Here is a 72,089-nt window from a genome sequence, read left to right as displayed (position 1 = left end):
TTTTGCCTTTTGCTAAAGCTTTCCATGGAGGGGAACGTGGATGAGTTTGTACCATTCTTGGGAGGCTCTGCCTTGTTGGGGCGGAGCTGTGATCCAGGTGAACAGCACATCGGGCATAGGTGGGCATGTGGGCGGAGGAGGAGGAAGGCCGGTCAAGCAAATAAGCTTGCTAAGGTACGCAGCAGCAGCAAACAGCCCCCCCATCCAGCCAGCCAGGCAGTCTGGCTGGCAGTGACTGAGTGGTTGACAGACGGCAAGCAACGGAATGCACGTGCTCTGTGATGTCATAGCAGTCAGCTCAGAGAGAGGTTCGTGATGTCATCGCTGAGCTGGCTGGCTCTGTGTGTCTTGCTGGCTGTGTGTGTGTGTGAGAGAGAGAGAGATAGAGTGTGTGTGTGTGTGAGTGGGTGGGTGGGTGGCTGTGTTAGTGTCTGTCTGTCTATCTGTGTCTCTCTGACTCTCTCACTCTGTCTCTCGCTCTGTAGATGCATCATAGGGAACATATGTAACAATCTCTCTTTTTGTTACCAAAAATGTGAATGAACGTATTTCAAGTGGGTTATGCCTAGGTTGGAAACGTTTTAAGATTATTTATGAAGTGTAAATTGGATTTGTCTCAATTCTCTGTAGTTTTCAATGTATGTGCCATTCAGTAGCGTTCATGTTACAGATGTCAGTAAAACTTTATTTTAGCAATTGTAGAGGGTGTGCAAGAAAAAACATCTTCAATCAGGTTGGAACGTTAGTTTCAATGCCTTTAATACACGCAACGTGGAGAGGAACAGTGAATCAAGAAGATCCCAAAGTCGCTCTGTCTTCATTTAAAAGTAAGAGGCTTTTATACATAAAAAACAAAGATCTGGTTACAATCACAATGTCATTACTATATTATCATAGAGAGTTAGCGAAGCAGAATATATATCATCATAAAACAGAGTTCATAGATCAACACATGGATTAGGGAGCAGGCACTTCAATCATACTGTTTGACATTGTCTCCAAGATTCTCATCGTAAATAACAAACAGAAATCAAGCTACCTTCTGGCCTGTCCTTCTGGCTTGACCTTATCTTTCTTAAGTATACAAGAGAGTAGAATAGATATGAGGAAAAGAATTCTAACTTTCCTTCCACAAGGGGAACATATGCAAATAGAGGGTCCTCACTAATTATCTAATTTACCAACAACGTTTAAAATAAGGTCTTGCGAAGCTGCAAGAAATGCTGTATAATCGAATGTGTGTTCATACACCAGCTGCTAAAGTCTGATAGCTTTTGAAGACTCTGTATAGGATGTTGAAGAAAGTGTTTTGTGATGATTAAATAATGTTTCATATTAATACTAGCATTAGAAGTGGTTTTGTATACATGCTGAGCAGATTAGATTTAGCAGGACAAGTAAAGGGTCAACAAGGTCGATTTGTTAGAAACTCCTGTCAGTAATGAAAGATTACACAGTGCCGTAATAGCCTACAGATGTCTGCAGTGAAATTGTTTATGACGTAATTGTTTCTCCAGATAGGGAGGAATTGTTTTTGTTAAAGAGCGATTGACACTAGGTAAATGACGACCGTGGGATCGCATCTTCCTAGTGCACATCAAAGACGGTCATCCGCTTTGGATCCATCACCTCTTCACGGGAGGACAGATCGTAGAACGAACCCGAACCTGTTACTGCTGATTGGATGAATGGCCATAATATGTTACGTCATTTTTCCTATAAAGTTGTACTTATGTTTGTAAACATTAAGTCTCAATGAGAGAATTATTTCTGACAGTGGAGCTTCCGAGCGGCCCGATTAAAGTTCTGTTTGCTTTATCTCCGTGACTTCTCCACTTATTTCACAGACGGTTCTACTTAGTCTATTGTGTATTGTATTTAATATCAGGCCCTTCTCTTATGTTTTCCAGTTGTTATTATTATTCCGTACAATACAGGGATTAAATTTAGTAATTAAACCACAAAGTATTGGCTACAGTTATGATGCCTACTTCAGTGTTCATATGCATACAGTTTCTGAGGTCTGGACCACTGCACAGTAGTCCCTGGAGTTGTAGTCCAGACCACTGCAAAATTCGTGCTGAAGTGATCTGGATCACCACGCAATGGCCCAAGGACCACTGCAAACTTGGATTTCAATGTTTTTGTGTAATCCATGTTGCAATAGCACCTACCATGTTCCTTTGTGGTGAGCTGGTTAATTCTGTTCTGGGACAACCACAATCCTGCAGGTTTAATTAGTCTCTCTACACATCAGTCCCTGAGTACCTTCAACCAATGGTAATTCTGACCAATTAACCCCAAGAATTGAGTCAATTAAATTGTCAAGGACTACCCAGTAAAGACGTGAACTCACGACTAGGTCACACTGTGAGCTCTCCAGAGCAGACATTACACTGAGCTCAGTGTAAGCTCACGTAGCGCTTTTCCACCGACATGGTGCCGGTGCTGGAGCCAGAGCCGCTGCTCGGCCTGGGATTCAGCTGATCTTCTTGTAAACCGGCCCGCTTTTCCACCGGTTTTGGAATCGAACGCTGATGTCACTGGATGTGGGCGTTCCCAAGCGTGGAGTAGAAGTGGAGAAACACAGCAATAATAATCAGCCCCGAGGCGACTGCGTCTTTAACATCACAATCAAACTCATTCCGCGTCTATGGCAAATCGTAACCCATATGTTACAAATGTTCCCTAAATATGTGTTTTGCAGAATCCCCCATCAAACGTTATGGAATATCAGCATTTTATTGACACACATAATAGATCTTATTGTTCTTTAACATTGATGAGAATAATTAACAAAAATTAATCTACTGTTGAAGATGTAACCCTTACCCAGTGGCTAACCCTAACTCTATGTTAGAAATTTTCCCTAAACACTTATTTTGCAAGATCAATAAAAAACCTTTAGGAATTTTAAACTTTTAAAGATACACATAGGTAATACCAATGTGCTTTAACAATGCCGAAAATAAAAATGTGTTTATCTATAATAGTGAAGATATTGTATAGATGTATATCTTTCATATACACAAATAGAAAACAAACAGTTTCAAAACCGAATATAGAACTGAAACTTTCAGACAATCCATGAAAAATTGAATTTAAATATTTACAGTTCTTAACAATTTTATATATCAATTATATTCATAACCCTAACCCTAACACTAACCCTTACTTTAAGTTAAAAATGTTCCCTAAACACTTATTTTGCAGGATCAATAAAAAATGTCAGGATTTTTTAAACTTTTACTGACACACATAGTTAAAAGCAATGTGTTATAACTTTACCACAAATAATAATCTGTATATCTTTAATTGTTTTGACATTATTAAGATATAATGAATATTTCACATAGGGAACATTTGTAACATGATAGGAAAAACAAACAAATGATGTAACTTTGAAAATATTCAATATTACAGCATACAATTTGTCAGGTTTTATGACAGAATTTATGACATACTCTGTAAAAATCAAGCAAACAGCATTTGGTGTTCATGAGAAAAAAAATATGAGATCAAAGCTATCAGACTTTAGCAGCTGGTGTATGAACACACATACGATTATACAGCATTTTTTGCAGCTTCGCAAGACCAAATTTTAAATGTTGTTGGTAAATTAGATAATTAGTGCGGACCCTCTATTTGCATTTGATCCCCTCTATAATTTCTAAAATAAAGTTTTACTGACATTTTATTGTCCTTACCACTGCATAGGACACATCTGTAACATGAACGCTACTGAATGGCACATATATTGAAAACTACAGAGAATTGAGACAAATCCAATTTACACTTAATAAATAATCTTAAAACGTTTCCAAACAAGGCAAAACCCACTTTAAATACGTTCATTCTCATTTTTGGTAAACAAAAAGAGAGATTGTTACATATGTTCCCTATGATGCATCTACAGAGCGAGAGACAGAGACATAGAGAGAGACAGAGACTAACACAGCCACCCACTCACACACAAATACACACACACACTCTATCTCTCTCTCTCTCTCTCTCACACACACACAGGGATGGGAGGAGTCAGTGGTGGTGGGAGTTTTGTTTGGAGAGAGTGTGTGTGTGTTTTTACTACTCTTTTTCTTTCCTTTTCTTGTTTTTTTATAGATACTTTTAATCGTTTGTTGGTTTTAAACATTTCGGGTTTAGGGGGTTGTTTTTCGATTTAGATCAACATGGCGTTGCGGGCGGGCAGACCCCCCCTTCATTTAATTACGAAACGCTGACCTGAAAGCACGGGTTTATACTCGTGTCCCAGGAGTAGGTGTCGGTAGAGGACTGTGCGATGGAGATCGGCAGGATGGTCGGCTTCCAGAACATCGTCTCTGCGGCTCGAATGAATAAGGGCATTGTGGTTTTGTGATGTGATGGAGGAGGGGGTCACAGTGAAGGGGACCTTCCTGCCCACGCTCCCTCTGTCCACCCCGGCTGTAAAGGTGGTTACTTCCAATGTGCCCCCCTTCCTGAGCAACGATCTGCTGGCGGGGGATCTGAGTCGCTATGGCCGGCTCACCTGCGCCATTAGGAGGGTGCTGCTGGGCTGCAGCGCCCCGGAGCTGAAACACGTCCTCTCTTACCGCAGACAGGGTTTCATGGTGCTGGCGGACGGCGCCGATTAGTTAAGCCTGTCTCTGAAGTTTAAGATCGAGGGGTTAGTGTACGTGGTGTTCGTGTCAACTGATACCATGAGGTGTTTGAGGTGCGGGGCGCAGGGGCACATCAGTCGCTCTTGCCCTCAGGGAGAGGCTCCGGCGGCCGGGCGAGAGGAAGGTGAGGAGCAGGCAGGGCCGTCTGGTGTCGGCTCTGCCGGCCGGGGGAGCGATGAGGGGGAGGCGGTGGCAAACGCTACTGGCCTCGGTGGGGACAGAGTAGGTGAGCCTAGTGGGGAAGCTGCTAGCAGTGAGAATGCAGAGCAGCCACGGGCTCAGTTAGCCGAGGAGGGAGCTGCTGTTGCTGCTGATGCGGCCGCCACCAAGACTGAACACTTAGCCAGTGATGATGGGTTTAAAGTGCCCAGGAAAAGACAGCAGAAGCAGTCTGCCCCGTCTTCTGAGGCCGTTGATACAGTTGTCTAAAAAGGCGAATATTGCTAGGGCGGCTGGTGAGGAGGATCCCGGAGACGGTGTGGGGGCTGTGGGGCGGCGGGACTCGCAGTCAGGGGAGTCTGTCTGGGGGAACCTGCCGTCTCAACCCAAGGTGGCCGACCGGCTGCGGCGCCGGGAGTCTGAGTGCAGTGCTGCGGCTGTGGAGAGCGCAGACTCGGACAGCGCTGCTGAGGGGGACATCGCTGACTCCCAGGGCGAGCCCGTCTCCACTGACACTGCGGGATACAGTGCTAAAAGCATTAAGGATTTTTTAAGGGAGACAAAGGGGAAGAGGAATATAGTTTTAGAAAACTTCTTCCCTGATGCAAAGCAGTTCCTGGCATCTGCACAAGTGATCCTGCAGGATGTGGCACTCGCGGAGTTTAGTGAGCCGGAGTGCTACAGGTTAAAGAAGTGGAAAGAGTGTTGTCAGGGCTGCTTTGCAATCTAATGGTGATGGTTAATAGTATGTTTTTATTTGTACAAGAGACACACGCAGACAGTGTGAATGATTGTGAGTGGCAGCGGGAGTGGAAAGGAGAGAGTGTGTTTAGCCAAGGGTCTAGTGTGAGTGGGGGAGTGGGGATTTTATTTTCACACACTTTTAAAATTGATTATTTGAAGAAAACAGAGTTTGTTGGTGGAAGATTGTTGATGGTAAAGGCTGAGAGCGGGGGAAGGTCCTTTGTGTTTATTAATATCTATGCCCCCAATGCTGTGAGAGACAGACTGTCAGTGTTTCCGGTGCTCAGCAAAGCACTAGCAGACTGTGGGGCTGAGGAGATCCTGGTTTTGGGGGGGTGATTGGAACTGTACTGTGGACTATAGATTAGATAGGAATCATTTGGAGCCCAGTCCACAGTCGGCAAAACAGCTGGAAGGTAATACACAGTTGCACAAATGGTCGATGTCTGGAGGAATGCCAACCCAAAGGTGAAACAGTACACCTGGGTGAGGCCGGGTACTAGCATTATGTCGCTAGCCAGGCTGGATAGATTTTATACCTTTAGACATCATGTCAATCTGATCGGTGGCTGCCATATCACCCCCACCTGACCACTGACCACTGTCTCATCACTGTGAGTGTCACCCTGCCTCCTGTCTGGCTGCGCAGTGCCTACTGGCTTTTCAATAATAGCTTGCTGCAGGACAGGATTTTTTGTAATTCTTTTCTTTTCTTTTGGCAGAGATCAGAGCGCCCTAGGTTTGCCTCCCTGAGACAGTGGTGGGACATTGGCAAAGTTCAGACCAGGCTCTTCTGCCAGAAGTACACTGAGCATAGGACTGACAGCTTGAATGAATCTAAGAAGGAGTTAGAAGGAGAGATTCAGGTGCTCCACCGAGCCTTGGACTCTGGAGATTCAGGGGCATTAGAGGACCTCAAAGCTATGCAGCAGGCATTGTCAGAGCTGCTAAGGACGCGGGCTCGAGGAGCAATGGTGCGCTCGCAGTTCCAGAGCCTGACACAGATGGATGCGCCCATCAAGTTCTTCTTTGGGTTGGAATGCAGGCGGCAGCAGAGCAGGGTGATGCTCTGCCTGAGGACGGCTGAGGGCCGCGTGCTGCAGGATGGGCAAGAGATGTGTAGTCATGCCGCCCAGTTCTATAGGGAGCTGTACTCCGCAGAGCCGGGCAGCCTGGAGCAGCAGCAGCAGTTTCTGCAGGGTCTGCCTAAGTTCCCACAGGATGGGGGCAAGGGGCTGGAGGCCCTTCTAAATCTGGCAGAGCTGACCTGCGCAATGCAAGAGCTCAATAAGGGCTGGGCACCGGGGCTGGATGGGCTCACTGTGGAGTTTTTCTCAGAGTTTTGGACTGAGCTGGGCCCGGACCTGCTCTCAGTGCTGCAGGAGGGACTGTGAGCTGGGCTGCTGCCCATTAGCTGTCGTAGAGCTATTCTGACCCTGCTGCCCAAGAAGGGGAATCTGTCCTCCATTGTGAACATGAGGCCAGTGGCGCTGCTGTGTCAGGACTATAAGATCCTGTCTAAGGCTCTGGCTAAGCGGCTCAGAGACATCATGCCGGCCGCAGTGCCTGTTTCAGGTGCTGAGAGCAGTTGGTGTCGGCCCGCGGTTCGTAGAATTTATTCAGCTGCTGTACTGTCATGTGTTTATTGTGCTGAAGATCAATGGTGGCCTGAGTGAGCCTATCCCCATCCATCGAGACATCAGACAGGGCTGCAGTCTGTCAGGGATGCTATACTCCCTTTCTATCGAGCCCCTGCTGCACAGGCTGCTAGCTGGGCTGTCCATCCCTTGTCACCCAAGGGTGTCGGCCTATGCTGCTGAGACATGCAGTCTGGGCAGCGAGACGTCCAGGTCATTGTGGGAGTGTCTGGAGGAGTTCAGCAGGGCCTCCTCAGCCAGGGTCAACTGGGGCAAGGGCAGCGCTCATCTGGTTGGGGTGTGGGAGGTTTCTGCACCCCCTGCCCTCCCTGCGGGGCTGCAGTGGTCTCTCTCAGGCCCTCGGGTGCTGGGTGTGACTTTGGGGGAGACGCAGGAGAACTGGGCTGGCTTGCTGGAGAGGGTACAGGGCCGGTTGAGGGCATGGCACTGGCTGCTGCCCCAGCTCTCCTTTAGGGGGAGAGCAATTGTAATTAATATCTTGGTGGCCTCCATGCTCTGGCACACTTATGCATGTCTGGACCCCCCACCGGCCCTGGTGTCCCAGATACAGACCCTGCTCCTGGATTTCTGGACGGGTTGCACTGGGTGCGCAAAGCAGTGCTGTACCTGCCGCTCCAGGAGGGGGGACAGGGGTTGGTAGATCTGTTAAGCAGGCTGAGTGCCTTTCGGCTGCAGGCAGCTCAGAAGCTCCTGTACCCTCCAGATCCCCTGTGTCTCCCGCCCTGGACACTTGTTATGACAGACACATGTTTTTACTTAAGACACGTCCCAATATACTTCCTTCCCTGCCTGTTTTTTATAGTACTGTTTTAAAGGTGTGGCAGCACTTCTCCCTGGGTAGGGAGCTGGGGGGCAGCAGTCTATATTGGCTGTTAGAGGAGCCACGGCTGTGGAACCCCGGTTTTAGCTGTCCACTCCTGCTCTCCAGCAGCCTCAGGTCAGTCCTGCTTAAGGTCGACCTGATCCGGCTGAGGGATTTGTTGGATTTTAACAGGGGACAGTGCGTTGGTGCCGACAGCCTGGCTGCCAGGCTGGGTATAAGGTCACTGAGAGTCGTAACCAGATTTCTCTGGGCAGTACAGAACGCCCTTCCCATAGGCGCTGTGGAGCGGCTTTTCCAGGCTCTCACGCAGCACTGCTGGCCCAAGGACCCTGACACTGTCTTTCCCCTTGTTTGTCTGTGTCTCTCAGTCCCCCCTAGCTCATCAGTCCGCCTTCTGTCGCCTCACAGTCTCTGTAGTGTGTCTGTCTCCACAGCTCAGCGTCAGCAGCTCTATCAGCTCAGTGTGAGGGAGCTGCACCATCAGCAGCTGCAGCCCCTCCCTGACACCCCCTGGAGGGAGCACCTGGCTCTGGGGGAAGATGCATGCCTGGAGGAGCCTGAACAAGCCCCCGCTTCTGCATGGCTTCTGTATGGCGTCATCGCAACAAACTCTTTTGCACATACACTGGACCCCAGAGTGAGCGACACCTGCCCCTACTGCGGGGAGAGAGAGACACTTTTTCACTGTTTCTGCCACTGCCCTAGATTAGAGCTGCTGTTCACTGCACTGGAGAGCCTGTTTAAGCAGCTGGGCCTCCTTTTCTCACGCTCTGTGTTTATTTTGGGAGTCCAGTACAAGCAGCGCCACAGACATGATTGTGAGTTAGCAAACTTTCTATTGGGGCAGGCTAAGCTGGCTATCCTGAGCAGTAGGAGAAGTCAGACTTAGCGGGTGCAGCAACAGTGTGCACTCTCCCTCTTCAGGTCTCTCGTAAGCTCCAGAGTGCGACTGGATTACAATTTCTACAGCCTGACGGGAGACCTGTACACTTTTCTGCAGATGTGGGGGGTCAGGGCGGCCCTCTGTGCCATTGACTTTGGACATTTAAACCAACTGGTTTAATTCACTTGAATATTTTATAGGTAGCACGTGTGTAGTGGATTTTATTGAGCGTTTTTAGAATAGGTTGTGTTTTATTGTCGGGAGTTTTTTTCATGTCTTTTATGTGTTTCTAGTTTGTTTTAATTGTTTTTTGTAGTAAAATAAAGGTGTTAAAAAACAAAAAATCTCTCTCTCTCTCACACACACACATACACACAGCCAGCAAGACACAAAGAGCCAGCCAGCTCAGCGATGACAACACGAACCTCTCTCTGAGCTGACTGCTATGACATCACAGACCACGTGCATTCCATTGCTTGCCGTCTGTCAACCACTCAGTCACTGCCAGCCAGACTGCCTGGCTGGCTGGATAGGGGGGCTGTTTGCTGCTGCTGCGTACCTTAGCAAGCTTATTTGCTTGACCGGCCTTCCTCCTCCTCCGCCCTCATGCCCAGCTCTGCCCGATCTGCTGTTCACCTGGATCACAGCTCCGTCCCAACAAGGCAGAGCCTCCCAAGAATGGTACAAACTCATCCACGTTCCCCTCCAATACAAATGCTCTGAATTGAGAGATAGAAGTACTAGGGCACATCTGTAACATAAACTAGGGAACATTCATAACATACAGGGAACATTTGTAAAACTAATTAGGAAACCTTTGTGACATACTAAAAGGACATACTGGTAGGTGTTGGGCACTGTGGAAGGAAAGTTAGAATTCTTTCCCTCATATCAATTCTACTCTCTTGTATACTTAAGAAAGATAAGGTCAAGCCAGGAGGACATGCCAGAAGGTAGCTTGTTTTCTGTTCGTTATTTAAGATGAGAACCTTGGAGACAATGTCAAACAGTACGATTGAAGTGCCTGCCCCCTAATCCATGTGTTGACCTATGAACTCTGATATATATTCTGCTTAGCTAACTCTCTAATGATAATATAGTAATGACTCTGTGATTGTAACCAGATCTTTGTTTTTTGTGTATAAAAGCCTCTGACTTTTAAATGAAGGCAGAGCGACTTTGGGATCTTCTTGATTCACTGTTCCTCTCCACGCTGCGTGTATTAAAGGCATTGCAACGAACGTTCCAACCTGATTGAAGATGGTTTTTCTTCCACATTACATGGCGACGAGGATGGGATTGCTAACCCTGACAGAGAGGACTGGAATGGCCAGACCAGTGACCAGCAAAACTGCGCCAGCAAAATAGAAAAAGGTAAAGGAACCTTTTTGAAAAATTCCCTACTGCGGTGCTTTGCTTTCACTTGTCTGCTCGCCTGGCCCTCTGACGATCAGGTAACGCATTCTATAATTTATTAAACGTTGTTGCTTGCCTTATATCAATTACTTGAGGCAGGAAATGTTTCTTGCTTGTTAAGAAACAAAGTTTCTTAGTGTTACCATAGACTTGACTGTGTCTTCTTGTTTATGAAGTAATAGGACTGTGTCTTCCTATTTAACCTGGGTTGCCATGAACTTGACTGTGTTTTCTTGTTTGTGAAGAAACAGGACTGTGTCTTCCTGTTTGGGTTCCCGTAAACAAAAGTGTGTCTGTAAAACTGCAGGGTAGGTTTGACTTACAATTAGAGAAAAAAAAAAAAAAAGACCGCTAATTAATTGTTTAGTATCTGATATGCCGGTGATAATATAAAATCACATGTTTTGTAGAACCATAAATGGTAAATGAAGAAACGTCATTAAGTTATATACAAGTTATATAAATGCAAACATATTGAAAAACACATTTGTTATTATTCGTATATAGGATTTATTTTAATTTGTGTTTTGTTTTGTTATATTTTTATTTCTTTTTACTTTTTTTTCTTTTCTAATTTCTAATTGATTTCTCAAATGTCATGAATCACAAACTATTAGACTTATCTGAACTTCGTCGCAGAGAGGCCTCTCTGTCTTCGGGCTCAGATAACAGCACACGGCACGAGGTCCGTGTGGTTTGGAACAAAGGCAGTCCGGTTCGGCTTTGTCCAAGAACTTCCACTCAGTCGATGCACCTGGAAGTTGGGGTTTCGCGAATGTAGAGTCTTTTCCAAACAGATTTCCACTGGTTTGAAGGCTCCAAGGTTGTGCACAAAATCTTCTTTGTAAGCAGGGTTTCCACCATAGTTACTTGAAGACAAAGTTTTTGAGGAAAGCAGGGCCCTGTTTGTTCCAAGGGTCAAGTTTCTTAAGACTCAAATAGCTATTTAAATGACTGACACTTTCGTATACAGTCGACTTAGTCAATTGTCCAGCTGTAAAACTCCACTGATCAGGTGGGCACAGGCGGTCAGCGCAGTCTGTAAAGTTCTTTATTTAATAAAGTCCTTTAAAAGAATTCTTCGTACGGCTCAATCTCCTTCTCCCAGTTTAACTCTTCTGTTGCCGGCAAAGACTTAGTTGGTTTCTGGTTCCAGTTCTGGCAACAGAGCTACAGGTTGAGCTGTGGCAGCGAGTTTCTGGTTCAGGTGAGAGAGAGAGAGAGAGAGCCTGTGCTCTGTTCCTTATAGTCTGTCAGATCAATAGATGATTGGTTCTTGAGTTCTTGAGATTGGATTTCGGTTTCAGCCCCGAGTGTCCTATTGGAGGGGGGCTTGATTTATGACTGATGTCAATCCATGCCATCATTTGGAAATGCCGGTTGGCCCGGGTTCGTAGCTCTATCTCGGGATTTCGGCTCTCGTCCACTTCAAAGAGTTTTTATCATCTACAGGCCCCTTTCTCCAGACATTTCATAGCAGGATTCCAACCTATTTGGCCTCTTCTCGGTGCCATCCTCCCCAAAACTGTCACTTTGATGCAAACCAGTTCCAAGCTGATGAGCTAAGGAAATCTGATAACTTTGGGGGGGGAGAGGTCTTCTTTAGATCAGTGCTTCAGCTCAGAGCCCAAATGCTCTTATCAAAATACACCCAACATAACGCTACACTAGACAATTCAAGTTATATTTATTGACATGTATTAATACTATTTATACACATATTTCGCTCCATTATTTGAGTTAATAAATTAAGATATTTTCCTAATAAAATATATTTTTAGAAAATAAGCATTTTAATTGATTTCAATAACGATTCCCAGATACCTCAGGAAAACAAATTTTCAAAAAAAATGTGTTCAGTCAATGATTTCCCCAATGAAGAGCCTGCGTGGGCACTAAGACTGTCCGCCTGCACGGCTCATATATGTCTTTATTGTGTCACTTCCTCCTATTGAAGTCCAATCTACACCGGTACATGTTCAGAAGAACTGTTCCCAAAGCCAGATTGAACTGATCAATAGTTCATTTCTTACCTACACCTTGTATTTAGGGATCTTATATCTGGGGATTTCAAAAACTCTTCATTGTGGAACTCCCAGCTACCAAATGACCACACCTTTAATTTCCTGGAGTATCTGGTTATCTATGTATTTATATCTTCACCAAATTTCACTGTTTCCTCAGATTTCCATTTCAAAAATTAGCTCTAATTCAATTTTTAACATAATTTTTTTTTATTTCTGGTTGGTAAAACTCATTCTAATAGTATTTTTATGTTTTATTTTCTCCTTCAAAATTATGCAATACTAATTTTAGCTCACTTATTCAATGCTCATAATTTATATTTCTATAGTATCCTTAAAATTCTTACCCTTTGACTAATTCACTCTTAGAATCTAAAATCCAAGGTCGAATTTCAACTTTTATTTCAGGTATTTTATGCTATGCACCAATAACCAAATATTTTCTAAAATAAGACTATAATATGTCACTATACTGTTTACATTCTCCTGCTATGGGTTTTACATCAGGCTGTCACTCAGGGCTGCACCAGAGTGCTGCTCCTGTGGATTCCAGCCTTTAGTTTTCCTTTAATTTGACTTTACAGAATTTCTCCATAATATGATTTTTAACAAACAAATTATTGTTCTTCTGAGGCTTAGAGGACACCATTACTATTTATTTACTTTATTAGTATTATTAATCTATGTATTTAGTGTATATTTGTATTACTTTAACATTATTCTTATAATAGAATGCATTATTCATTTCTTATTTCTGATGCTTTGTGCACTCTGTATACAGTTAAATGTCTAAATCCTCATTAATCTGTTGATAAAACATCAATGACTGCGTAATTGTAAATATAATTCTGAAATTATTGGTTACTTCCCTTCTGAGTCTTATTCTGGACTATGCACAATATTAAAAATACAAAGCATACAAAACAGACAATTACCTTACATAACCTTCAGACTATATATATACATAAATACATAAGGCACATACAGATTGACATCCAAAGATAAATCAGATATTAGATTAGTGGCGTGTTTTGTTGACCCTGCAGTGTCTCAAACAGCCCTTAGCATTTATTTATTATATTGTTATTATTAAAAATCAGATGTAAAAAAAACTTTGAAATACACTACTTTGGTGTTTTCTTGATCTATTATGATCAATTTCTTCTCTAAATTCTTATTATTCAGACAAAGAATTATAGAAACTTTGTCGTTTTTTTATCTTGCCTTTACCATTTTAAGATTAACATTTTAAACTTTTTGGAATTCACAAACAGACATGTATTTTAACACCATTATGCCAATCCTATCTTTGCCAACGAGGGGGCTATATTGCTGGACTTTATGTACCTCTGGTTCCGTCTGGTTATTGACTGCCACTGACTCTGGCCCTGGTGTACAAGGGTTTCCTTGCTTAACCTGGGGCTCAGCAGGCCTCGTCGTACCTTTCGGTTCCCTTGGCATCTCTCACCGCAGATCTATCTTACCTGGAATTCACCCTACTGTGATCCTCCGCTGTTCAGTCAACCTTTCTGTTTGTTTTACCTCTACCTCTCCACAAGTTCTCTTTAAATTACAATCTGAGAGCCTAACACAATCCAGAGATCAAATCTAAATATACAGGGTGGTCATTTTTAAAGCTACTCACCCTTGCTTTGGTCCCAGGAGTGGAGGCAAGTTCAGATCCTCGTTCGTGATGCCAAGTTGTAGAACCGTGTCAGAAATAAGTGGAGAAGTCGTGGAGATAAAGCAAACAGAACTTTAATCGAGCCGCTCGGAAGCCCCACGTCAGGAATAATTCCTTCAGTGAGACTTAATGTTTACAAACATGAGTACAACTTTATAGGAAAATGACATAACATCTTATGGCCGTTCATCCAATCAGAAGATACAGGTCCGGGTCCGTTTACGATCTGTCCTCCCGTGAAGAGATGATGGATCCAAAGCAGATGTCCGTCTTTGATGTGCACTAGGAAGATGTGATCCCACGGTCGACATTTAACTAGTGTCAATCGCCCATTAACAGAAACAATTCCTGCCTATCTGGAGAAACGGTTAAGTCATAAACAAATTTAAAACAGACATCTGTAGGCTATTTCGGCACTGTGTAATCTTACATTACTGACAGTAGTTTCTAACAAACCAACCATGTTGACCCTTTACTTGTCCTGCTGAATCTAATCTGCTCAGTCTGTAAACAAAACTACTTCTAATGCTAGTATTAATATAAAACATTATATAATTATCACAAAACAGTTTCTTCAACTTCCTATACAGAGTCTTCAAAAGCTATCAGACTTTAGCAGCTGGTAGTTGAACACACATACAATTATACAGCATTTTCTGCAGCTTCGCAAGGCCTAATTTTAAACATTGTTGATAAATTAGATAATTAGTGAGGACCCTCTATTTCCATTTCTTCCTCCATAATAGCTAAAATAAAGTTTTACTGACATTTTATTGACCCTACCACTGCATAGGACACATCTGTAACATGAACGCTACTGAATGGCACATACATTGAAAACTATGGAGAATTGAGACAAATCCATTTTACACTTCATAAATAATCTTAAAACGTTTCCAACCAAGGCAAAACCCACGTGAAATACGTTCATTCACATTTTTGGTAAACAAGAAGAGAGATTGTTACATATGTTCCCTATGATGCATCTATAGAGCGAGAGACAGAGAGAGAGACAGAGAGAGACAGAAAGACAGACAGACAGACAGACACTAACACAGCCACCCACCCACCCACTCACACACACACACATACACACACAGCCAGCAAGACACACAGAGCCAGCCAGCTCAGCGATGACATCACGAACCTCTTTCTGAGCTGACTGCTATGACATCACAGAGCACGTGCATTCCGTTGCTTGCCGTCTGTCAACCACTCAGTCACTGCCAGCCAGACTGCCTGGCTGGCTGGATGGGGGGGCTGTTTGCTGCTGCTGCGTACCTTAGCAAGCTTATCTGCTTGACCGGCCTTCCTCTTCCTCCGCCCACATGCCCACCTATGCCCGATCTGCTGTTCACCTGGATCACAGCTCCGCCCCAACAAGGCAGAGCCTCCCAAGAATGGTACAAACTCATCCACGTTACCCTCCATGGAAAGCTTTAGCAAAAGGCAAAAGCATTATAAGTAATGAAGAGGAACCCGAGTCCAAGACGCTTCCGACCAGCCATACATATTTGTGTGTATTAAAGATCACATTTTATTACATTTTGTTTTTCTGTACTTTATTACATCTAATTGTGAATTATAATTTTATTGTTTATTTTCCATATGTATGTACGTATGTATGTTTGCATGTCCATTTGCTTTGACAATACAAATGCACTAAATTGAGAGACAGAGAGAGAGAGACAGAGAGAGAGAGAGAGAGAGAGAGAGAGAGAGACGTGCTAGGGCACATCTGTAACATAAACTAGGGAACATTCGTCACATGCTTAGGGAACATTCATAACAAACAGGGAACATTTGTAAAACGAATTAGGGAACCTTTGTGACATACTAAAAATACATACTGGTAAGATGTTGGACACATTTGAAACAACAAAAATGGCATTTGGTTATTTATTAGGGACATTTATACCAGTCTGAGCAAATATCTGTGCATATTCCAATGTTTGTTGCAGGACTTACAGATTGAAAGAGGGGGTCAAAATGTTTGATTCAGAACTAATCACTGCTTCCTCAATTTTGTTTTAAACATAATTTAAAAGAAAAGTGGGCTATACATTGGTCTGGAAAAAGGGAGCAGTGGTCCCTAAGACAATTCTTTTAGTTTTTTGACACAATTCCTAAAACCCATTTTCGGTAAAATATGTTATCAACTTGCATTAATATATCATCCAAACTACAATCATACTAATCATGAAGATGTTCATATTATTATATTCTAAGGGTTCTAGTCTATTGTGTATTGTATTTATTATCAGGCCCTTCTCTAATGTTTTACAGTTGTTATTATTATTCCGTACAATACAGGGATTAAATTAAGTATTTTAACCACAAAGTATTGGCTACAGTTATGATGCCTACTTCAGTGTTCATATGCATACAGTTTCTGAGGTCTGGACCACTGCACAGTAGTCCCTGGAGTTGTAGTCCAGAGCACTGCAAAATTCGTGCTGAAGTGATCTGGATCACCACGCAATGGCCCAAGGACCACTGCAAACTTGGATTTCAATGTTTTTGTGTAATCCATGTTGCAATCGCAACTACCATGTTCCTTTGTGGTGAGCTGGTTAATTCTGATCTGGGAAAACCACAATCCTGCAGGTTTAATAAGTCTCTCTACACATCAGTCCCTGAGTACCTTCAACCAATGGTCATTTTGACCAATTAAGCCCAAGAATTGAGTCGATTAAGATCTCCTCATTGTAATATGGGGATTCTGAGGGGGGAACATACACGGCACACAGGAACACACATCGGTTTGTGTAGAAATGATTTCATTGCTTATTTTAAGCCATATGTGTGACTCTGCTGTTTTGATGGGCTGTATGGAGTCACTGAGCTCTGCTTTGTACCAGATTATTATGCCCCCGGAGTCCCTGCCATGTCTGACGGAGGGCTTCTTCAGGGAGGGCACTATGACCTCTCTGTAGCCTGAGGGACAGTGACTGGACACGTCTGCCCGACACCATGTCTCTTGCAGGATGATGACATCCTTGTCTCTCACTCTATCACTGAACTCCGGGTCTGTGCTCTTCAGCCCGAACACTGAGGAGCCCAGGCCCTGGATGTTCCACATGGTGATAGATAGGGATCGCATTTCTTTCTACTCTAATTAAGCAATTTAAATAATCCTTTGAAATGAGATATATCTGGAAATGTGTGAGGTGGAAAGGCAACAAATAAATAAATATTAATACTGGTGATATGAAAAAATAGGAAACGAATAAATAAAAAACAAACAAAAAAAAAAACTCCTATATACATACACATACACACATACACACATATATCTACATACACTCACCTAAAGGATTATTAGGAACACCATACTAATACTGTGTTTGACCCCCTTTCACCTTCAGAACTGCCTTAATTCTACGTGGCATTGATTCAACAAGGTGCTGAAAGTATTCTTTAGAAATGATGGCCCATCTTGCATCTTGCAGTTGATGGAGATTTGTGGGATGCACATCCAGGGCACGAAGCTCCCGTTCCACCACATCCCAAAGATGCTCTATAGGGTTGAGATCTGGTGACTGTGGGGGCCAGTTTAGTACAGTGAACTCATTGTCATGTTCAAGAAACCAATTTGAAATGATTCGACCTTTGTGACATGGTGCATTATCCTGCTGGAAGTAGCCATCAGAGGATGGGTACATGGTGGTCATAAAGGGATGGACATGGTCAGAAACAATGGTCAGGTAGGCCGTGGCATTTAAACGATGCCCAATTGGCACTAAGGGGCCTAAAGTGTGCCAAGAAAACGTCCCCCACACCATTACACCACCACCACCAGCCTGCACAGTGGTAACAAGGCATGATGGATCCATGTTCTCATTCTGTTTACGCCAAATTCTGACTCTACCATCTGAATGTCTCAACAGAAATCGAGACTCATCAGACCAGGCAACATTTTTCCAGTCTTCAACTGTCCAATTTTGGTGAGCTTGTGCAAATTGTAGCCTCTTTTTCCTATTTGTAGTGGAGATGAGTGGTACCCGGTGGGGTCTTCTGCTGTTGTAGCCCATCCGCCTCAAGGTTGTACGTGTTGTGGCTTCACAAATGCTTTGCTGCATACCTCGGTTGTAACGAGTGGTTATTTCAGTCAAAGTTGCTCTTCTATCAGCTTGAATCAGTCGGCCCATTCTCCTCTGACCTCTAGCATCAACAAGGCATTTTCGCCCACAGGACTGCCGCATACTGGATGTTTTTCCCTTTTCACACCATTCTTTGTAAACCCTAGAAATGGTTGTGCGTGAAAATCCCAGTAACTGAGCAGATTGTGAAATACTCAGACCGGCCCGTCTGGCACCAACAACCATGCCACGCTCAAAATTGCTTAAATCACCTTTCTTTCCCATTCAGACATTCAGTTTGGAGTTCAGGAGATTGTCTTGACCAGGACCACACCCCTAAATGCATTGAAGCAACTGCCATGTGATTGGTTGGTTAGATAATTGCATTAATGAGAAATTGAACAGGTGTTCCTAATAATCCTTTAGGTGAGTGTATATATATATATATATATATATATATATATATATACACTTAGATTTTCCAAATGATAAACTGATGTTGCAGTAATTAAATCACAATAGATGTATGTCAGTTCAATAGGAACTTTTTTTTTTTTTTTAAGAATGGCAAATTAGGAGCCATTACTGTATTGAACTGTAATGTAACATGAAAACAGGTATAAACCAAGAAAGAACTAAATCTTTAAACTTGTCAGGTTTTAAAACTTTACGACAACTAGGTACATCCAGCAGGTAATGCCACAGGAGTCTGGGGTCGCTGAGGTAAGAGAAAAGACACAGTCTCTGGGTGCACTGTGACTTGGGCATCCCGAAGGCTGGAAGAATGGGTGACACCTGGGCATGGCTCAAGTGCTAGAGCAGGCTGTGGAACAACACCTGGAACAGGTAGCATATCCCTCTGGACAGGAGCTGTAGAAGAAAGAAGAGAGAGAGACGGCATCGAGTGATGACTGGAGCTCGCTGGAACTGGAAGTGGGTAAGGGACGTCTCTAGACAAAGCCGTTAGTGTTGATGGCGGACTGACAGGTGCATCATCAGGATCTCTAAACAGCTGTGGAGGCACTTCTGGATGAGCAGGTAAGTCAGACCAAGGACCTTTGTATGCCTTCAGCCGATGATTGTAATGTACAATCCATGATTTGGATCGTGGATCTTTTGGGTCAGTGATTTCATAGGTCACGCCAGGACAACCGTCTTTATCCAACCTCTTCAGAACTCTATGTGGCCCTTTCCATCTAGGAGCAAGTTTATTCCTTTGATTGGCAGGATCATCAAGGAAAACAAGATCACCTTCAGCATAGGGGTTAAAAGCAAGATTTTAATCATAGTGAGTCTTTAGCAGTAGTTTAGATTCTTTCGACTACTCAGCGGCCATGTCTAAAGCATGTGACAGGCGGTTAAAGACATCCTGGGCATAAGCAGCTGGTGTGCCCGGAGTTGCTTGAGTAGTGAATGAACTGCAGTTCAACAAAACGTCCACAGGCAGACAAGGTTCCCGACCATGAGCAAGGAAAAATTGAGTATATCCAGTACTGGAATGTACACTTGAATTGTACGCAAGTTCCACCTGTGAGAGGTATTTGTCCCATTCTCCTCCATTTTGGTAGATGTATTTAGCTAATTGGTCTTTTAATGTCCGGTTCAGTCTTTCCACCATGCCATCTGATTGGGCATGGTACGGAGATGTTCGTGTCTTCTCAATTCCCAACTTGCTACACAGCTGCTTCACCAGATCAGACTCAAACTGTCTGCCCTGGTCAGTGTGGATGGACTCAGGTATACCATGTTGACGGATGAAGTCTTCAGACAAGCATTGAGCTACACTTGTTGCACGCTGATCTTTAAAAGGAAAGAGATTCACATAGCATGTAAAATAATCCATTACAACAAGAACATACCTGTTGCCTTGAAAAGTGACTGGTAGCTCGGTGAGGTCAGCAGCAATTTTCTGGAATGGACGATCCACCACAATAGGTTGTAAAGGAGCTCTAGCTTTTGGTGTTGGAGCACTGCGAGTCTGACATGTTAAACACTCTGTACAGAACTTGTAAATGTCACGTGACATGTAAGGCCAATAGCAGATTTTTCTGGCTCTCTGCAAAGTTCGTTCAGTCCCTAAATGTCCACTGAAGACATTTCCATGCAGGTAAGTGAGGGCTGTCTGAATGAGGGATTCAGGAAGAACCAATTGGTAAGTATAGGCTTTCTGAAGAAAGGTTTTAATTTTTTGACAGAGGATCCCATTTTCCAAAGTCAGGTGAGGAAACTCATACCAGAGCTTTTTCAGAGCTGACGGGGAGTTTTTGATTCGTCGTGCAGTAGGTCTTCGGTTATCCATTTCTTTCCATTCCATCGCAGTTCTCAGAATGACATCCGCTTGTTGTTTCTGCTTCAGTTCATCAATGTCTATTGCTAAATCTTCACAGGTTTGTCTTACAGGAACAGCTTGTTCAGGCTGTAGTTCAGAAGACCAACTGTTTTGCATCTTTTTGGGCAAAGTTTTTAACGAATCGTCTGTAATAGGAACAGAGACCCACAAAAGCTCTCACCTCAGTAGGTGTTCTTGGTGTTGGCCAATCTTTCAATTTGTCAAGCTTCCTGGAATCTGGTCTGAGACCACCCTTGGTGATTACATGTCCAAGGAAAGAGACTTCATCCCGTATAAAATGGTATAAGCCGCTGCCGGTGGTAAATGCGGTCTTCTCCCGGTCTTCTGATGCCAGCTGAACCTACCAATAACCACTTGACAGGTCCATGGTACTAAACCAGCATGCCCCTGCCAGGCTGTCCAAAGCTTCAGAAATCCGTGGTAAGGGATGCGAGTCCCGTATGGTGACAGGGTTTAATTTCTTAATGCAATTTAAAATCTGTAGCTGCCGTCCTTTTTCTTGACTAAAACAACAGGTGAAGCCCAAGGGCTGCAGCTCTCCTCAATGAGGTGATGGGCCAGCAACTGCTGAACTTGTTTTTCTATTTCCTGCTTCAAAGCTGGAGAAGTCCTGTAAGCATGTTGGCGGATCGGTAGGGCATCTCCAGTTCGAATGTGTTGCTTTACAGCATCTGTGCAGCCATAGTCATGTTCATGTGAACTAAACACATCACAATACTTCAAAAGTAAGTTCTCCAGCTGGTCCATTTGTGGATCACTCAATTTAGACTGACTGAAGTCCAGTGTGGGTAACTTTGTGCCTTCTGTCTGCCTGATATTGTGCACAGTAGCCTCAATAACCTGGAACTCTTCACCTCCCTGATTTATCAGAGAGTAAAAGTTTCCCAGTGGTGTGTTACTTGGCACATGGCAGTCGTCATTGGTAGGATTCATGACACCAATGGTTGTTAATCCTTTCTTCACTGGAGACATTGTTCTGGCAACAAACAGACCTGGGTAGTTGCATGCTTCAGGTTACAGTATTCCTAAGTAATTTGGAGATGAGATTTGATTTTCTGTAAATGGCTGCAACTTTGCCTTGATATTCATCTCAGTCATTGCAGGAATGTAGATTGGCGCAAATGTCACAGCATTGCAACAAAGAGGTGTGATTTGCTTAGAAAACAACAGTGGGACTTTCCAGTTCCACAACTGTAATTGTCCTTGTACATCAATCACTGCATGGTGTTTCTGCAGAAAATCCCATCCGAGTAAGACAGCTTGATTGGAATTTCTTATCACTTGAACATCATGATGACAAACCTCCTCTCCAAGTCTAATATTAATGCTTAGTGTTCCAAGAGTATCAAGGCACTCACCAGTCACTGACCTTGCCAACACGTATGACTTTCTGATGGACTTTGTCTTCAGTGCTGGAATTGACACTCTTAAATTTTCACTGATCAAAGAAATTTGTGAACCAGTATCAATGAAGGCTTGAACAGCAGTGTCCTCAATAACAGCAAAACAATATTGGAGAGGTTGGAGAGTCTTTTAAAGCTGAAGCTTCAGACTCTGGGTCCCTGTTATTCAATGTAGCAGCTACTTGGCCGCAGCACCTGCTACCACTCGTTTCCCTGATAGGTGGGATCCTCAGAATCAAAGTAAAGATGACGTTTGCTGTATCTGCAATCAGGCCTTCTCTCGTTGTGAGTGGACTGGGTGTTCGCCTGGTGTACCTGTCCCTTGAGTGTGAGTAGGATGCAGATGGACTACGAGAATATCTTGAACTGCACTACTCCTCTCTATCCACCACACAAAGACGTGCGTCACTCTAACCTGTCCGGCTTTACAACATGCAACTCAAATAATATGTTCTAGGGGGAACAACATAACACATAGCGATTTCTCCCTGCTATAAAGTAAAATAATGTATACGGTGTTTCTAATTTCTTTTACGATAACTTTTCATATATATTTATATTTTTCAATATTATACTAATGTCACAGTAATACCAATTAACTTTAACAATGCCGAAAATTTTAATGCGTTTATCTTTAATAGTGAAGATATTGTATAGATGTATATCTTTCATATACACAAATAGAACTGAAACTTTCAGACAATCCATGAAAATGTAATGTAAACATTTACATTTCTTTAAAATTCTATATATCAATTATATTCATAACCCTAACCCTATCACTAACCCAAACTTTAAGTTACAATTGTTCCCTAAACACTTATTTTGCAGGATCAATAAAAAACTGTCAAGATTTTTTAAACTTTTACTGACACACAAAGTTAATAGCAATGTGATATAACTTTACGGAAAATAATAATCTGTATATATTTAATTGTTTTGACATTGTTAAGATATAATGCATCTTTCACATAGGGAACATTTGTAACATGATAGGGAAAACATACAAATGATGTAACTTTGAAAATATTCAATATTACAGCATACAGTATAATCAACACAGAACTGTGTCTATACTGAAAAGCTGTTGACATTTGAAAAGTGACAGAGGTTTGAATTTGAAAGTATCAATTCATAAAAGATACAATGAGCAGGAGCAGGAGCTGTGCGATCCATTACCCAGAGCACCTGAAGAACGCTCAGGCCAGGAAGAGTCTCAGACAACACATACTGAAGGACAACCCAGAGACTCTCAGAACCGACTTCTCTCAGACTGGAGACCAGCAAGTCACCAGCAACCTGGTCTTCTACACCGAGCACAGCGACGCCTGGCACGCTGCCATCTGTCAACTGTACAGGCACATTAAAAAGAGAGGCATCAGTAAAGGAAGGCAGGTGTCAATCAGTGAGGAGGACGACCCAGACACCTCCATGCTGACAATCAATCTGTACCACACTGGAACAGTCTTAATACAGGGCAGCGAGGGCAGCCTGGGCACCTTTGAAAATCAGTTCCACTCACTGAAAACGCTGGCTGACAGAGAGAAAAAGGAGAGACGTGTCCAAAAGAGCACAGACGCAGCCACACAGGAGGAGAGTCCAGCCCCACACTGCCCTGCCAACGAAGGGGAGAGCGCCGCGCCAGAGAACAGCGAGGAATCCACACGCAGCCCAGCGCAGGACACCCCTCAGACACCGACACAGTGTCCCAGCTGAGGGAGAACATGTCTCTGCTGGAGGTGGAGCTGATGGAGCTAAAAGAGCTGGTGCTGGCCAAGCTCACAACCTCCAACACCACAGAGCAGCTAACAGACCAGCTCAACAGAGTCCAACACGAGCACAAGGTCACAGTGAGGGAGCTGAGGGAGGAGGTGAGGGAGCTGCAGCAGGACAGGGAGGCCATGAGGAGGGAGATGACGGCCCTGAGAGAGGAACTGCAACGCAGAGACAAGACAGTGCAGAGCCTGAAGGAGCAGCTATACAAATTCACTGCCCACAACAACCAGCCCTCAAGAAACCCAGCAGTGCACAATGTGCAGAGCCCTCCCACCCCAATGACATCCAGACATACTGACTCTCACACAACACACCACTCACACACTGCACCCAACACACACACACAACCCGACCCGAACACACAGAATGCACCCAGCACACACACACACCCTGAGCCCGACACACACAGTGCACCCAACACACACACACACCATGACTCAGACACACACACTGCACCCAGCACTCACACACACCCTGAGCCCGAAACCACTCACAAAACCTGCGCACCACACACACAGGCTGAACCAAACACATATGAGACCCCCTCACGCAGAAAGACTACCATGAAGAAGAACACTGAAGTAGCCCTGCTGATAGACTCAAATGGCAAACTCATAAATGAGAGGCGGCTCTTCCCTGATGGCAAGATCTCCAAGGTCTGGTGTCCGACCACAGAGAGGGCCATTCAGCAGCTGTCCGAGGAGAGCCTCGGCTCCCCCAGCCATATTATTATACACATAGGCACAAACGACCTGAGGACCCAGCAGGACAAGGTGGCCAGCTCCATCAGAAGAGTGGTGGAGAGGGCCACCCAGACCTTCCCCCACGCCAAAATCATCATCTCCACCCTGCTGTCCAGGAAGGCCTTCCACCCCAACACCATCCACATGATCAACGCTGAGATCTCTCGGGGATGTGCTCTGATGCCAAATGTGCACCTGGCACACCACCCCACTCTTGGGGCCCACAGCTTGTTTGACAACGTCAATCTCCACAAACAAGCAGTGAGCGTCTTCGCAAAGACACTCAAAGACATTGCCCTGGGCCGAAGCCCAGCCAGCCCCCCACATGGCCACAGAAGGTTTTCCAGCACCCACACCACCTAGAACAACCCAGAGCCAATTAGGAGAGCGGCCCCTGGGAGCCCCCGCCCTCCACCTGCACACCACCTTCCCCAGCCCGGACAACGAAGACCCCAGCCTGGATACGCCCGACCACAGAACAGCAGACCCAGAGTGGAGCCCATCCAGAACATGCACAGAGCAGCCCAGCAGCACAGCCAGCGCAACTACGCAGCAGCGGTCAGCAGAGTGGCCGACACCGACACCGGGGAGCTGCAGGAGATCCGACACCTGCTCAACCTCATCTGCACCCAACTGATAAGATAAGTAACTGTGCATAACAAAGAAACCACTGCAGGAGGTGACTAGATATTACCACATCCGAAAATCACCCCTGTATAAATGTAGTTATATACTGATATATATGGACATATTTTCAAAAAATTATGTAGATATATGGATGCTTACATATATGTGTATATATGTAGATATATGTGTGTATGCGTATGTATATAGGAGTGTAAATCAGGAGTTTTTTATTTTTTTATTTATTCATTTCCTATTTTTACATATCACCAGTATTACTATTTATTTATTTGTTACCTTTCAACCTCACACATTTCCAGATATATCTCATTCCAAAGGAGTATATAAATTGCTTAATTAGAGTAGAAAGAAATGCGATCCCTATCTATCACCATGTGGAACATCCAGGGCCTGGGCTCCTCAGTATTCGGGCTGAAGAGCACAGACCTGGAGTTCAGAGAGAGAGTGAGAGACAAGGATGTCATCATCTTGCAAGAGACATGGTGTCGGGCAGACGTGTCCAGTCACTGTCCCTCAGGCTACAGAGAGGTCATAGTGCCCTCCCTGAAGAAGCCCTCCGTCAGACACGGCAGGGACTCCGGGGGCATAATAATCTGGTACAAAGCAGAGCTCAGTGACTCCATACAGCCCATCAAAACAGCAGAGTCACACATATGGCTTAAAATAAGCAAAGAAATCATTTCTACACAAACCGATGTGTTCCTGTGTGCCGTGTATGTTCCCCCCTCAGAATCCCCATATCACAATAAGGAGATCTTCCCCAACCTCCAGACTGAGGTCTGCCACTTCCAGGTCCAGGGAAGTGTGCTGATCTGTGGGGACCTGAACGCCCGGACAGGCAGCCTGCCTGACTTCACCAGCACACAGGGAGACAGCCACATATTCGGCCACACCCCCTTAAACACCCCCATCAGCTCCCTCAGACACAGCCCCGACAGGGGAGTGAATAAAAACGGGCAAAAATTACTGCAGCTCTGTCAGGGACTGGGCCTGTATATCGTGAATGGCAGGATCCGGGGAGACTCTCTGGGAAGATACACCTACAGCTCAGCTCTTGGCAGCAGCACGGTAGACTATGCCATCACAGACCTAGACCCCTTCTCTCTCAGTGCATTCACCGTCAAACCACTGACACCTCTATCAGACCACAGCCAAATCACTGTGTTCCTGAAGAGGACAGAGCACAGCAGCAGCGCTCAAACACAGCCCAGCAAGCTGTACAGCCTCGGACACTCCTACAGATGGGCTCCAGACAGCACACAAGAGTACCAGAAAGCAATTGGCAATCAAGACATCCAATCACTAATACACACCTTTCTGGTCACCCCAAATCAACATAGTAAAGAAGGAATACATCTGGCTATCAAATACTTAAATCATATATTTGAAAAAGCAGCTTTACAGTCAAAATTGGATATTAAAAAGAACATCCTAACAAAATACAAATAGGAGAATTGGTTTGATAAGGAGTGCAATACAATAAGGAAGGAACTGAGGAAAGAAGGAACACTTAGATCAAAAAGAACAACATACCCGAAAGCAACTGACAATAATCGAAGAGTCCATTAACACAAATAGATTCTGGGAAAACTGGAAAAAATGTAATAAATTAAAACCATTCAAAATTGAGATATTTGGAAAAACCACTTTGAAAAACTTTATGAAAACATTTACCACACTGAGAAATCAGCTCAGCATGACATCAGTGTGAAACTAAAAAGAATGGAATTGGCATTTAAAGACACCCAGAATCCCCTGGACCCTGACAGTTTTTTATTGATCCTGCAAAATAAGTGTTTAGGGAACATTTGTAACTTAAAGTTAGGGTTAGGGTTATGAATATAATTGATATATAGAATTGTTAAGAAGTGTAAATGTTTACATTACATATTCATGGATTGTATGCAAGTTTCAGTTCTATATTCGGTTTGGAAACCGTTTTTTTTTCTATTTGTGTACATGAAAGGTATACATCTATACAATATCTTCACTATTAAAGATAAACGCATTTTTATTTTCGGCATTGTGAAAGCACATTGGTATTACCTATGTGTATCTTTAAAAGTTTTAAATTCTTAAAGGTTCTTTACTGATCTTGCAAAATAAGGTTTTAGTGAACATTTGTAACATAGAGTTAGGGTTAGCCACTGGGTAAGGGTTACATCTTACACAAGGGTTACACAAGTGCCGGAATGAGGTCAAGGACTCTGCTGTTTTGACTTCGGTGGTGGAATGACCTGCCCACCAAAGTCAAAACCGCAGAGTCCTTGACCTCATTCCGGCGCTTACTCAAGACGCATCTCTTCCGACCGCACTTGTAATATTAGTCCTCTATCTCTGCTAGATAGCACTTCAGCTTATTATGCTCCTCTCGTTCTTGAATGTTTTCCTCCTTGCTCCCTTTCCTGTAGCCCTAGTCTGTAACCCTACATCTTGACAGTACTTAGCTTTCACCGTCCAGGATGTAGGAAGTCTTTTACTGTACTTGTGTAAATTGTAATTGGAATTTTTAAAATGTATTTTGAATTGCGATATTTTTTTGCTAAATTGAATTTGTAATGATTGATGCCTTGTACTTCTCTGTATTTTTGCACTTATGTTGTAAGTCGCCCTCGATAAGGGCGTCTGCCAAGAAATAAAAATAATAAAATAATAATCTTCAACAGTAAGTTTATTCATGTTCATTTTTCTCTTCAATGTTAAAGAACAGAATTAACCAGCTCACCACAAAGGAACATGGTAGGTGCTATTGCAACATGGATTACACAAATACATTGAAATCCAAGTTTGCAGTGGTCTTTGGGCCATTGCGTGGTGATCCAGATCACTTCAGCACGAATTTTGAAGTGGTCTGGACTACAACTCCAGGGACTACTGTGCAGTGGTCCAGACCTCAGAAACTGTATGCATATGAACATTGAAGTAGGCATCATAACTGTAGCCAATACTTTGTGGTTAAAATACTTAATTTAATCCCTGTATTGTACGGAATAATAATAACTCTAAAACATAAGAGAAGGGCCTGAGAATAAATACAATACACAATAGACTAGAACCCTTAGAATATAACAATATGAACATCTTCATGATTAGTATGATTGTAGTTTGGATGATATATTAATGCATGTTGATAACATATTTTACAGAAAATGGGATTTAGGAATTGTGTCAAAGAACTAAAAGAATTGTCTTAGGGACCACTGCTCCCTTTTTCCAGACCAATGTGTAGCCCACTTTTCTTTTAAATTATGTTTAAAACAAAATTGAGGAAGCAGTGGTTACTTCTGAATCAAACATATTGACCCCCTCACTCAATCTGTAAATCCTGCAGCAAACATTGGAATATGCATAGATATTTGCTCAGACTGGTATAAATGTCCCTAATAAATAACCAAGTACCATTTTTGTTGTTTCAAATGTGCCCAACATCTTACCAGTATATGTGCTTTTAGTATGTCACCAACGTTCCTTAATTCGTTTTACAAATGTTCCCTGTATGATATGAATGTTCCCTAAGCATGTGACGAATGTTCCCTAGTTTATGTTACAGATGTGCCCTAGCACTTCTCGCTCTCTCTCTGTCTCTCCCTCTCTCTCTCTCTCTCTCTCTCTCTCTCTCTCTCTCTCTCTCTCTCTCAATTCAGTGCATTTGTATTGTCAAAGCAATTGGACATGCAAACATACATACATACATACATGCATACATAGAAACATACATACGTACATATGGAAAATAAACAACATCATTATAAATCACAATAAGATGTAATAAAGTACAGAAAAACAAAATGTAATAAAATGTGATCTTTAATACACACAAATATGTATGGCTGGTCGGAAGCGTCTTGGACTCGGGTTCCTCTTCATTACTTATAATTCTTTTGCCTTTTGCTAAAGCTTTCCATGGAGGGGAACGTGGATGAGTTTGTACCATTCTTGGGAGGCTCTGCCTTGTTGGGGCGGAGCTGTGATCCAGGTGAACAGCAGATCGGGCATAGGTGGGCATGTGGGCGGAGGAGGAGGAAGGCCGGTCAAGCAAATAAGCTTGCTAAGGTACGCAGCAGCAGCAAACAGCCCCCCCATCCAGCCAGCCAGGCAGTCTGGCTGGCAGTGACTGAGTGGTTGACAGACGGCAAGCAACGGAATGCACATGCTCTGTGATGTCATAACAGTCAGCTCAGAGAGAGGTTCGTGATGTCATCGCTGAGCTGGCTGGCTCTGTGTGTCTTGCTGGCTGTTTGTGTCTGTGAGAGAGAGAGAGAGATAGAGTGTGTGTGTGTGTGAGTGGGTGGGTGGTTGTGCTAGTGTCTGTCTGTCTGTCTCTCTCTGTCTTTCAATTCAATTCAATTCAAGGGTGCTTTATTGGCATGACAAACAGTTTTCTCTGTCTCTCTCTCTCGCTCTGTAGATGCATCATAGGGAACATATGTAACAATCTCTCTTCTTGTTTACCAAAAATGTTTATGAACGTATTTCAAGTGGGGTTTGCCTTGGTTGGAAACGTTTTAAGATTATTTATGAAGTGTAAATAGGATTTGTCTAAATTCTCCGTAGTTTTCAATGTATGTGCCATTCAGTAGCGTTCATGTTACAGATGTGTCCTATGCAGTGGTTTGGTCAATAAAATGTAAGTAAAACTTTATTTTAGCAATTAAAGAGGGGATCAAATGCAAATAGATGGTCCTAACTAATTATCTAATTTACCAAAAACTTTTAAAATTAGGTCTTGCGAAGCTGCAAGAAATGCTGTATAATCGTATGTGTGTTCATACACCAGCTGCTAAAGTCTGATAGCTTTTGAAGACTCTGTATAGGACGTTGAAGAATGTGTTTTGTGATAATTATATAATGTTTTATATTAATATTAGCATTAGACTGAGTTTTGTATACAGACTGAGCAGATTAGATTTAGAAGGACAAGTAAAGTGTCAACAAGGTCGATTTGTTAGAAACTACTTTCAGTAATGAAAGATTACACAGTGCCGAAATAGCCTACAGATGTCTGCTGTAAATTTGTTTATGACTTAACCGTTTCTCCAGATAGGCAGGAATTGTTTCTGTTAATGGGCGATTGACACTAGGTAAATGACGACCGTGGGATCACATCTTCCTAGTGCACATCAAAGACAGACATCTGCTTTGGATCCATCACCTCTTCACGGGAGGACAGATCGTAAAACGGACCCAGACCAATATCTTCTGATTGGATGAACGGCCATAAGATGTTATGTCATTTTTCCTATAAAGTTGTACTCATGTTTGTAAACATTAAGCCTCACTGAAGGAGTTATTCCTGACGTGGGGTTTCCGAGCGGCTCGATTGATGTTCTGTTTGCTTTATCTCCATGACTTCTCTACTTATTTCTGACACGGTTCTACAACTTGGCATAACGAATGAGGATCTGAACTTGCCTCCACTCCCGGGACCAAAATACGGGTGAGTAGCTTTAAAAATGACCACCCTGTATATTTAATTTTGATCTCGGGATTTTGTGAGGTTCTCAGATTGTAATTTAAAGAGAACTTGTGGAGAGGTAGAGGTAAAACAAACAGAAAGGTTGACTGTACAGCGGAGGATCACAGTAGGGTGAACTCCAGGTAAGATAGATCTGCGGGGAGAGATGCCAAGGGAACCGAAAGGTACGACGAGGCCTGCTGAGCCCCAGGTTAAGCAAGGAAACCCTTGTACACCAGGGCCAGAGTTAGTGGCAGTCAATAACCAGACGGAACCAGAGGTACATAAAGTCCAGCAATATAGCCCCATCGTTGGCAAAGATAGGATTGGCATAATGGCGTTAAATAAGTGTCTGTATATGAATTCCTACAAGTTTTAATTGTTAAACTTAAAATGGTAAAGGCAAGATAAAAAAACGACAAAGTTTCTATAATTCTTTGTCTGAATAATAAGAATTTAGAGAAGAAATTGATCATAATAGATCAAGAAAACACCAAAGTAGTGTATTTCAAAGATTATTTTACATCTGATTTTTAATAATAACAATATAACGAATTAATAAATGCTAAGGGCTGTTTGAGACACTGCAGGGTCAACAAAACACGCCACTAATCTAATATCTGAATTATCTTTGGATTTTAATCTGTATGTGCTTTGTGTGTTTATGTATATATATAGTCTGAAGGTTATGTAAGGTAAATGTCTGTTTTGTACGCTTTGTATTTTTAATATTGTGCATAGTACAGAATAAGACTAAGAAGGGAAGTCACCAATAATTTCAGAATTATATTTACAATTACGCAGTTATTGATGTTTTAACAACAGATTAATGAGGATTTAGACATTTAACTGTATACAGAGTGCATAAAGCATCAGCAATTAGAAATGAATAATGTATCTATTATTAGAATAATGTTAAAGTAATACAAAACATACACTAAATACATAGATTAATAATACTAATAAAGTAAATAAATAGTAATGGTGTCCTCTAAGACTCAGAAGAACAATAATTTGTTTGTTAAAAATCATATTATGGAGAAATTCTGTAAAGTCAAATTAAAGGAAACTAAAGGCTGGAATCCACAGGAGCAGCAGAATGTAAACAGTATAGTGACATATTATAGTCTTATTTTAGAAAATATTTGGTTATTGGTGCATAGCATAAAATACCTGAAATAAAATTTAAAATTAGACCTTGCATTTAAGATGAGTGAATTAGTCAAAAGGTAAGAATTTTAAGGATACTACAGAAATATTAAATATAAGCATTGAATAAGTGAGCTAAAATTAGTATTGCATAATTTTGAAGGAGAAAATAAAACATAAAAATACTATTAGAATGAGTTTTACCAACCAGAAATAAAAAAAAATTATGTTAAAAATTGAATTAGAGCTAATTTTTGAAATGGAAATCTGAGGATACAGTGAAATTTGGTGAAGATATAAATATCTATCTATAATAAATAATATAATAATATAATACATCTATCTATAATACATAGATAACCAGATACTCCAGGAAATTAAAGGTGTGGTCATTTGGTAGCTGTGAGTTCCACAATGAAGAGTTTTTGAAATCCCCAGATATAAGATCCCTAAATACAAGTTGTAGGTAAGAAATGAACTATTGATCAGTTCAATCTGGCTTTGGGAACAGTTCTTCTGAACATGTACCGGTGTAGATTGGACTTCAATAGGAGGAAGTGACACAATAAAGACATATATGAGCCGTGCAGGCGGACAGTCTTAGTGCCCACACAGGCTCTTCATTGGGGAAATCATTGACTGAACACATTTTCTTTGAAAATTTGTTTTCCTGAGGTATCTGGGAATCATTATTGAAATCAATTAAAATGCTTATTTTCTAAAAATATATTTTATTAGGAAAATATCTTAATTTATTAACTCAAATAATGGAGCGAAATATGTGTATAAATAGTAATAATACATGTCAATAAATATAACTTGAATTGTCTAGTAAGAAATTAGGAAAGGAGAAAGAACAGCTGTTAGGATACAGAGTGATGTTTTCAGAGGGGCGTTGGGGCAGTGAAAGTGTCTGTGAGGTCAGCTCCCCACTGAGAGAGATAAGAGAGCTGCCTTGTAACTAAATACAGATGTACTACTACAAACCAAGCAACATTGTCAACCGACAGTAATGTTTTGGGAAATCGAGAATAGTAACATTACTAATGCTAATAATACTGATGTTGATACAGATGAATAGAAAAATAACTACTATTATCTGTCTTCACAGGAACCAGCAACAATGAATTTCCCTCACATTTAGTCCACAGGTTCCCTACTCACATGCCATGACACATCAGTGCATAGTCTCCCCTCTCACATTGGCCTCCGCTCTAAGTGCTGCAGCCCATAATCCGTCCTCATGGCCACTGATGCCAGCGTGTGTGGACGGACAGGAGGGAGGGGGATGGTGGAAACATACGATGCTTACCATACTCTGGTAAAAGTAATAAACCAACTAACTCTGCTGATTCCAATTGACAACAGGAGGGTGGCGATGTCCAGGAATAGACAGACAGATTATTAACAATGCATTTCTGATTGATTTCAGGTGCTGAAAATAACAATTTTATTTTTGATGAAAAGGCCTGAAGAAACAATATGGAAATAGATTGGGAAGAAACATGAATAGTCATACAACTCCAACCTCTTTTAAATCTAAGCACAAGGATACAGAGTCTGGTGGGGCTATGGGCATTTCATGAACTATCCTTTCCATAGTTTATTAGAGTGACTACTGGATTGAAAGAATTGTGCTGTTTGGATGTGTGACTGAAGTGTGAAATGATATGTGATGTTTCAATGTGATGTAAGTGGATACACACTGAATAATGCTACTATGGTGTATTGTATTATTGTATATGGGAATTGAGTGAAAAAATAGTTCTAAAAAAATGTATGTGATAACAAAGCCAATGCTTTTTAATGAACGAATAATACATATTTAAAAAAAAAAAGGTTTTATTGCATAATAAGTCTATTGGGCGATAGAATTGGCTTTAGAGCAGTGCCAATTTGGTTCTAACTTTTGGGAAATATAACTATTTACTTCTCCCGGTTTTGTATTCCTATTTTGCAAAACCGTTTTTAGGTGCTCAAGTCTATCTGAATCAAAAGTCCCATCTTCTGGAAACCTTAACTTTCTGTCACCTATTGTCCAGTCAAACCACTTGTGCACATCGCGCACATCTTCACTCCATAGTTATCATACATATATCTGACATGTGAACCTTTGGGTGGCGGGTCACCCGTTTTACTGGAGCCGTTACCACGCATTTTCTATGTAACGTTTTGTACAAGCACACAAAATAATAACAAAATGACAGGGGAGAAAAGAAAAAAAAGTAAAAATAAATAAAAATATAACAAAACACAAATTAAAATAAATCCTATATATGAATAATAACAAACATGTTTTTCAATATGTTTGCATTTATATAACTTGTATATAACTTCATGACGTTTCTTCATTTACCATTTATGGTTCTACAAAACACGTGCATTTATATTATCACCGGCATATCAGATATTGAACAATTTTTTTTTTTCTAATTGTAGGTCAAACCTACCCTGCAGTTTTTCAGACACACTTTTGTGTACGGGAACCCAAACAGGAAGACACAGTCCTGTTTCTTCACAAACAAGAAAACACAGTCAAGTTCATGGCAACCCAGGTTAAATAGGAAGACACAGTCCTATTACTTCATAAACAAGAAGACACAGTCAAGTCTATGGTAACACTAAGAAACTTTGTTTCTTAACAATCAAGAAAACATTTCCTGCCTCAAGTAATTGATATAAGGCAAGCAACAAGGTTTAATAAAATATAGATTGCGTTACCTGATCGTCAGAGGGCCAGGCGAGCAGACAAGTGAAAGCAAAGCACCGCAGTAGGGAATTTTTCAAAAAGGTTCCTTTACCTTTTTCTATTTTGCTGGCGCGGTTTTGCTGGTCACTGGTCTGGCCATTCCAGTCCTCTCTGTTAGGGTTAGCAATCCCATCCTCGTCGCCATGTAATGTGGAAGAAAAACCATCTTCAATCAGGTTGGAACGTTCGTTGCAATGCCTTTAATACACGCAGCGTGGAGAGGAACAGTGAATCAAGAAGATCCCAAAGTCGCTCTGCCTTCATTTAAAAGTCAGAGGCTTTTATACACAAAAAACAAAGATCTGGTTACAATCACAGAGTCATTACTATATTATCATTAGAGAGTTAGCTAAGCAGAATATATATCAGAGTTCATAGGTCAACACATGGATTAGGGGGCAGGCACTTCAATCGTACTGTTTGACATTGTCTCCAAGGTTCTCATCTTAAATAACGAACAGAAAACAAGCTACCTTCTGGCATGTCCTCCTGGCTTGACCTTATCTTTCTTAAGTATACAAGAGAGTAGAATTGATATGAGGGAAAGAATTCTAACTTTCCTTCCACAGTGCCCAACACCTACCAGTATGTCCTTTTAGTATGTCACAAAGGTTCCCTAATTAGTTTTACAAATGTTCCCTGTATGTTATGAATGTTCCCTAGTTTATGTTACAGATGTGCCCTAGCACTTCTATCTCTCAATTCAGAGCATTTGTATTGGAGGGGAACGTGGATGAGTTTGTACCATTCTTGGGAGGCTCTGCCTTGTTGGGGCAGAGCTGTGATCCAGGTGAACAGCAGATCGGGCAGAGCTGGGCATGTTGCCGGAGGAGGAGGAAGGCCGGTCTAGCAAATAAGCTTGCTAAGGTACGCAGCAGCAGCAAACAGCCCCCCATCCAGCCAGCCAGGCAGTCTGGCTGGCAGTGACTGAGTGGTTGACAGACGGCAAGCAACGGAATGCACGTGCTCTGTGATGTCATAGCAGTCAGCTCAGAGAGAGGTTCGTGATGTCATCGCTGAGCTGGCTGGCTCTGTGTGTCTTGCTGGCTGTGTGTATGTGTGTGAGTGTGAGAGAGAGAGATTTTTTGATTTTTAACACCTTTATTTTACTAAAAAAAACAATTAAAACAAACTAGAAACACATAAAAGACATGAAAAAAACTCCCGACATAAAAACACAACCTATTCTAAAAACGCTCAATAAAAACCACTACACACGTGCTACCTATAAAATATTCAAGTGAATTAAACCAGTTGGTTTAAATGTCCAAAGTCAATGGCACAGAGGGCCGCCCCGACCCCCCACATCTGCAGAAAAGTGTCCAGGTCTCCCGTCAGGCTGTAGAAATTGTAATCCAGTCGCACTCTGGAGCTTACGAGAGACCAGAAGAGGGAGAGTGCACACTGTTGCTGCACCCGCTAAGTCTGACTTCTCCTACTGCTCAGGATAGACAGCTTAGCCTGCCCCACTAGAAAGTTTGCTAACTGACAAACATGTCTGTGGCGCTGCATGTACTGGACTCCCAAAATAAACACAGAGCGTGAGAAAAGGAGGCCCAGCTGCTTGAACAGGCTCTCCAGTGCAGTGAACAGCAGCTCTAATCTAGGGCAGTGACAGAAACAGTGAAAAAGTGTCTCTCTCTCCCCGCAGTAGGGGCAGGTGTCGCTCACTCTGGGGTCCAGTGTATGTGCAAAAGAGTTTGTTGCGATGACGCCATGCAGAAGCCATGCAGAAGCGGGGGCTTGTTCAGGCTCCTCCAGGCCGGGCAGGCATCTTCCCCCAGAGCCAGGTGCTCCCTCCAGGGGGTGTCAGGGAGGTGCTGCAGCTGCTGATGGTGCAGCTCCCTCACACTGAGCTGATTGAGCTCCTGACGATGAGCTGTGGAGACAGGCACACTACACAAACTATGAAGCGACAGTAGGCGGCCTGATGAGCTAGGGGGGACTGAGAGACACAGACAAACAAGGGGAAAGACGGTGTCAGGATCCTTGGGCCAGCAGTGCTGCGTGAGAGCCTGGAAAAGCCGCTCCATAGCGCCTATGGGAAGGGCGTTCTGTACTGCCCAGAGATATCTGGTTACGACTCTCAGTGACCTCATACCCAGCCTGGCAGCCAGGCTGTCGGCACCAACCCACTGTCCCCTGTTAAAATCCAACAAATCCCTCAGCCGGATCACGTCGACCTTAAGCAGGACTGACCTGAGGCTACTGGAGAGCAGGAGTGGACAGCTAAAACCGGGGTTATACAGCAGTGGCTCCTCTAACAGCCAATACAGACTGCTGCCCCCCAGCTCCCTACCCAGGGAGAAGCGCTGCCACACCTCTAAAACAGTACAATAAAAAACAGACAGGGACGGAAGTATATTGGGACGTGTCTTATGTAAAAACATGTGTCTGTCATAACAAGTGTCCAGGGCGGGAGACACTGGGGATCTGGAGGGTACAGGAGCCTCTGAGCTGCCTGCAGCCGAAAGGCACTCAGCCTGCTTAACAGATCTACCAACCCCTGTCCCCCCTCCTGGAGCGGCAGGTACAGCACTGCTTTGCGCACCCAGTGCAGCCCGTCCCAGAAGAAATCCAGGAGCAGGGTCTGTATCTGGGACACCAGGGCCTGTGGGGGGTCCAGACATGCATAAGTGTGCCAGAGCATGGAGGCCACCAAGATATTAATAACAATTGCTCTCCCCCTAAAGGAGAGCTGGGGCAGCAGCCAGTGCCATGCCCTCAACCGGCCCTGTACCCTCTCCAGCAGGCCAGCCCAGTTCTCCTGCGTCTCCCCCAAAGTCACACCCAGCACCCGAGGGCCTGAGAGAGACCACTGCAGCCCCGCAGGGAGGGCAGGGGGTGCAGAAACCTCCCACACCTGAACCTGATGAGCGCTGCTCTTGCCCCAGTTGACCCTGGCTGAGGAGGCCCTGCTGAACTCCTCCAGACACTCCCACAATGACCTGGACGTCTCGCTGGCCAGACTGTGTGTCTCAGCAGCATAGGCCGACACCCTTGGGTGACAAAGGATGGACAGCCCGGCTAGCAGCCTGTGCAGCAGGGGCTCGATAGAAAGGGAGTATAGCATCCCTGACAGACTGCAGCCCTGTCTGATGTCTCAATGGATGGGGATAGGCTCACTCAGGCCACCATTGATCTTCAGCACAATAAACACATGACAGTACAGCAGCTGAATAAATTCTACGAACCGCGGGCCGACACCTACTGCTCTCAGCACCTGAAACAGGCACTGCGGCCGTCATGATGTCTCTGAGCCGCTTAGCCAGAGCCTTAGACAGGATCTTATAGTCCTGACACAGCAGCGCCACTGGCCTCATGTTCACAATGGAGGACAGATTCCCCTTCTTGGGCAGCAGGGTCAGAATAGCTCTACGACAGCTAATGGGCAGCAGCCCAGCTCACAGTCCCTCCTGCAGCACTGAGAGCAGGTCCGGGCCCAGCTCAGTCCAAAACTCTGAGAAAAACTCCACAGTGAGCCCATCCAGCCCCGGTGCCCAGCCCTTATTGAGCTCTTGCATTGCGCAGGTCAGCTCTGCCAGATTTAGAAGGGCCTCCAGCCCCTTGACCCCATCCTGTGGGAACTTAGGCAGACCCTGCAGAAACTGCTGCTGCTGCTCCAGGCTGCCCGGCTCTGCGGAGTACAGCTCCCTATAGAACTGGGCGGCATGACTACACATCTCTTGCCCATCCTGCAGCACGCGGCCCTCAGCCGTCCTCAGGCAGAGCATCACCCTGCTCTGCTGCCGCCTGCATTCCAGCCCAAAGAAGAACTTGATGGGCGCATCCATCTGTGTCAGGCTCTGGAACTGCGAGCGCACCATTGTTCCTCGAGCCCGCGTCCTTAGCAGCTCTGACAATGCCTGCTGCATAGCTTTGAGGTCCTCTAATGCCCCTGAATCTCCAGAGTCCAAGGCTCGGTGGAGCACCTGAATCTCTCCTTCTAACTCCTTCTTAGATTCATTCAAGCTGTCAGTCCTATGCTCAGTGTACTTCTGGCAGAAGAGCCTGGTCTGAACCTTGCCAATGTCCCACCACTGTCTCAGGGAGGCAAACCTAGGGCGCTCTGATCTCTGCCAAAAGAAAAGAAAAGAATTACAAAAAATCCTGTCCTGCAGCAAGCTATTATTGAAAAGCCAGTAGGCACTGCGCAGCCGGACAGGAGGCAGGGTGACACTCACAGTGATGAGACATTGGTCAGTGGTCAGGTGGGGGTGATATGGAAGCCACCGATCAGATTGACATGATGTCTAAAGGTATAAAATCTATCCAGCCTGGCTTGCGACATAATGCTAGAACCCGGCCTCACCCAGGTGTACTGTTTCACCTTTGGGTTGGCATTCCTCCTGACATCGACCAGATTGTGCAACTGTGTATTACCTTCCAGCTGTTTTGCCGACTGTGGACTGGGCTCCAAATGATTCCTATCTAATCTATAGTCCACAGTACAGTTCCAATCACCCCCCCAAAACCAGGATCTCCTCAGCCCCACAGTCTGCTAGTGCTTTGCTGAGCACCGAAAACACTGACAGTCTGTCTCTCACAGCATTGGGGGCATAAATATTAATAAACACTGTAGCATTATGTTGGGTGTATTTTTATAAGAGCATTTTAGCTCTGAGCTGAAGCACTGACCTCTCCCCCCAAAGTTATCAGATTTTCATAACTCATCAGCTTGGAGCTGGTTTACATCAAAGTGACAGTTTTGGGGAGGATGGCACCACAAATAGGCCGAATAGATTGGAATCCTGCTGTGGGATGTCTGGAGAAGTGGGCCTGTAGGTAATATAACTCTTTAAACTGGAAATCCAATCTCACAAACTCAAGAACCAATCACCTATTGATCTGACAGGCGTATACAGGACAGCACACGGTCTCTCTATCTCTCTCTCTCTCTCTCTCTCTCTCTCTCTCTCTCTCTGTCTCTCTCTCTCACCTGAACCAGAAACTCGCTGCCACAGCTCAACCTGAACCAGAACCAGAAACCAACTAAGTCTTTGCCGGCAACAGAAGAGTTAAACTGGGAGAAGGAGATTGAGCCATACGAGGAATTCTTTTAAAGGACTTTATCAAATAAAGAATTTGACAGACTGCGCTGCCCGCCAGTGCCCACCTGATCAGTGGAGTTTTACAGCTGGACAATTGACTAAGTCGACTGTATACGAAAGTGTCAGTCATTTAAATAGCTACTGAGTCTTAAGAAACTCGATCCTTGGAACGAACAGGGCCCTGCTTTCCTCAAAGACTTTGTCTTCAAGTAACTATGGTGGAAACCCTGCATACAAAGAAGATTTTGTGCACAACCTTGGAGCCTTCAAACCACTGGAAAATCGGTTTGGAAAAGACTCTACATTCGAGAAACCCCAACTTCCAGGTGCATCGACTGAGTGGAAGTTCTTGGACAAAGCCGAACCGGACTGCCTTTGTTCCAAACCACACGGACCTCGTGCCGTGTGCTGTTATCTGAGCCCGAAGCCAGAGAGGCCTCTCTGCGACGAAGTTCAGATAAGTTTAACAGTTTGGAGTTCATGATTCATGACATTTGAGAAATAAATTAGAAATGTTAATCTGTGATTCATAACTCTAGAATGTGTAATAACATTTAGTTTTCTTCAATATAAATGTGTGTTGCATTAAACTGTTTTGTTGATCATTTTAGAAATAAAATCTGTCAACGCCGAGAAATATCTTCTCATTCCTGTTTAACTGTTTAGTCTGAAATTGACACAAGTTAATAGACATTAGATTATTGGTGGCCCTGCCTATCCTTAATCATTGAATAATAATCAGTTAAGGGAAATTGTGGTAACAAGTAATGATAGGATCTTTCTCGGCACCTACGTAAATGAGACTGATATATACATAACGAGAAGTTACCTGACATAAATACTATCCTGTGTAGTTATTTAATGTCTGACTGACAATACTAATGAGAGACTCGCCTTCGTCTTACTAACCGGTATTGTGGTCAATGTGTTTATAACCTTTTTTGTTTAACCATTTGTGTGATATCATATGCGATCACATGGTCTTTGATTTGGTCAAGGAAGTGATTTGTCTTTGAGTTGTTGATCTAGAGATGAATGTTAATTAGTTTTGCCCTTTTGTATAATTAGTGTAGTGCTACATTTAGTCTTTGTTTTTGAATAAATTTGACAATTTATATCTTTAGAATTGGAGTCTGCGTCCAATTTTTACAGAAATTGAGTTCTACAAGATTCCAGGATTCGTGATAAGGTGATACTATAAATTCACTTCTTGAATTGAAATTTATAAGTGTGCCTTACGCTACAATAAACAGAACTATTATTTTGAAAGTGTGCAATTTGTAGCCGAAACTGAAGCACACCGGAGCCCCAGAGCACAGACGGAACAGAGTCGGATAAGCTATCAAAGATAATAACTAATAACACAAATAGACACAGACAATAATAACAACGGTGGTGACAGCACCGCCGTGAAGCCAAATAACCAAGCAATAATAATTGTTAATAAACAATTGTAAGAGAATTTTGAATGCTCGTTTTTTCAGTCAATCTAAATAAATAGTTGAACTGAAAACTCATAGGTCAATTGGTTTCTCTTTTAAGATTCTTTTTAGAGGGAAGATGTGGTCAAGTCACAGATGTGCAATAATCATTTATTTTGACAAAAATAGGAAACTAATATCATTCAATTATATTACTGAAAATAAGTAATTTTAAGCTTCTGCTGGATTACAGTAAGAAACAGATAATACCCATTTTCTTCTTTCTCCTCACAGTACAGCTTATAGGCCAGTCTGGTCAGGCAGGAAGCAGTGTGTCTCTCTCTGTCTCTCCTCTCCAGCTCAGTCTTATCGTTGCAGGATGAAGAAGTTAAGAGAACTCAAATTCTCGTTGTTTTCCCTTTTATAAGGTTTCCTTCCATCCAATAGCATTTTGCCACCACCATGACGTGTCTTATGCTAAAGTAATCTAGAAGTGGGGGGTCATTTTGAATTTGGCTAAGAGCCAATCAGAGGACAGGTCCCTTTTGGTCTCTGGTCATAAAGATAGGGTTACCAGGGCTACCAGGGGATATCAGGGGCTACCAGATGAAAGGGAGGAGGTCTGTTTCCTCTACCAAACCAGATGGTATAGAATTTCCCATAGAAAAATACATTCTAACAAATAATATCTTACAGTACAAAACAGGGATTAAATTAAGAATTTTAACCACAATGTATTGGCTACAGTTATGATGCCTACTTCACTGTTCATATGCACACAGTTTCTGAGGTCTGGACCACTGCACAGTAGTCCCTGGAGTTGTAGTCCAGACCACTGCAAAATTCGTGCTGAAGTGATCTGGATCACCACGCAATGGCCGAAGGACCACTGCAAACTTGCATTTCAATGTTTTTGTGTAATCCATGTTGCTATAGCACCTACCATGTTCCTTTGTGGTGAGCTGGTTAATTCTGTTCTGGGAAATCCACAATCCTGCAGGTTTAATAAGTCTCTCTACACATCAGTCCCTGAGTACCTTCAACCAATGGTAATTTTGACCAATTAAGCCCAAGAATTGAGTCGATTAAGTTTTCAAGGACTACCCAGTAAAGACGTGAACTCATGACTAGGTCACACTGTGAGCTCTCCAGAGCAGACATTACACTGAGCTCAGTGTGAGCTCACTTAGCGCTTTTCCACCGACATGGTGCCGGTGCTGGAGCCAGAGCCGCTGCTCGGCCTGGGATCCAGCTGATCTTTTTGTGAACTGTCCCGTTTTTCCACCGGTTTTGGAATCGAACGCTGACGTCACTGGATGTGGGCATTCCCAAGTGTGGAGTAGAAGTGGAGAAACACAGCAATAATAATCGGCACCGAGGCGACTGTGTCTTTAACATCACAATCAAACTCATACTGCGTCTATGGCAAATCGTAACCCTAATGTTACATATGTTCCATAAATATGTGTTTTGCAGAATACACAAGCAAACGTTATGCAATATCAGCATTTTATCGACACACATAATAGATCTTATTGTTCTTTAACATTGATGAGAATAATTAACAAGAATTAATTTACTGTTGAAGATGTAACCCTTACCCAGTGGCTAACCCTAACTCTATGTTACAAATTTTCCCTAAACACTTATTTTGCAAGATCAATAAAAAACCTTTAGGAATTTTAAACTTTTAAAGATACACATAGGTAATACCAATGTGCTTTAACAATGCCGAAAATAAAAATGTGTTTATCTATAATAGTGAAGATATTGTATAGATGTATATCTTTCATATACACAAATAGAAAAAAAAAACAGTTTCAAAACCGAATATAGAACTGAAACTTTCACACAATCCATGAAAAATTGAATTTAAACATTTACAGTTCTTAGCAATTCTATATATCAATTATATTCATAACCCTAACCCTAACACTAACCCTTACTTTAAGTTAAAAATGTTCCCTAAACACTTATTTTGCAGGTTCAAAAAAAAACTGTCAGGATTTTTTAAACTTTTACTGACACACATAGTTAAAAGCAATGTGTTATAACTTTACCACAAATCATAATCCGTATATCTTTAATTGTTTTGACATTATTAAGATATAATGCATCTTTCACATAGGGAACATTTGTAACATGATAGGAAAAACAAACAAATGATGTAACTTTGAAAATATTCAATATTACAGCATACAATTTGTCAGGCTTTATGATAGAATTTATGACATAATCTGTAAAAATCAAGCAAACAGCATTTGGTGTTCACGAGAAAAAAAAAATGAGATCAAAGCTATCAGACTTTAGCAGCTGGTGTATAAACACACATACGATTATACAGCATTTTTTGCAGCTTCGCAAGACCAAATTTTAAATGTTGTTGGTAAATTTGATAATTAGTGCGGACCCTGTATTTGCATTTCATCCCCTCTATAATTGCTAAAATAAAGTTTTACTGACATTTTATTGACCTTACCACTGCATAGGACACATCTGTAACATGAACGCTACTGAATGGCACATATATTGAAAACTACGGAGAATTGAGACACATCCAATTTACACTTCATAAATAATCTTAAAACATTTCCAATCAAGGAAAAACCCACTTTAAATACGTTCATTCACATTTTTGGTAAACAAAAAGAGAGATTGTTACATATGTTCCCTATGATGCATCTACAGAGCGAGAGACAGAGACAGAGAGAGAGACAGAGACTAACACAGCCACCCAATCACACACATACACACACACACACACACTCTATCTCTCTCTCTCTCTCTCACACACACACATACACACAGCCAGCAAGACACACAGAGCCATCCAGCTCAGCATTGATATCACATGACAAACCTCTCTCTTAAGCTGACTGCTATGACATCACAGAGCATGTGCATTCCGTTGCTTGCCGTCTGCCAACCTCTCAGTCACTGCCAGCCAGACTGCCTGGCTGGCTGGATGGGGGGGCTGTTTGCTGCTGCTGTGTACCTTAGCAAGCTTATTTGCTTGACCGGCCTTCCTCCTCCTCTACCCACATGCCCACCTATGCCCGATCTGCTGTTCACCTGGATCACAGCAAAACCCCAACAAGGCAGAGCCTCCCAAGAATGGTACAAACTCATCCACGTTCCCCTCCATGAAGAGGAACCCGAGTGCAAGACGCTTCCGACCAACTATACATATTTGTGTGTATTAAAGATCACATTTTATTACATTTTGTTTTCCTGTACTTTATTACATCTTATTGTGATTTATAATTGTATTGTTTCTTTTCCATATATATGTTTGTATGTATGTATGTATGTATAAATGTATGTTTGAATGTCCAATTGCTTTGACAATACAAATGCACTGAATTGAGAGAGAGAGACAGAGACAGAGACAGACAGACACAGAAGACAGACAGACAGGCACTAACACAGCCATCCACCCACCCACTCTCACACACACACACACACACACACACACTCTCTCTCTCTCTCTCTCTCTCTCTCTCTCTCTCTCTCTCTGCATGCTGGGAGTTTATAGGGGAAGTCAGTGATGGTGGGAGGTTTGTTTGGAGAGAGTGTGTGTGTGTGTGTTTTTACTACTCTTTTTCTTTCCTTTTCTTGTTTTTTTATAGATACTTTTAATCGTTTGTTGGTTTTAAACGATTCGGGTTTAGGGGGTTGTTTTTCGATTTAGATCAGCATGGCGTTGCGGGCAGGGAGACCCCCCCCTTCATTTAATTACGAAACGCTGACCCGAAAGCATAGGTTTATACTCGTGTCCCAGGAGTAGGTGTCGGTAGAGGACTGTGCGATGGAGATCCGAAGGAAGGTCGGCTTCCAGAACATCGTCTCTGCGGCTCGAATGAATAAGGGCATCGTGGTTTTCCTGAATTCTGAGGCGCTGGTGAAGGATGTGATGGAGGAGGGGGTCACAGTGAAGGGGACCTTCCTGCCCACGCTCCCTCTGGCCACCCCGGCTGTAAAGGTGGTTACTTCCAATGTGCCCCCCTTCCTGAGCAACGATCTGCTGGCGGGGGATCTGAGTCGCTATGGCCGGCTCACCTGCGCCATTAGGAGGGTGCTGCTGGGCTGCAGCGCCCCGGAGCTGAAACACGTCCTCTCTTACCGTAGACAGGGTTTCATGGTGCTGGCGGATGGCGCCGATGAGTTAAGCCTGTCTCTGAAGTTTAAGATCGAGGGGTTAGTGTACGTGGTGTTCATGTCAACTGATACCATGAGGTGTTTCAGGTGTAGGGCGCAGGGGCACATCAGTCGCTCTTGCCCTCAGGGAGAGGCTCCGGTGGCCGGGCGAGAGGAAGGTGAGGAGCAGGCAGGGCCGTCTGGTGTCGGCTCTGCCGTCCGGGGGAGCGATGAGGGGGAGGCGGTGGCAAACGCTACTGGCCTCTGTGAGGACAGAGTAGGGGAGCCTAATGGGGAAGCTGCTAGCAGTGAGAATGCAGAGCAGCCACGGGCTCAGTTAGCCGAGGAGGGAGCTGCTGTTGCTGCTGATGCGTCCGCCACCAAGACTGAACACTTAGCCAGTGATGATGGGTTTAAAGTGCCCAGGAAAAGACAGCAGAAGCAGTCTGCCCCGTCTTCTGAGGCCGTTGATACAGTTGTCTAAAAAGGTGAATATTGCGAGGACGGCTGGTGAGGAGGATCCCGGAGACGGTGTGGGGGCTGTGGGGCGGCGGGACTCACAGTCAGGGGAGTCTGTCTGGGGGAACCTGCCGTTTCAACCCAAGGTGGCCGTCCGGCTGCGGCGCCGGGAGTCTGAGTGCAGTGCTGCGGCTGTGGAGAGCGCAGACTCGGACAGCGCTGCTGAGGGGGACATCGCTGACTCCCAGGGCGAGCCCGTCTCCACTGACACTGCGGGATACAGTGCTAAAAGCAATATGGATTTTTTAAGAGAGACCAAGGGGAGGAGGAACATAGTTTTAGAAAACTTCTTCCCTTATGCAAAGCAGTTCCTGGCATCTGCACAAGTGATCCTGCAGGATGTGGCACTCGCGGAGTTTAGTGAGCCGGAGTGCTACAGGTTAAAGAAGTGGAAAGAGTGTTGTCAGGACTGCGTTGCAATCTAAAGATGATGGTTAATAGTATGTTTTTTTATGTCTCAATTTTTATTTCTACAAGAGACGCACGCAGACAGTGTGAATGAGTGTGAGTGGCAGTGGGAGTGGAAAGGAGAGAGTGTGTTTAGCCAAGGGTCTAGTGTGAGTGGGGGAGTGGGGATTTTATTTTCACACACTTTTAAAATGGATTATTTTAAGAAAACAGAGTTTGTTGGTGGAAGATTGTTGATGGTAAAGGCTGAGAGCGGGGGAAGGACCTTTGTGTTTATTAATATCTATGCCCCCAATGCTGTGAGAGACAGACTGTCAGTGTTTCCGGTGCTCAGCAAAGCGCTAGCAGACTGTGGGGCTGAGGAGATCCTGGTTTTGGGGGGGTGATTGGAACTGTACTGTGGACTATAGATTAGATAGGAATCATTTGGAGCCCAGTCCACAGTCAGCAAAACAGCTGGAAGGTAATACACATTTGCACAAATGGTCGATGTCTGGAGGAATGCCAACCCAAAGGTGAAACAGTACACCTGGGTGAGGCCGGGTTCTAGCATTATGTCGCTAGCCAGGCTGGATAGATTTTATACCTTTAGACATCATGTCAATCTGATCGGTGGCTGCCATTTCACCCCCACCTGTCCACTGACCACTGTCTCATCACTGTGAGTGTCACCCTGCCTCCTGTCCGGCTGTGCAGTGCCTACTGGCTTTTCAATAATAGCTTGCTGCAGGACAGGATTTTTTGTAATTCTTTTCTTTTCTTTTGGCAGAGATGGAGATCAGAGCGCCCTAGGTTTGCCTCCCTGAGAAAGTGGTGGGACATTGGCAAGGTTAAGACCAGGCTCTTCTGCCAGAAGTACACTGAGCATAGGACTGACAGCTTTAATGAATCTATGAAGTAGTTAGAAGGAGAGATTCAGGTGCTCCACCGAGCCTTGGATGCTGGAGATTCGGGGGCATTAGAGGACCTCAAAGCTATGCAGCAGGCATTGTCAGAGCTGCTGTGGACGTGGGCTCGAGGGGCAATGGTGCGCTCGCAGTTCAAGAGCCTGACACAGATGGATGCGCCCATCAAGTTCTTCTTTGGGCTGGAATGCAGGCGGCAGCAGAGCAGGGTGATGCTCTGCCTGAGGACGGCTGAGGGCCGCGTGCTGCAGGATGGGCAAGAGATGTGTAGTCATGCCACATAGTTCTGTAGGGAGCTGTACTCCGCAGAGCCGGGCAGCCTGGAGCAGCAGCAGCAGTTTCTGTAGGGTCTGCCCAAGGTCCCACAGGATGGGGTCAAGGGGTTAGAGGCCCCACTAACCCTGGCAGAGCTGACCTGCGCAATGCAAGAGCTCAATAAGGGCTGGGCACCGGGGCTGGATGGGCTCACCTGCTCTCAGTGCTGCAGGAGGGCCTGTGAGCTGGGCTGCTGCCCATTAGCTGTCGTACAGCTGTTCTGACCCTGCTGCCCAAGAAGGGGGATCAGTCCTCCATTGTGAACTGGAGGCCAGTGGCGCTGCTGTGTCAGGACTATAAGATCCTGTCTAAGGCTCTGGCTAAGCGGCTCAGAGACATCATGCCGGCCGCAGTGCCTGTTTCAGGTGCTGAGAGCAGTTGGTGTCGGCCCACGGTTCGTAGAATTTATTCAGATGCTGTACTGTCGTGTGTTCAGTGTGCTGAAGATCAATGGTGGCCTGAGTGAGCCTAGCAGTCTGTCAGGGATGCTATACTTCCTTTCTATCGAGCCCCTGCTGCACAGGCTGAGGCAGTTGCTAGCCGGGCTGTACATCCCTTGTCACCCAGAGCAGGCGGTCAGGGTGTCGGCCTATGCTGCTGAGACACAGTCTGGCCAGCGAGACATCCAGGTCATTCTGGGAGTGTCTGGAGGAGTTCAGCAGGGCCTCCTCAGACAGGGTCAACTGGGGTAAGAGCAGCGCTCATCTGGTTGGGGTGTGGGAGGGTTCTGCTCCTCCTGCCCTCCCTGCGGGGCTGCAGTGGTCTCTCTCAGGCCCTCGGGTGCTGGGTGTGACTTTGGGGGAGACGCAGGAGAACTGGGCTGGCCTGCTGGAGAGGGTACAGGGCCGGTTGAGGGCATGGCACTGGCTGCTGCCCCAGCTCTCCATTTGGGGGAGACCAATTGTTATTAATAACTTGGTGGCCTCCATGCTCTGGCACACTTATGCCTGTCTGGACCCCCCACCGGCCCTGGTGTCCCAGATACAGACCCTGCTCCTGGATTTCTTCTGGGACGGGCTGCACTGGGTGCGCAAAGCAGTGCTGTACCTGCCGCTCCAGGAGGGGGTACAGGCAGCTCAGAGGCTCCTGTACCCTCCAGATCCCCAGTGTCTCCCGCCCTGGACACTTGTTATGACAGACACATGTTTTTACTTAAGACACGTCCCAATATACTTCCTTCCCTGCCTGTTTTTTATAGTACTGTTTTAGAGGTGTGGCAGCGCATCTCCCTGGGTAGGGGGCTGGGGGGCAGCAGTCTGTATTGGCTGTAAGAGTAGCCACTGCTCTGGAACCCCGGTTTTAGCTGTCCACTCCTGCTCTCCAGCAGCCTCAGGTCAGTCCTGCTTAAGGTCGACGTGATCCGGCTGAGGGATTTGTTGGATTTTAACAGGGGACAGTGGGTTGGTGCCGACAGCCTGGCTGCCAGGCTGGGTATGAGGTCACTGAGAGTCGTAACCAGATTTCTCTGGGCAGTACAGAACGCCCTTCCCATAGGCGCTGTGGAGCGGCTTTTCCAGGCTCTCACGCAGCACTGCTGGCCCAAGGACCCTGACACCGTCTTTCCCCTTGTTTGTCTGTGTCTCTCAGTCCCCCCTAGCTCATCAGGCTGCCTTCTGTCGCCTCACAGTCTGTGTAGTGTGTCTGTCTCCACAGCTCAGCGTCAGGAGCTCAATCAGCTCAGTGTGAGGGAGCTGCACCATCAGCAGCTGCAGCCCCTCCCTGACACCTCCTGGAGGGAGCACCTGGCTCTGGGGAAAGATGCCTGCCCGGCCTGGAGGAGCCTGAACAAGCCCCCGCTTCTGCATGGCTTCTGCATGGCGTCATCGCAACAAACTCTATTGCACATACACTGGACCCCAGAGTGAGCGACACCTGCCCCTACTGCAGGGAGAGAGAGACACTTTTTCACTGTTTCTGCCACTGCCCTAGATTAGAGCTGCTGTTCACTGCACTGGAGAGCCTGTTCAAGCAGCTGGGCCCCCTTTTCTCACGCACTGTGTTTATTTTGGGAGTCCAGTACAAGCAGCGCCACAGACATGTTTGTCAGTTAGCAAACTTTCTAGTGGGGCAGGCTAAACTGGCTATCCTGAGCAGTAGGAGAAGTCAGACTGAACGCGGCAGCAACAGTGTGCACTCTCCCTCTTCAGGTCTCTCGTAAGCTCCAGAGTGCGACTGGATTACAATTTCTACAGCCTGACGGGAGACCTGGACACTTTTCTGCAGATGTGGGGGGTCGGGGCTGCCCTCTGTGCCATTGACTTTGGACATTTAAACCAACTGGTTTAATTCACTTGAATATTTTACTGGTAGCACGTGTGTAGTGGTAATTATTGAGGGTTTTTAGAATAGGCTGTGTTTTTTTTATGTTTTTTAGGTGTTTCTAGTTTGTTTTAAATGTTTTGTTAGTATTTCTTTAGTAAAATAAAGGTGTTAATATTCAAAAAATCTCTCTCTCTCTCTGTCTCTCTCACACACACACACACACACACACACACACACACACACACACTCTCTATCTCTCTCTCTCTCACACACACAGACACACACACACACAGCCAGCTAGACACACAGAGCCAGCCAGCTCAGCGATGACATCACGAACCTCTCTCTGAGCTGACTGTTATGACATCACAGAGCACGTGCATTCCGTTGCTTGCCGTCTGTCAACCTCTCAGTCACTGCCAGCCAGACTGCCTGGCGAGAGAGAGAGAGAGAGAGAGAGAGAGAAGTGCTAGAGCACATCTGTAACATAAACTAGGGAACATTCGTCACATGCTTAGGGAACATTCATATCATACAGGGAACATTTGTAAAACGAATTAGGGAACCTTTGTGACATACTAAAAGGACATATACTGGTAAGTTGTTGGGCACATTTGAAACAACAAAAATGGCATTTGGTTATTTATTAGGGACATTAATACTAGTCTTTGCAAATATCTATGCATATTCCAATGTTTGCTGCAGGACTTACAGATTTAGTGAGGGGGTCAATATGTTTGATTCAGAACTAACCACTGCTTCCTCAATTTTGTTTTAAACATAATTTAAAAGAAAAGTGGGCTATACATTGGTCTGGAAAAATGCAGCAATGGTCCCTAAAGCAATTCTTTTAGTTTTTTGACACAATTCCTTAAACCCATTTTCTGTAAAATATGTTATCAACTTGCATTAATATATCATCCAAACTACAATGATACTAATAATGAAAATGTTCATATTATTATATTCTAAGGGTTCTAGTCTATTGTGTATTGTATTTATTATCAGGCCCTTCTCTTATGTTTTACAGTTGTTATTATTATTCTGTACAATACACGGATTAAATTAAGCATTTTAACCACAAAGTATTGGCTACAGTTATGATGCCTACTTCACTGTTCATATGCATACAGTTTCTGAGGTCTGGACCACTGCACAGTAGTCCCTGGAGTTGTAGTCCAGAGCACTGCAAAATTCGTGCTGAAGTGATCTGGATCACCACGCAATGGCCCAAGGACCACTGCAAACTTGGATTTCAATGTTTTTGTGTAATCCATGTTGCAATAGCACCTACCATGTTCCTTTGTGGTGAGCTGGTTAATTCTGTTCTTTAACATTGAAGAGAAATATTAACATGAATAAACTTACTGTTGAAGATTATTATTTTATTATTTTTATTTCTTGGCAGACGCCCTTATCCAGGGCGACTTACAACATAAGTGCAACAATACAGAGAAGTACAAGGCATCAATCATTACAAATTCAACTTAGTTAAAAAATATCGCAATTCAAAATACATTTTAAAAATTCCAATAACAATTTACACAAGTACAGTAAAAGACTTCCTACATCCTGGACGGTGAAAGCTAAGTGCTGTCAAGATGTAGGGTTACAGACTAGGGCTACAGGAAAGGGAGCAAGGAGGAAAACATTCAAGAACGAGAGGAGCATAATAAGCTGAAGTGCTATCTAGCAGAGATAGAGGACTAATATTACAAGTGCGGTCGGAAGAGATGCGTCTTGAGTAAGCGCCGGAATGAGGTCAAGGACTCTGCTGTTTTGACTTTGGTGGGCAGGTCGTTCCACCACCGAAGTCAAAACAGCAGAGTCCTTGACCTCATTCCGGCACTTGTGTAACCCTTGTGTCAGATGTATCCCTTACCCAGTGGCTAACCCTAACTCTATGTTACAGATGTTCCCTAAACACTTATTTTGCAAGATCAATAAAGAACCTTTAGGAATTTAAAGCTTTTAAAGATACACATAGGTAATACCAATGTGCTTTAACAATGCCAAAAATAATAATGCGTTTTTCTTTAATAGTGAAGATATTGTATAGATGTATATCTTTCATATACACAAATAGAAAAAAAACGGTTTCCAAACCGAATATAGAACTGAAACTTTCAGACAGTCCATGAAAAATGGAATGTAAACATTTACACTTCTTAACAATTCTATATATCAATTATATTCATAACCCTAACCCTATCACTAACCCTAACTTTAAGTTACAAATGTTCCCTAAACACTTATTTTGCAGGATCAATAAAAAACTGTCAGGATTTTTTAAACTTTTACTGACACACATAGTTAATAGCAATGTGTTATAACTTTTCCGAAAATAATAATCCGTTTATCTTTATTTGTTTTGACATTATTAAGATATAATGCATCTATCACATAGGGAACATTTGTTACATGATAGGAAAAACATACAAATTATGTAACTTTGAATATATTTAATATTACAGCATACAATTTGGCAGGCTTCATAATAATGGAATTTATGACATACTCTGTAAAAATCAAGCAAATAACATTTGTTGTTCATGAGAAAAAATATATATAATCAATGCTATCAGACTATAGCACGTGGCGAATGAACACACATACGATTATACAGCATTTGTTGCAGCTTCGCAAAACCTAATTTTAAACGTTGTTGGTAAATTAGATACAAAGTGAGGACCCTCTATTTGCATTTGTTCCCCTATATTATTGCTAAAATACAGTTTTACTGACATTTTACTGACACTACCACTGCATAGGACACATCTGTAACATGAACGCTACTGAATGGCACATACATTGAAAACTACGGAGAATTGAGACTTATCCAATTTACACTTCATAAATCATCTTAAAACGTTTCCAACCAAGGCAAAACCAACTTGAAATACGTTCATTCACATTTTTGGTAAACAAAAAGAGAGATTGTTACATATGTTCCCTATGATGCATCTACAGAACGAGTGAGAGAGAGAGAGAGAGAGAGAGAGAGAGAGAGAGAGAGAGAGAGAGAGAGATAAGTCACTGAATGTATGAGCTCCTATCCACACAGCAATACCAACAGAGGCCAGCCAAACATACATCCCCCCGCACTGGAGCACACGTACCACGATGCCGAAGCACCGGCCAGCCCCCCATCACCCAGCCTCCCACCCGCCCCACGAGCACCAGGCACAGCGCCCATCAGAAGCCGCTCAGCTATGCCGCAGCCCTGACCCAGGCCGCCACTCCGGCCCCCACCGAGCTGGGGGAGATCAAGCACCTGCTCAGCCTCCTCTGCTCCAGACTGCTGAGCTGAGCCAGAGAACTCGGGTAGGGACGGACAACCCCACTTGTAAATTAAAAATAAATACCTGTGTACATACAATGTAACCATACTTAACATAAAACTAATAATTATTATATTTGAAATTCTAGTTTAAACAAAACCTTAGATTAAAAAGCTGTATTGTTGATAGGCATTTTATTCCACCAAGTACAATGTTAGCTAAAATGAGCTCATTTACAGTCAGCTGCTGGAACATTCAGGGCCTGAACTCCTCGCCTTTCGGGCTAAAGAGCACAGACCCTGAATTCATTAAAAGCATTAAGGAATTAGATATCATAGTTCTGTTGGAGACATGGTGTCGTGCAGAGGTGCCCACACACTGCCCCCTGGGCTACAGGGAGGTTATTGTGCCCTCAATTAAACTGAGCACAGTGCGGCGTGGCAGGGACTCTGGGGGGATCATAGTGTGGTACAAAGAGGAGCTGGCGAACCACATCAGCCCAGACAAACAGGGCCCAACGCACACATGGCTTCAAATTAAGAAGGGAATAGCCCAGTGTGAGAACCATATATACCATTGTACAGCGTATACCCCCACCTCTGAATCCCCCTATTACAATGGGGAATTTTTTAACACCCTCCACACAGAGATCGGCCATTTCCAGGCCCAGGGGAATGTGCTGCTCTGTGGGGACTTCAATGCCCGGATAGGCACCGAGCCCAACTTCATCGGCACACAGGGAAACAGCCATGTGTTCGGTCAGGCCCCTCTCTACCTCACCCCCACCACAACCCAGAGGAACATCCCCGACGGGGTTTAATGGCAGGATCAGAGGGGACTCTTTAGGGAGGTTCACGTATTGCTCAGCTCTTGGGACTAATGTAGTCGACTACGCCCTCACTGACATGGACCCCTCCTTCATCAGTGCATTCACTGTCAAGCAGCAAACCCCCCTGTCAGACCACAACCAAATCACAGTGTTCCTGAAAAGAAGAAGTCAGGCCAGCAACACACAGACACAGCCCAGTAAGCTGTACAACCTTAATCAAACATACAGATGGGCTCCAAACAGCACAGAGGAATTTAACCAAGCAATCAGTTCTACAGAAATAACAGACATCATCAACACTTTCCTCAGCTCACAGTACCAGCCTGACGTGACAGGACTAAATCTGGCCATAAATGATATCAATCAAGTATTTCAAATTGCAGCCACAATGGCAAATCTTAAAAAGACAAAGAAAAAGATCAACCAGAATCATACACACACACAGACATGGTTTGATGATGAGTGTAAATCAATAAGAAACAAATTTAAGGCACCTATCCAATCAAAAACATCATCAACCACAAGACACAGAACTATGCCAACAGTACTGTGAGACCCTTAAACACTACAAACACACCCTTAAAAATAAAAAACAGAAACACACAAACAAAACACTCAAAGACATAGAGAAATCTGTTGACCAAAACCAGTTCTGGGAAATGTGGAACAATTTAAATTCAACAAAACAACAAGAATTGGCAATACGAAACGGAACCATTTGGAAAAAATACTTTGAAAACCTTTATAAAGATATCCAACAAAATGATCTGACACACAAACAAATTGAAACCAGGGAAAAACTGAAATTACTCAAACAATCAATTAAAAATAATCAAAACCAAAATGACGCTCCAATCACCCTACAGGAACTATCTAAAAAGCTCCAGGCACTTCCACCCAGAAAAGCCTGCAGCCTGGACAGCATCAGCACTGAAATGCTCAAACACAGCAGCACACAACTGCAGGAGGCTGTGCTTAAATTGTTCAACATGGTCCTCAGAACTGGTTACTTCCCTGACATCTGGAAGCAGGGGCTGATCACCCCAATCTATAAGAGTGGAGACAAATTCGACCCTAACAACTACCGGGGCATCTGTGTTAGCAGTAACCTGGGGAAGGTGTTCTGCAGTATCATCAACGCCCGGATACTGGCCTTCCTTACCGAGCACAGTGTCCTGAGTAAGAGTCAGATTGGCTTCCTCCCAAATCACCGCACTACAGATCATATTTACACCCTACACACCCTCATAGACAAACACGTCCACCAAAAAAGTAAAGGCAAAATCTTTGCCTATTTAATTGATTTCAAAATGGCATTCGATTCCATTTGGCACGAGGGACTTTATTACAGAATTCTTCAAAGCGGTGTAGGGGGTAAAGTCTATGATATTATAAAATCAATGTACACCGAAAACTAATGTGCAGTAAAAATTGGCAACAAAAGAACAGAATTCTTCACTCAGGGGCGGGGAGTGAGGCAGGGCTGCAGTCTGAGCCCAACACTGTTCAACATCTACATCAATGAGTTGGCAACGGTGTTGGAGCAGTCTGATGCCCCTGGCCTCACCCTAAATGACACAGAAGTCAAATTCCTGCTCTATGCGGATGACCTAGTCTTGCTGTCGTCCACAGAACAGGGGCTTCAGCAAAACCTGGCACTGCTAGAGCAGTACTGTTAGTCCTGGGCCCTGGCAGTAAACATGAAGAAGACAAAGATCATGATTTTCCAAAAAAAAATTCCTCAGGGAAACAAATACCACTTCACGCTAGGCAACACTACCCTAGAACACACCTCACACTACACTTACCTGGGCCTGACTATTAGTGCGTCAGGGGGCTTTAACCTGGCAGTGAAGGCACTCAAAGACAAAGCAAGAAGAGCTTTCTGCGCAATCAGATTGTGAATGGGATATTAATGTTATAGAATCTTCTTCTGTCTCAAACTAATTGACAGTGTGATCCAGCCCATTGCGCTGTACGGTAATGAAGTATAGGGTCCACTCAGTCAACAGGACTACACTAGGTGGGACAAACATCCAATAGAGACCCTGCATGCTGAACTCTATAAAAACATACTGCAGGTGCACAGGAACACACCAAACCACGCATGCAGGGCAGAATTAGGCCGCTTCCCAACCCTCATTAATATAAAGAAAAGAACACTGAAATTCTGGATGCACCTGAAGAAAAGTGAGTCAGACTCACTCCAGTACAAGGCCCTCCAAACCCAAGAGCTCAGCCCTGAAAAGAGTCCACTGAGTCAGCTGGCCCTGAAGCTCACGGCACTGACCCCCGCTAATACTGCGAACAGAGACCAGCTTCAGGTCAGCACTGCTAACCTGCCCCCAATCAGAGTCAACCAAATCATAAAGATAACCAAAACCTCCTATCTGGAACATTGGAACAATGAAACCAAATCCCAAAGTAAACTGGATTGCTATCGGGCCCTAAACAGAGAATACACCCTGGCAGAATATCTCTTCACTGTCAGAGATATGAAGCAGAGATGGATCCTGACCAAGACCACAGCCTGGCCATAGAGACGGGCCGACACAGGCAGAGCTGGCTGCCCAGAGAGGAGCGGCGCTGTGGTCACTGCGACACAGGAGAGGTCGAGACATAGATGCACTTCCTCCTACGATGCAATAAATATGCCAAATTAAGGGACACGTTCTATAATAAATTCATAAATATTATAAAATCATTCTCTGAATTGATGAATGAAAAAAAAAAAAGCTATCCTCCTGGGGGAGGGACACACAGCCCCCCTGGCCGCCCAATATGTAGCCGCCTGCCACAGCCTGAGGGGCTCACTGTGAAAACATGACATACATGAGCACCAGCTGTAACCTGATAACTATAAAGTAAATGTACATGTCTATTAAGATTTAATTTATAAATTATAATGTTACTGTTTCATTTTTTTTGTTTCTTTTTTCCTACCTTTTATTATTTTTCATTGTATGTATATATCAACTGCTTTGGCAACACTACGAATCTGTTTGTCCTGCCAATAAAGCAACCTTGAATTGAATTGAATTGAATTGAGAGACAGAGAGAGACAGACAGACAGACAGACACTAACACAGCCACCCGCCCACTCACACACACACATACACACACACTCTATCTCTCTCTCTCACACACACACACACACATACACACAACCAGCAAGACACACAGAGCCAGCCAGCTCATCGATGACATCACAAATCTGAGCTGACTGCTATGACATCACAGAGCACGTGCATTCCGTTGCTTGCCATCTGTCAACCACTCAGTCACTGCCAGCCAGACTGCCTGGCTGGCTGGATGGGGGGGCTGTTTGCTGCTGCTGCGTACCTTAGCAAGCTTATTTGCTTGACCGGCCTTCCTCCTCCTCTGCCCACATGCCCACCTATGCCCGATCTACTGTTCACCTGGATCACAGCTCCGCCCCAACAAGGCAGAGCCTCCCAAGAATGGTACAAACTCATCCACGTTCCCCTCCATGGAAAGCTTTAGCAACAGGCAACAGCGTTATAAGTAATGAAGAGGAACCCGAGTCCAAGACGCTTCCGACCAGCCATACATATTTCTGTGTATTAAAGATCACATTTTATTACATTTTGTTTTTCTGTACTTTATTACATTTTATTGTGATTTTTAATTGTATTGTTTATTTTCCATATATATGTATGTATGTATATATGCATGTCCAATTGCTTTAAAATACAAATGCACTGAATTGAGAGTGAGAGAGAGAGAGAGAAGTGCTAGGGCACATCTGTAACATAAACTAGGGAACATTCGTCACATGCTTAGGGAACCTTTGTGACATACTAAAAGAACATACTGGTAAGATGTTGGGCACATTTGAAACAACAAAAATCCTGCAGGTTTAATAAGTCTCTCTACACATCAGTCCCTGAGTACCTTCAACCAATGGTCATTTTGACCAATTAATCCCAAGAATTGAGTCAATTAAGTTTTCAAGGACTACCCAGTAAAGACGTGAACTCACGACTAGGTCACACTGTGAGCTCTCCAGAGCAGACATTACACTGAGCTCAGTGTGAGCTCACTTAGCGCTTTTCCACCGACATGGTGCCGGTGCTGGAGGCCGAGTTTCAGTTACAAATATAATGCCGAGCACAGCAGTGCAGCGCCACCTCCTCTCTATCCAGAACACAAAGACGTGCGTCACTCTAACCTGTCCGGCTTTACAACATGCAACTGAAATAATATGTTCTTCGGGGAACAACATAACACATAGCGATTTCTCCCTGCTATAAAGTGAAATAATGTATGAAGTGTTTCTAATTTCTTTTACGATACCTTTTCATAGATATTTATATTTTTCAATAATAAACTAATGTCACAGTAATACCAATGAGCTTTAACAATGCCGAAAATAATAATGCGTTTTTCTTTAATAGTGAAGATATTGTATAGATGTATATCTTTCATATACACATATAGAAAAAAAAAGGTTTCCAAACCGAATATAGAACTGAAACTTTCAGACAGTCCATGAAAAATGGAATGTAAACATTTACACTTCTTAACAATTCTATATATCAATTATATTCATAACCCTAACCCTAACACTAACCCTAACTTTAAGTTACAAATGTTCCCTAAACACTTATTTTGCAGGATCAATAAAAAACTGTCAGGATTTTTTAAACTTTTACTGACACACATAGTTAATAGCAATGTGTTATAACTTTTCCGAAAATAATAATCCGTATATCTTTAATTGTTTTGACATTATTAAGATATAATGCATCTATCACATAGGGAACATTTGTTACATGATAGGAAAAACATACAAATGATGTAACTTTGAATATAGTTAATATTACAGCATACAATTTGGCAGGCTTCATAATAATGGAATTTATGACATACTCTGTAAAAATCAAGCAAATAACATTTGTTGTTCATGAGAAAAAATATATATAATCAAAGCTATCAGACTTTAGCACGTGGTGAATGAACACACATACGATTATACAGCATTTGTTGCAGCTTCGCAAAACATAATTTTAAACGTTGTTGGTAAATTAGATACAAAGTGAGGACCCTCTATTTGCATTTGTTCCCCTGTATTATTGCTAAAATAAAGTTTTACTGACATTTTACTGACACTACCACTGCATAGGACACATCTGTAACATGAACGGTACTGAATGTCACATACATTGAAAACTACGGAGAATTGAGACTTATCCAATTTACACTTCATAAATCATCTTAAAACGTTTCCAACCAAGGCAAAACCCACTTGAAATACGTTCATTCACATTTTTGGTAAACAAAAAGAGAGATTGTTACATATGTTCCCTATGATGCATCTACAGAGCGAGAGACAGAGAGAGAGAGAGAGAGAGAGAGAAAGAGAGAGAGACAGACAGACAGACAGACAGACAGACAGACAGGCAGACAGACACTAACACAGCCACCCACCCTCCCACTCACACACACACACACACACACACACACACACACTATCCCTCTCTCTCTCTCTCTCACACACACACACACACACACACACACACTATCTCTCTCTCTCTCTCTCTCTCTCTTTCTCTCTCTCAAAATTCAAATTCAAATTCAACGTGCTTTATTGGCATGACCAAAAAGAAGTATTGCCAAAGCAATGGTGACAAACAACAGTTTTGAACATTTATATGTACATTTGCATACATAAATACACAATATATATATGTTAAATACAGGTAACTGATTAATTTCAATTAATAAAATTCAATCATAGTTCAGAGAGACATAAAACTGATATTGATAGTAATAATTGGGTGTAGCATAGGTGTCATTGCCTGTGTCCAGGGGTGTCCCCTGTGTGAGTGGACAGAGTATCCACTGTGTCCCTCAGGCTGTGGCAGGCAGCTGTATACTGGGCTGCCAGTAATATGCAGCTGGTCTCCTCTCCCAGAAGGACTGGCACTTTCTCCGAGTCTGGCAGCTCTGGAAATCTCTTATAGAGATCTGCTATTTTGGGGAAAAATTTTGCTCATAAATGTTTATATTTTTCACATTTTAGAATAAAGTGCAGCTCTGTCTCGACCTCTCGGCGTTGGCAGTGGGGACACAGCCTGTCCTCTCTGGGCAGCCAGGTCTGCCTGTGTCGGCCCGTCTCGATGGCCAGGCTGTGCTCACTGAGCCTGTATTTGGTCAGGATCCTTTTGTGTTTTTCGTTCGTTATTAATTTAAGGTATTCTGACAATGTGTAGTGTCTTTTTAGGGCCCGATAGCACTGCAGTTTACTTTGTGCTTGTGTGTGTGTTTCCCAATGGGTGATGTAGTTTTCTTTGTGCTGTGTGATAATTTGGTTGACTCTGATTGTGTGCATGTGTGTGTTGCTGTCCTGAGGCTGGCCGGTGTCGGTGTGTGTCTGCGCAGTGAGCCTGCGGACCAGCTGGCTGAGGGGGCTCCTCTCTGGGTTCAGCTCTTGGCATTGCAGGGCCTTGTGGTGGTAGGAGTGTGTGTCGCTGTTTATTAGATGGAGCCAGAAATTAATTGCCCTTTTGTGTATGTTGATTAATAATGGGTATTGGCCTAATTCTGCCCTGCATGCGTTGTTCGGTGTTTTCCTTTGCACCTGTAGGATATTTTTGCAGAACTCTGCATGCAATCTCGATCTTAAACTTCAGAGACAGGCTTAACTTATAGGCGCCGTCCGCCAGCACCATGAAACCCTGTCTGCGGTAAGAGAGGACGTGTTTCAGCTCCGGGGCGCTGCAGCCCAGCAGCACCCTCCTAATGGCGCAGGTGAGCCGGCCATAGCGACTCAGATCCCCCGCCAGCAGATCGTTGCTCAGGAAGGGGGGCACATTGGAAGTAACCACCTTTACAGCCGGGGTGGCCAGAGGGAGCGTGGGCAGGAAGGTCCCCTTCACTGTGACCCCCTCCTCCATCACATCCTTCACCAGCGCCTCAGAATTCAGGAAAACCATAATGCCCTTATTCATTCGAGCCGCAGAGACGATGTTCTGGAAGCCGACCTTCCTTCCGATCTCCATCGCACAGTCCTCTACCGACACCTACTCCTGGGACACGAGTATAAGCCCATGCTTTCGGGTCAGCGTTTCGTAATTAAATGAAGGGGGGGTCTCCCCGCCCGCAACGCCATGCTGATCTAAATCTAAAAACAACCCCCTAAACCCGAAATGTTTAAAACCAACAAACGATTAAAAGTATCTATAAAAAAACAAGAAAAGGAAAGAAAAAGAGTAGTAAAAACACACACACACACACTCTCTCCAAACAAACCTCCCACCACCACTGACTTCCCCTATGAACTCCCAGCATGCAGAGAGAGAGAGAGAGAGAGAGAGAGAGAGAGAGAGAGAGAAAGAGAGAGTGTGTGTGTGTGTATGTGTGAGAGTGGGTGGGTGGGTGGCTGTGTGAGTGCCTGTTTGTCTGTCTTCTGTGTCTGTCTGTCTCTGTTTCTGTCTCTCTCTCTGTCTCTCTCTCTCTCAATTCAGTGCATTTGTATTGTCAAAGCAATTTGACATTCAAACATACATAATTGTATTGTTTATTTTCCATATATATGTATGTATGTATGTATGTTTGCATGTCCAATTGCTTTCACAATACAAATGCACTGAATTGAGAGAGAGAGAGAGAATGAGAGAGAGAGAGAAATGTGTGCAAATATCTATGCATATTCCAATGTTTGCTGCAGGACTTACAGATTGAGTGAGGGGGTCAATATGTTTGATTCAGAACTAACCACTGCTTCCTCAATTTTGTATTTGAGTAGAAGTGAAGAAACACAGCAATAATAATCAGCCCCGAGGCGACTGTGTTTCTAAACCCTATTTAACATCACAATCAAACTCATTCCACGTCTACAGCACAAATACATTGTAAAAACCAAACAAAAAACACAAAATCACATGTAGAAAACCAGAAACGAACATACAAGTATACGAATATGCTAAGATCAGCCTTTTATTTGTATTTATTTGTATTGATGCATTAAGGGATTTACACCGATTTGCTATTTCAGACACTTTCACTGTATTGACTAAAATACAGGATTAGTTCACATGCATTCGTCACCATGCACACAGTTCACATTTTCATTCATTTTGTGGCGTATCTTTACTTTTATTCTTATTTAAAAAACAATTGGCTAGCCTATTGATAACGGATGCGACTGTTTTGTTGGTTTTTGCGGCACAATTGTGGGCAGATCAATAAACTGTTGGACCATCTCAGGTGATGTTAATGCTTTGATGGGATATTGTGCTTATTGATGAAGTCTGTGATGAAGGTCTAAAATCACTGTTGCATTGTCCCTGTTGCCAGACACACAGCAATGCTCCTATGTTTTGAAAGTCACCCTGGATAAGAGCGTCTGCTAACAAATACATAATAATAATAATAATAATAATAATAATAATAATAATAATAATAATAATAATAATACATTGTCGGAACTGCTGGCGTGTGATCGCTCGCAAAGCACATCAGTGTAACAGATCTTACTGTGTATTTGATCTTCTCTTACTGTAGAATATGTATGTTTTGTGTAACTCGCCCTGTGCTAAGAAAATGAATTTATTCATGCGCAAACCAACCCGGGACACATGACTCGTAGGGGCACTGGATTCAGCGTGACACCGGACCAGATAATGACCATTTCATTAACAAACAACATATCTGTCCAATCTACACTCACCTAAAGGATTATTAGGAACACCATACTAATACTGTGTTTGACCCCCTTTCGCCTTCAGAACTGCCTTAATTCTACGTGGCATTGATTCAACAAGGTGCTGAAAGCATTCTTTAGAAATGTTGGCCCATATTGATAGGATAGCATCTTGCAGTTGATGGAGATTTGTGGGATGCACATCCAGGGCACATCCAGGGGGTGCTAAATGTCCTCTATGTAAATTTGATAGTCAACTCAGTCTAATTTACATGGGAACATTTGTGTTGCCCAAAATGGTGCATTATGGAAGTTGAATGCAGTTTCTGTGTTTTTTTTTCCCTCTCTACATAATGGAAAACCTGCATAATTTCTTATTCCAGACTCTTCTATTTTAAAAATAATTGCTTATTTACAATAATTAGAACAGAAATAACTATTTAGAAGAATTATATCTTTTTAAATAATTATGTAATAACATACTGTATATATATAATTATCAATTATAAAATTTGGTAAATGTTAAATAGAAGATTTAATGTAAAGGTTTTTAAATGTCCTCTTTACTTAAAGAGGAAACTGATATGAATGTGTGCAGTGCATACTCTTGATAGTCTAGTATAGGAGCGTACAGTACACCAGACTGACGGATAACAGTAATGGCTGTTATGTTTTTTGATTGGATAACAGAATTTATTTAAATATAAGCAATGGACAGTTCCTTTGTAGCCACTGGTAGCCTCTGGTAGCCCCTGGTAACCATGTCTGTATGTCCAGAAGACCAAAAGGGACCTGTCCTCTTATCAGTTCCTAGCCAAATTCGAAGGGACCCCCACTTCATAATTACATTTTAATAAAGCACCCAAGTCATGGTGGTGGCAAAATGCTATTGGTTGGAAGGAAACCTTATAAAAGGGAAAACAAAGAGAATTTGAGTTCTCTTAACTTCTTCATCCTGCAACGAGACACAAGAAAGAGCTGGAGAGGAGAGAGAGAGAGAGAGAGACACACTGCTTCCTGCCTGACCAGACTGACCAGATAAGCTGTACTGTGAGGAGAAAGAAGAAAATGGGTATTATCTGTTTCTTACTGTAATCCAGCAGAAGCTTAATATTACTTATTTTCAGTACTATAATTGAATGATATTAGTTTCCTATTTTTGTCAAAATAAATGATTATTGCACATCTGTGACTTGACCACATCTTCCCTCTAAAAAGAATCTTAAAAGAGAAACCAATTGACCTATGAGATTTCAGTTCAACTATTTATTTAGATTGACTGAAAAAACGAGCATTGCTTATTGTTTATTAACAATTATTATTGCTCAGTTATTTGGCTTCACGGCTGTGCTGTCACCACCGTTGTTATTATTGTCTGTGTCTATTTGTGTTATTAGTTATTATCTTTGATAGCTAATCCGACTCTGTTCCGTCCGTGCTCCGGGGCTCCGGTGTGCTTCCGTTTCGGCTACAAATTGCACACTTTCAAAATAATAGTTTTGTTTATTGTAGCGTAAGGTACACTTATAAATTTCAATTCAAGAAGTAAATTTATAGTATCACCTTATCACGAATCCTGGAATCTTGTAGAACTCAATTTCTGTAATAATTGGACACAGACTCCAATTCCAAAGATATAAATTGTCAAATTTATTCAAAAACAAAGACTAAATGTAGCACTACACCAATTATACAAAAGGGCAAAACTAATTAACATTCATCTCTAGATCAACAACTCAAAGACAAATCACTTCCTTGACCAAATCAAAGACCATGTGATCGCATATGATATCACACAAATGGTTAAACAAAAAAGGTTATAAACACATTGACCACAATACCGGTTAGTAAGACGAAGGTGAGTCTCTCATTAGTATTGTTAGTCAGACATTAAATAACTACGCAGGATAATATTTATGTCAGGTAACTTCTCGTTATATATATATCAGTCTCATTTACGTTTAGGTGCCGAGAAAGATCCTATCATTACTTGTTACCACAATTTCCCTTAACTGATTATTATTCAATGATTAAGAATAGGCAGGGCCACCTATAATCTGGTGTCTATTAACTTTTGTCAATTTCAGACTAAACAGTTAAACAGGAATGAGAAGATATTTCTCGGCGTTGACAGATTTTATTTCTAAAATTATCAACAAAACAGTTTAATGCAACACACATTTATATTGAAGAAAACTAAATGATATTACACATTCTAGAGTTATGAATCACAGATTAACATTTCTAATTTATTTCTCAAATGTCATGAATCATGAACTCCAAACTGTTAAACTTATCTGAACTTCATCGCAGAGAGGCCTCTCTGGCTTCGGGCTCAGATAACAGCACACGGCACGAGGTCCGTGTGGTTTGGAACAAAGGCAGTCCGGTTCGGCTTTGTCCAAGAACTTCCACTCAGTCGATGCACCTGGAAGTTGGGGTTTCGCAAAAGTAGAGTCGTTTCCAAACAGATTTTCCACTGGTTTGAAGGCTCCAAGGTTGTGCACAAAATCTTTTTGGCAAGCAGGGTCTCTCACCGTACTTATTTGAAGACAAAGTCTTTGAGGAAAGCAGGGCCCTGTTTGTTCCAAGGGTCAAGTTTCTTAAGACTCAAATAGCTATTTAAATGACTGACACTTTCGTATTCAGTCGACTTAGTCAATTGTCCAGCTGTAAAACTCCACTGATCAGGTGGGCACAGGCGGTCAGCGCAGTTTGTAAAGTTATTTATTTAATAAAGTCCTTTAAAATAATTCTTCGTACGGCTCAATCTCCTTCTCCCAGTTTAACTCTTCTGTTGCCGGCAAAGACTTGGTCGGTTTCTGGTTCCGGTTCTGGCAACAGAGCTACAGGTTGAGCTGTGGCAGCGAGTTTCTGGTTCAGGTGAGAGAGAGAGAGAGAGAGATAGAGAGAGAGAGAGAGAGAGAGAGAGACCGTGTGCTGTTCTGTATACGCCTGTCAGATCAATAGGTGATTGGTTCTTGAGTTTGTGAGATTGGATTTCCAGTTCAAAGAGTTATATTACCTACAGGCCCACTTCCCCAGACATCCCACAGCAGGATTCCAAACTATTTTGCCTAATTGTGGTGCCATCCTCCCCAAAACTGTCACTTTGATGTAAACCAGTTCCAAGCTGATGAGTTATGAAAATCTGATAACTTTGGGGGGAGAGGTCAGTGCTTCAGCTCAGAGCTAAAATGCTCTTATAAAAATACACCCAACATAATGCTACAGTGTTTATTAATATCTATGCCCCCAATGCTGTGAGAGACAGACTGTCAGTGTTTTCGGTGCTCAGCAAAGCGCTAGCAGACTGTGGGGCTGAGGAGATCCTGGTTTTGGTGGGGTGATTGGAACTGTACTGTGGACTATAGATTAGATAGCAATCATTTGGAGCCCAGTCCACAGTCGGCAAAACAGCTGGAAGGTAATACACAGTTGCACAATCTGGTCGATGTCAGGAGGAATGCCAACCCAAAGGTGAAACAGTACACCTGGGTGAGGCCGGGTTCTAGCATTATGTCGCTAGCCAAGCTGGTAGATTTTATACCTTTAGACATCATGTCAATCTGATCGGTGGCTTCCATATCACCCCCACCTGACCACTGACCACTGTCTCATCACTGTGAGTGTCACCCTGCCTCCTGTCCGGCTGCGCAGTGCCTACTGGCTTTTCAATAATAGCTTGCTGCAGGACAGGATTTTTTGTAATTCTTTTCTTTTCTTTTGGCAGAGATGGAGATCAGAGCGCCCTAGGTTTGCCTCCCTGAGACAGTGGTGGGACATTGGCAAGGTTCAGACCAGGCTCTTCTGCCAGAAGTACACTGAGCATAGGACTGACAGCTTGAATGAATCTATGAAGGAGTTAGAAGGAGAGATTCAGGTGCTCCACCGAGCGTTGGACTCTGGAGATTCAGGGGCATTAGAGGACCTCAAAGCTATGCAGCAGGCATTGTCAGAGCTGCTAAGGACGCGGTCTCGAGGAGCAATGGTGCGCTCGCAGTTCCAGAGCCTGACACAGATGGATGCGCCCATCAAGTTCTTCTTTGGGATAGAATGCAGGCGGCAGCAGAGCAGGGTGATGCTCTGCCAGAGGACGGCTGAGGGCCGTGTGCTGCAGGATGGGCAAGAGATGCGTAGTCATGCCGCCCAGTTCTATAGGGAGCTGTACTCCGCAGAGCCGGGCAGCCTGGAGCAACAGCAGCAGTTTCTGCAGGGTCTGCCTAAGTTCCCACAGGATGGGGTCAAGGGGCTGGAGGCCCTACTAACTCTGGCAGAGCTGACCTGCGCAATGCAAGAGCTCAATAAGGGCTGGGCACCGGGGCTGGATGGGCTCACTGTGGAGTTTTTCTCAGAGTTTCGGACTGAGCTGGGCCCGGACCTGCTCTCAGTGCTGCAGGAGGGCCTGTGAGCTGGGCTGCTGCCCATTAGCTGTCGTAGAGCTATTCTGACCCTGCTGCCGAAGAAGCGGAATCTGTCCTCCATTGTGAACATGAGGCCAGTGGCGCTGCTGTGTCAGGACTATAAGATCCTGTCTAAGGCTCTGGCTAAGCGGCTCAGAGACATCATGCCGGCCGCAGTGCCTGTTTCAGGTGCTGAGAGCAGTTGGTGTCGGCCCGCGGTTCGTAGAATTTATTCAGCTGCTGTACTGTCGTGTCTTTAGTGTGCTGAAGATCAATGGTGGCCTGAGTGAGCATATCCAAATCCATCGAGACATCAGACAGGGCTGCAGTCTGTCAGGGATGCTATACTCCCTTTCTATCGAGCACCTGCTGCACAGGCTGAGGCAGTTGCTAGCCAGGCTGTCCATCCCTTGTCACCCAGAGCAGGCGGTCAGGGTGTCGGCTTATGCTGCTGAGATACACAGTCTGGCCAGCGAGACGTCCAGGTCATTGTGGGAGTGTCTGGAGGAGTTCAGCAGGGCGTCCTCAGCCAGGGTCAACTGGGGCAAGAGCACCGCTTATCTGGTTGGGGTGTGGGAGGTTTTTGCACCCCCTGCCCTCCCTGCGGGGCTGCAGTGGTCTCTCTCAAGCCCTCGGGTGCTGGGTGTGACTTTGGGGGAGACGCAGGAGAACTGGGCTGGCCTGCTGGAGAGGGTACAGGGCCGGTTGAGGGCATGGCGCTGACTGCTGCCCCAGCTCTCCATTAGGGGGTGAGCAATTGTTATTAATATCTTGGTGGCCTCCATGCTCTGGCACACTTATGCATGTCTGGACCCCCCACCGGCCCTGGTGTCCCAGATACAGACCCTGCTCCTGGATTTCTTCTGGGACGGGCTGCACTGGGTGCGCAAAGCAGTGCTGTACCTGCCGCTCCAGGAGGGGGGACAGGGGTTGGTTGATCTGTTAAGCAGGCTGAGTGCGTTTCGGCTGCAGGCAGCTCAGAGGCTCCTGTACCCTCCAGATCCCCAGTGTCTCCCGCCCTGGACACTTGTTATGACAGACACATGTATTTACTTAAGACACCTCCCCATATACTTCCTTCCCTGCCTGTTTTTTATAGTACTGTTTTAGAGGTGTGGCAGCGCTTCTCCCTGGGTAGGGAGCTGGGGGGCAGCAGTCTGTATTGGCTGTTAGAGGAGCCACTGCTGTATAACCCCGGTTTTAGCTGTCCACTCCTGCTCTCCAGCAGCCTCAGGTCAGTCCTGCTTAAGGTCGACGTGATCCGGCTGAGGGATTTGTTGGATTTTAACAGGGGACAGTGGGTTGGTGCCGACAGCCTGGCTGCCAGGCTGGGTATGAGGTCACTGAGAGTCGTAACCAGATTTCTCTGGGCAGTACAGAACGCCCTTCCCATAGGCGCTGTGGAGCGGCTTTTCCAGGCTCTCACGCAGCACTGCTGGCCCAAGGACCCTGACACCGTCTTTCCCCTTGTTTGTCTGTGTCTCTCAGTCCCCCCTAGCTCATCAGGCCGCCTTCTGTCGCCTCACAGTCTCTGTAGTGTGTCTGTCTCCACAGCTCAATCAGCTCAGTGTGAGGGAGCTGCACATCAGCAGCTGCAGCCCCTCCCTGACACCCCCTGGAGGGAGCACCTGGCTCTGGGGGAAGATGCCTGCCCGGCATGGAGGAGCCTGAACAAGCCCCCGCTTCTGCATGGCTTCTGCATGGCGTCATCGCAACAAACTCTTTTGCACATACACTGGACCCCCGAGTGAGCGACACCTGCCCCTACTGCGGGGAGAGAGAGACACTTTTTCACTGTTTCTGCCACTGCCCTAGATTAGAGCTGCTGTTCACTGCACTGGAGAGCCTGTTCAAGCAGCTGGGCCTCCTATTCTCACGCACTGTGTTTATTTTGTGAGTCCAGTACAAGCAGCGCCACAGACATGTTTGTCAGTTAGCAAACTTCTAGTGGGGCAGGCTAAGCTGGCTATCCTGAGCAGTAGGAGAAGTCAGACTTAGCGCGTGCAGCAACAGTGTGCACTCTCCCTGTTCTGGTATCTCGTAAGCTCCAGAGTGCGACTGGATTACAATTTCTACAGCCTGACGGGAGACCTGGACACTTTTCTGCAGATGTGGGGTGTCGGGGCTGCCCTCTGTGCCATATACTTTGGACATTTAAACCAACTGGTTTAATTCACTTGAATATTTTATAGGTAGCACGTGTGTAGTGGTTTTTATTGAGCGTTTTTAGAATAGGCTGTGTTTTTATGTCGGGAGTTTTTTTCATGTCTTTTATGTGTTTCTAGTTTGTTTTAATTGTTTTTTTTTAGTAAAATAAAGGTGTTAAAAATCAAAAAATTTCTCTCTCTCTCTCTCTCTCTCTCTCTCTCTCTCTCACACACACACATACACACAGCCAGCAAGACACACAGAGCCAGCCAGGTCAGCGATGACATCACATGACGAACCTCTCTTTGAGCTGACTGCTATGACATCACAGAGCACGTGCATTCCGTTGCTTGCCGTCTGTCAACCACTCAGTCACTGTCAGCCAGACTGCATGGCTGGCTGGATGGGGGGGATGTTTGCTGCTGCTGCGTACCTTAGCAAGCTTATTTGCTTGACCGGCCTTTCTCCTCCTCCGCCCTCATGCCCACCTATGCCCGATCTGCTGTTCACCTGGATCACAGCTCCGCCCCAACAAGGCAGAGCCTCCCAAGAATGGTACAAACTCATCCACGTTCCCCTCCAATACAAATGCTCTGAATTGAGAGAGAGAAGTGCTAGGGCACATCTGTAACATAAACTAGGGAACATTCGTCACATGCTTAGGTAACATTCATAACATACAGGGAACATTTGTAAAACGAATTAGGGAACCTTTGTGACATACTAAAAGGACATACTGGTAGGTGTTGGGCACTGTGGAAGGAAAGTTAGAATTCATTCCCTCATATCAATTCTACTCTCTTGTATACTTAAGAAAGATAAGGTCAAGCCAGGAGGACATGCCAGAAGGTAGCTTGTTTTCTGTTCGTTATTTACGATGAGGACCTTGGAGACAATGTCAAACAGTATGATTGAAATGCCTGCCCCCTAATCCATGTGTTGACCTATGAACTCTGATATATATTCTGCTTAGCTAACTCTCTAATGATAATATAGTAATGACTCTGTGATTGTAACCAGATCTTTGTTTTTTGTGTATAAAAGCCTCTGACTTTTAAATGAAGGCAGAGCGACTTTGGGATCTTCTTGATTCACTGTTCCTCTCCACGCTGCGTGTATTAAAGGCATTGCAACGAACGTTCCAACCTGATTGAAGATGGTTTTTCTTCCACATTACATGGCGACGAGGATGGGATTGCGAACCCTAACAGAGAGGACTGGAATGGCCAGACCAGTGACCATCAAAACCGCGCCAGCAAAATAGAAAATGGTAAAGGAACCTTTTTGAAAAATTCCCTACTGCGGTGCTTTGCTTTCACTTGTCTGCTCGCCTGGCCCTCTGACGATCAGGTAACGCAATCTATATTTTATTAAACATTGTTGCTTGCCTTATATCAATTACTTGAGGCAGGAAATGTTTTCTTGCTTGTTAGTGTTACCATAGACTTGACTGTGTCTTCTTGTTTATGAAGTAATAGGACTGTGTCTTCCTATTTAACCTGGGTTGCCATGAACTTGACTGTGTCTTCTTGTTTGTGAAGAAACAGGACTGTGTCTTCCTGTTTGGGTTCCCGTAGACAAAAGTGTGTCAGTAAAACTGCAGGGTAGGTTTGACCTACAATTAGAAAAAAAAAAATTGTTCAATATCTGATATGCCGGTGATAATATAAATGCATGTGTTTTGTAGAACCATAAATGGTAAATGAAGAAACGTCATGAAGTTATATACAAGTTATATAAATGCAAACATATTGAAAAACATGTTTGTTATTATTCGTATATAGGATTTATTTTAATTTGTGTTTTGTTTTGTTAGATTTTTATTTCTTTTTACTTTTTTTCTTTTTTCCCCTGTCATTTTGTTATTATTTTGTGTGCTTGTATGTCTTGGTAGTTGTGTACAAAACGTTATATAGAAAATGCGTGGTAACGGCTCCAGTAAAACGGGTGACCCGCCACCCAAAGGTACACATGTCAGATATATGTATGATAACTATGGAGTGAATATGTGCGCGATGTGCACAAGTGGTTTGACTGGACAATAGGTGACAGAAAGTTATGGTTTCCAGAAGATGGGACTTTTGATTCAGATAGACTTGAGCACCTAGAAACGGTTTTGCAAAATAGGAATACAAAACCGGGAGAAGTAAATAGTTATATTTCCCAAAAGTTAGAACCAAATTGGCACTGCTCTAAAGCCAATTCTATCGCCCAATAGACTTATTATGCAATATAACCTTTTTTTTTTAACTAGAGCAAATATGTATTATTCGTTCATTACAAAGCATTGGCTTTGTTATCACATACATTTTTTTAGAACTAGTTTTTCACTCAATTCCAATATACAATAATACAATACACCATAGTAGCATTATTCAGTGTGTATCCACTTACATCACATTGAAACATCACATATCATTTCACACTTCAGTCACACATCCAAACAGCACAATTCTTTCAATCCAGTAGCCACTCTAATAAACTATGGAAAGGATAGTTCATGAAATGCCCATGGTCCCACCAGACTCTGTATCCTTGTGCTTAGATTTAAAAGAGGTTGGAGTTGTATGACTATTCATGTTTCTTCCCAATCTATTTCCATATTGTTTCTTCAGGCCTTTTCCTCAAAGATAAAATTGTTATTTTTCAGCACCTGAAATCAATCAGAAATGCATTGTTAATAATCTGTCCGTCTATTCCTGGACATCGCCACCCTCCTGTTGTCAATTGGAATTAGCAGAGTTAGTTGGTTTATTACTTTTACCAGAGTATGGTAAGCATCGTATGTTTCCACCATCCCCCTCCCTCCTGTCCGTCCACACACACTGGCATCAGTGGCCATGAGGACGGATTATGGGCTGCAGCACTTAGAGCGGAGGCCAATGTGAGAGGGGAGAATATGCACTGATGTGTCATGGCATGTGAGTAGGGAACCTGTGGACTAAATGTGAGGGAAATTCATTGTTGCTGGTTCCTGTGAAGACAGATAATAGTAGTTATTTTTCTATTCATCTGTATCAACATCAGTATTATTAGCATTAGTAATGTTACTATTCTCGATTTCCCAAAACATTACTGTCGGTTGACAATGTTGCTTGGTTTGTAGTAGTACATCTGTATTTAGTTACAAGGCAGCTCTCTTATCTCTCTCAGTGGGGAGCTGACCTCACAGACACTTTCACTGCCCCAACGCCTCCTCTGAAAACATCACTCTGTATCCTAACAACTGTTCTTTCTCCTTTCCTAGATAATACAGGTTATATTTATTGACATGTATTATTAGTATATATTTCGCTCCATTATTTGAGTTAACAGATTAAGATATTTTCCTAATAAAA

At 43.7% G+C, this 72,089-nt stretch overlaps 4 non-coding genes across 4 annotated transcripts in view; 2 read left to right on the top strand and 2 right to left on the bottom strand.

Moving 5' to 3' along the window:
• The window catches only part of LOC136752112 (U5 spliceosomal RNA), a 115-nt gene extending 32 nt beyond the window's left edge, over nucleotides 1-83 (top strand). The window contains exon 1 of the small nuclear RNA XR_010817276.1: nucleotides 1-83. This exon is cut by the window's left edge and continues 32 nt beyond it. This is a non-coding gene — a small nuclear RNA (U5 spliceosomal RNA).
• A 15,341-nt stretch (nucleotides 84-15,424) lies between these two features.
• On the bottom strand, nucleotides 15,425-15,539 carry LOC136751910 (U5 spliceosomal RNA). Its single transcript, XR_010817097.1, has one exon. It is a non-coding gene; the product is annotated as a U5 spliceosomal RNA (small nuclear RNA).
• A 13,359-nt stretch (nucleotides 15,540-28,898) lies between these two features.
• Nucleotides 28,899-29,013, top strand: LOC136751935 (U5 spliceosomal RNA). The gene has a single exon (XR_010817121.1). It is a non-coding gene; the product is annotated as a U5 spliceosomal RNA (small nuclear RNA).
• A 27,952-nt stretch (nucleotides 29,014-56,965) lies between these two features.
• LOC136752046 (U5 spliceosomal RNA) lies at nucleotides 56,966-57,080 on the bottom strand. Its single transcript, XR_010817224.1, has one exon. It is a non-coding gene; the product is annotated as a U5 spliceosomal RNA (small nuclear RNA).
• Between the last annotated feature and the right edge of the window lie 15,009 nt (nucleotides 57,081-72,089).

Source organism: Amia ocellicauda, chromosome 6 (assembly GCF_036373705.1).
Source record: "Amia ocellicauda isolate fAmiCal2 chromosome 6, fAmiCal2.hap1, whole genome shotgun sequence".
In the NCBI taxonomy this organism is placed as follows: domain Eukaryota; kingdom Metazoa; phylum Chordata; class Actinopteri; order Amiiformes; family Amiidae; genus Amia; species Amia ocellicauda.
This window is presented reverse-complemented; position numbering and strand designations above follow the sequence as displayed.